This window comes from Mastomys coucha, unplaced genomic scaffold, assembly GCF_008632895.1.
Source record: "Mastomys coucha isolate ucsf_1 unplaced genomic scaffold, UCSF_Mcou_1 pScaffold15, whole genome shotgun sequence".
In the NCBI taxonomy this organism is placed as follows: domain Eukaryota; kingdom Metazoa; phylum Chordata; class Mammalia; order Rodentia; family Muridae; genus Mastomys; species Mastomys coucha.
This window is the reverse complement of record NW_022196897.1, coordinates 137,771,948-137,841,146: the sequence shown is the minus strand read 5'-3', so window position 1 is coordinate 137,841,146 and position 69,199 is coordinate 137,771,948. Positions and strand designations below refer to the sequence as shown.

General features: G+C 49.9%; 2 protein-coding genes and 1 long non-coding RNA gene across 3 annotated transcripts; 1 reads left to right on the top strand and 2 right to left on the bottom strand.

Annotated features, from left to right (window-relative positions):
- Positions 1–19,659: 19,659 nt before the first annotated feature.
- On the bottom strand, positions 19,660–28,165 carry Srxn1 (sulfiredoxin 1). The gene is made up of 4 exons (XM_031372250.1): positions 28,035–28,165; positions 25,810–25,938; positions 24,987–25,527; positions 19,660–21,996 (listed from the first exon to the last, which is right to left on the bottom strand). Exons 3-4 carry the CDS (start codon positions 25,191–25,193, stop codon positions 21,793–21,795), a joined length of 411 nt encoding a protein of 136 aa, XP_031228110.1. The 5' UTR covers positions 25,194–25,527; positions 25,810–25,938; positions 28,035–28,165; the 3' UTR covers positions 19,660–21,792.
- A 7,191-nt stretch (positions 28,166–35,356) lies between these two features.
- On the bottom strand, positions 35,357–49,586 carry Scrt2 (scratch family transcriptional repressor 2). Its single transcript, XM_031372249.1, has 2 exons — positions 48,946–49,586; positions 35,357–38,070 (listed from the first exon to the last, which is right to left on the bottom strand). The coding sequence occupies exons 1-2, from the start codon at positions 49,076–49,078 to the stop codon at positions 37,283–37,285; spliced, it is 921 nt and encodes a 306-aa protein (XP_031228109.1). The 5' UTR covers positions 49,079–49,586; the 3' UTR covers positions 35,357–37,282.
- A 760-nt stretch (positions 49,587–50,346) lies between these two features.
- LOC116092441 lies at positions 50,347–58,004 on the top strand. Its single transcript, XR_004119267.1, has 3 exons — positions 50,347–50,549; positions 51,007–51,188; positions 52,838–58,004. It is a non-coding gene; the product is annotated as an uncharacterized LOC116092441 (long non-coding RNA).
- Positions 58,005–69,199: the final 11,195 nt, after the last annotated feature.

The following is a 69,199-nucleotide window of genomic DNA, read 5'->3' as shown; positions in this document are numbered from 1 at the left end:
CCCCCCCTCCCCAGGATGTTTTCATTCAAGATGTGGCTTCTACTTACCTCCTCCAGGAAGCCTGTCTTGACTCACCAGGTGGGCTGCCTATCTGAAATGTGACTGGTTTGACCACTGGACTCTGAACCACAGTGAGCAGAACCAGTTTTAAGTCCATGCCATCCCGCTAGCGCCATCCCACACAGCTGCCTTCGATTTGCCTCAAAAACTTGAGGTGTTTGGGATCCTCTTAGAATGTGGTCTCCCTTGAGAAGAGAGGCAGGCCTGGGTCTGCGCCACTTGAATTCTCATGGGTTTGTTACCTTTCACCAATGCAAAGGGGCAGAGGTGACTCTTTGACGTCCAAGGTGGTTCCCTGGCTGTCCTGTCCTCAGGGTACAGAGTTATACAAAGGACAAGTGTTCTGAGGGTGCCCAAGCCTCTGGCATGGCTGCATGGAAACAAACCTGTTATTTGTCGTGCTTACGAAATTGTCTGGTGCTGAGGCCCCTGACTGTCAGCTGTAGATTCTACCCAGCCTTTGAGGTCTAAAATCCTATAAGGTTCTGACAGCTCTGTCCCCTGCTGTGCCCAGCCTGAACTCATGAGCTGAAGAAATTGATGTCATACTGAGATGTTGAGGTTTGGGGTAGCTTTTTATATAGTCACTGCTACCATGGGGATCTGCTCCCTTCATCTCCTGTGAGGAGCCCCAAGGATGGGAGAAGCTAGCAAGCTTTTAGCCCAGTTGGTTGATGCTCCTCCACTTCACCCCCTCACCCAGTTTGCTGCTGACATGGGGGCCACAGAAATGGTCTGGATGCAAAAATCAGGCCATGTCCTGACCCCTCACAAAACTCTCCTTTGGTTTCCAGATCCTGGCCATTTTCCCCTACCCTGTGTGGTGACCCCCTTTCCTGTCCTATGGCACCTCTGTCCTGGCTCTTACTCTTCCTGCTTGCTAGTTTGCCAACCACACTGGCCTCTTGTTTGTTCCTCAAACACCAAGCCCATGTACTTGAGGACAATGCTCCATGGCATAGAAATTCTTCTACTTATGTACTTCCCAGCCCAGTGCCTCATCTTCAAGTATCCATGTTGCTGCCTTCTGTTCTTTGTATTTAACACCATGGCCATTTACTGCCTAAGATACCACATGCTTTACTTACATAACCACTATTTATTCTCCCTGCTCTGTCCCATCCTTCTCCAGCCCAGAAAGCCAGTTGTACGTGGTGGGAATCTTTACCTATTCACATCTTACTCTCCCCCGAGTAAAAGATGAATTGCAGGAGCCCCAGGGATGCTTATGTCTTTTCTGCTATTGGTGTGGGAAGGTGGATAGGGCTTTGAAAAAGGCAGGACAGGGATGCTGGTTTTGGCTGATGTAGCCAAAGTTGAAGTACACTCCATGGAAGGGACAGCATTGAGAACCCCAAGGATGGGAGAGGCTGGTAAGCCTTTGAAGTTGTACGGCCAGCATCTCCCCAGCTGCCCTCCTTCCCTCTCTATGTCTCCAGCCTTGCCAATAAACAGGATCTCCTACAGGCAACTGCCCAAGAGCCCTATCCAGTGCCCCATGGGCCTAGACTGGCTTCTTCCTGTGCTAGAAATTGGATTTCTCCTAACTGCAACACCCCGAAGTTGCCAAGAGAGTGAGGCAGGCAGATCTGTGGGAAAGAGTCACGCCTGGCCCAGACCAGAGCTCACGTCTCTGTTGTTTTTTGGAAAAATGGAGCTGATAGAAGTGTAGGCTGCAAGGTAGGCTGCAAAGTTTGAGTGTCAAAATCTTTGTGAACATCCAGGCCCTGAGGATCTGTGAGTGAGCAGAGAGAGGCACAAGCCCAGCTGGGGAGCTTCACACAGGCCACCAACAATGAGGGCTGTTGAGGGATAGGAACCACAGAGGAAATTCTTGGTGCCCACAGAGCAAATTGTAGATGCAGGTTAATTAACAGCAAGCATCTCGGATTAGGGTAAATTCAATGCTTATGAGACACCACTGCAGATGGGGGACTAGAAGCCTCAGTTTGTATAGTCTGGAGGGAACAAGGACATTTGTGTATATTTCAGTGTTGCCATAGAAACATACTCCTATACCCCCAGCAAGCCCATACCTGGTACATAAGTGAAGTGCAGTGTTGAAGCAACCATATACATTCATTGATAACCTACACATACATGTGCACCCATGCCCACAAGAACATGAGCACACACACAAATTCTAAACATAGAAAGCAATAATACACACAGCAGGGCAGTGCATATATCACTAGAGCATACCTAAGAACTCATATAGCTTCCAGCAGAGTAGGTCTGTAAGGCCCAGAACATGGGAGGGAAGATATGTTACAAAGGAATGTTGTGGAACTGAAGAGATGGCTTAAAGAGCATTTGCTGCTCTTGCAGAGGACCTGGGTTCAGTTCCCAGCACCCACATGACAGCTAACAAGCATCCCTAACTCCTGTTCATTGGGATCTCACTCCCTCTTCTAAACTCTATGGGCACTAGGCATACACATGATGCACAATCATACATATATACAGTCAAAACACTCATACACATAAAATAAATAAATCTTTAAAAATTATAATAAAGACAAGCAATACAGTCGGCTTTGCTAATGTGTGGATCCATCCTACTGCAAATAGGAAATATTCTAAAATAAAAATATGTTGCTTCTTTCCTTCGAGTGTACAAACTTGTTTCTTTGTTGTTGTTTCCTAAGCAATGCAGTATGGTGAGTGTTTACATAGTTCTGTTACAGTAGATGCTAGGAGTCACAAAGGGGTGAAGCACATGTGGAGAGCTTGCGATGTAGCCAAATGGAGCACTGGTCCAGCAGGTGGCAGGTGGGAGGCATGGATACTGTTTCTAGCAGATGGGACCCTGTGCCCAGGTTCTATGCAAACACTAAGTCACATTACATAAGGGACTTTAACAGCCTTGGAATTTGTTTCTCTTGAAGATTGTATTAGTTACTTTTCTGTTGCTGTGATAAAACACCAGGACAAAGACAACTCACAGAAGAAAGAGCGCATTTGGGATTTATGACCCCAAAAGGTTAGACTCCATGATGGCAGAGCGGAAGTGGCTGGAGCAACAGTGGAGAGCTCACATTTCGAACCACAGGCAGGAAGCAGACAGCACATTGGCAATGGCTCTCTTTGAAACCTCAAAGCCCATATCAGTGACATATTTCTTTCAGCAAGGACACACATCCTAGTCCTTACCCAGACAGTCGCCAACTAGCAACCAAGAATTCAGATGCCAAAGACTTATAGGGGTATCTCATTTAAATCACCCCAGAGTCTCTGAAAATTATCTCTTAGAGAAACCCAGGAGCAACTGACAGTATAGAGACAAATAGACTAAATGGAGATATGCAGGATTCAAAAATGATTATCTGTAATGAACTGTTTCTTTTTAAAACTCAAGTGTCTACATTTAATTTTTCTTTCTTTAAAGATTTGTTTTTGCTGGGTGTAATGGCTTACACCATTTTTGTTTGTTTGTTTTGTTTTTTGAGACAGGGTTTCTCTGTGTAGCCCTGGCTGTCCTGGAACTCACTTTGTAGACCAGGCTGGCTTCGAACTCAGAAATCTGCCTGCTTCTGCCTCCCAAGTGCTGGGATTAAAGGTGTGCACCACCACTGCCCATCGGTTTACACCTTTAATCCCAGCACTCAGGAGGCAGAAGCAGAGGATCTCTGTGAGCCTGGTATACAGAGTGAGGTACAGGATAGCTATGACTACATGGTGAGATGTTGAGTCAAATAAAAAAAGATTTGTTGGGCTGGCGAGATGGCTTATCTGGTAAGAACACTGACTGCTCTTCCAAAGGTCCTGAGTTCAAATCCCAGCAACCACATGGTGGCTCATTACCACCCATAATGAGATCTGATGCCCTCTTCTGGCACGGCTGAAGACAGCTACAGTATACAATAATAATATACAGTGTATAATAATAAATAAACCTTTGGGCTGGAGCGAACAGGTTGACTGGAGCAAGCAGAGGTACTAAAACTTCAATTCCCAACCACATGAAGGCTCAAAAAAAAAAAAAAAAGATTTGTTTTATTTCTAATTATGTGCACATGTGGGGGAGGGGCAGGTGCATATGGGTACAAGTGTTAGCCCACTGCAGCTGGAGTTACAAGGCCCTTGTAAGTCACCCATCCTGGGTGCTGGCAACCAAAAACTTCAGTCCTTTGTAAAATCGATATGCATTCTCCACTTCTTTTTCTTGTTTGTTTGTTTGTTTTTCGAGACAGGCTTTCTTTATGTAGTCCTGGCTGTCCTGGAACTCACTCTATGGACTAGGCTGGCCTCAAACTCAGAAATCTGCCTGCCTCTGCCTCCCAAGTGCTGGGATTAAAGGCGTGTGCTACCACCGCCCGGCTGCATTCTCCACTTCTGAGCCATCTCTTCTGGCCTATATTTAAACTTAAAAATTTTTAAAGTTTATTTTTATTTTATGTGCATGAGTGTTGTGCCTAAATGTATGTGTGTGTGCCTCCTGCATGCAGCATTCCAGGAAGATAGAAAAAGATATTGGATAATCCTAGACCTACAGTTATAGACATTTGTGGGCTGCCACGTGGGTACTAGGAACCCAAACCCAGGTCATCTGGAAGATCAGAAAGTACTCTTAACCTCTGAGCCATCTCTCAGCCCTCCTCACCCCCATTTACATTTTTACAGAAATAATAAAAGGATACAAAATAAATTCCTACAGATAGCGAGTAGGCTAAATCAACATCAGCACAAATATACAATAGAGTGTTAGGAACCCCCATGGTGGGGGTGTTATGCAGCTGTAATCATGGAGGAGGGATTCAGGGGAGATGGCGTAGTACGTAGTTGCACTTGCTGAAAAAACATGAGTACCTGAGTTCGGGCCACCCTGCATCCATGTAGTAAGAAGCTGGCCGTGGACACACATGCCTGTAACCCCAGTGCTGGGGTGGGACAGAGACAGGAGAGTCACTGTCTGCTAGCCAAGCTGTAAAAGGGCAAGTCCCAGATTCATGAGAAAATCTGTCTCAAGGCAAAAAGGAAGCGAGTGAAGATCACAGAGGGAGACATCTCTGGTTCCTGGAAACTTCCGAGCTAGAATGGAGGGCTGGTGCTATGTAGGAGAGTAGCATCAAGGCAGCCCTAACTTCCTCCTAGAAACAGCCCCTCTACCTTCAAAGGACCCCTGCTTCCGTTCCTGTCCCTAGGCTTCTGCCCTGAGTTCTTGCCCTGGTTTCCCTCAACTTGCCTGGTCATGGTGTTCACCATAGCAATAGAAACCCTAGGACAGGTACCTCCAGTGGGGCAAAGGTCAGACAAATTCCAGAATCTCAGACTTCATCACCACTGCTACCACATTGCCACTGTTCCTACCCTGGGTGGATGGTGCACAGGCGGCTTCCCACAATGCCTCGGGGCAGAGAAAGAGAGTGGAGACTGACAGAGAGAAATGGATTGACAGACAGTGCAACCAGGTGTGTGGTAAGATGAGAGGTGACTTGGAAAATGAGCAGAAGGCAACTCTGTGCTGCTGAAGTGGGGTGGGGTTGGGGCGACACAGGAGAGAGGTGACCTTAGCTGGGTTCTCTAGAAACAGCATGATGGAGCTTGTCCTTAGTCCTTTCCCTCTGTACTTTGCCTGATTCTCAAGTTCCTTAAATTCCAAGACAGGGTTTTTACTCCATAGCTCAGTCTGACCTTGAACTTGTGGCCAACCTTGGGCCTCACTCTCCAGAGTTCTGGAGTTACAGGCATGAGATATCACACCTCGCCCAATCTCCTGTCCTAACACTACCCCAGAAACCCACTGGCTCTGCCACTGAGCCTTTGCCATCCATCAGAGAGCTCTTCCCTCTTCTCATCATTTAAGGGACACCTACACATTCCTCAAAACACAGCCTAGAGCCTCCTTACTTAGTAAAACTTCTTTCCAGGCAGCCATTGCTTTGGACTTCCTTTCTGGTTGGCTCACTCCTGAGTCCTGAGGTGAGGGACCTGGGTCAGGCTCAGCAGTTCTCAACCCTGTGGATTGCAACCCTTTTCATAGGAGTCACATATCAGATATCCTGCATATCGAATATTTATATTACAATGTATAACATTAACAAAATTACAGTTATGAAGCAGCAACTGAATAACTTTATGGTTGGGGTCGCCACAACATGAGGAACTGCATTAAAATGTTGTAGTATTAGGAAGGTTGAGAACTACTGGCCTAGCATATCTCTTTAATCCCCATGTGAGTGCAGACCTGATTTATGGTAGGCATTCCATTAGGGCAAGGATTCTGCTCTTTTTGCTCACCTTTTTAATGCAGGTAATGTCTTTTTGTTTGTTATTCTTTCAAGACAGGGTTTCTCTGTATAGCCCTGGGTGTCCTGGAACTCATTCTGTAGACCAGGCTGGCCTCAAACATACAGAGATCTACTTGACTCTGCCTCCCGAATGCCAGCATTGAAGGCATGTGCCACCATCGCCCAGCTTTGCAGATAACATTCTAAATTGAATTTTTAGTTAGCTCGCAAAAGAGAAGGCGGCCACAAACCAGAGAAATAATCCCATTCAAGACCCATTAACTAAAGCAATGAATTGGGGTTGGGGCACAGGGACGGTTACTTTCCACAAAGGTGACTCTGGAAGCTGGATCACAGAAAGACCCACATGGTGCTAAGTGCCAAAAGCTGCGGCCACCTCCACTGCCACCACCACCGCCATCGTTATCTGTGGGCATCACCTCTTCCGGCTGTGAGACTTTCAGCAAGGTAACTCAGCCTCTCTATGTCGTTCACACAAAGAGGAAGTAGCCCCACCTTCAGGGGTTGCAGTCCCAAGTCCCAAGGATGTGTAGGGTGTCACCCGTGCATCCATCAACCAGACACATCCACACTTGGCTTTTACTTTGCAGTGTCACATGTACAGAAAGACTAGAAAGCTGCTCTGAGGCTTGCCCATGCCCTGGCCTCAGACTCCTTAATGCTCCATTTTGCTGTGCTTGGGATATGGTTTTCTCTAAATGGCTGTCAGTTGCCCACACATTCCTCCTATCTCTAAGTTAATTTATGCATCTTTTTTTTTTCTAGAAAGCAAAAGTGTCCTCTTATAAAAACCTCAGAACAGACACAGAAGCCAGGGCACTGATGCACCGATGTGACCCTGACCAGCTTGTCTACCCATGTCCTCGCAGCAAATCAGCAAAATATTATCTGACCCAGTCTCCAGCGGCGAGGGTTCTTTTCATTCTCTTCATTTAGTTTTTGCCATCTCTCTGTCTCCTTTCCCTGGAACAATCTCTTAACTATTCTTTGACCTTTACAACCTTCACTTCTTCATTTGTTTCTGAGGCAACACCCTTGGTGTGTTGCCCAGGCTATCCCTCCAGTCTCTGCCCCCTCAGGGATAGGTTTCAGACACACCCCACTAGGTGATTTTCTTTTGTGTGTGTGTGCATGTGTGTGTGTGTATGTGTGTGTCTGTGGAGAGAGAGAGAGAGAAAGAAAAAAAGGAGGGAGAGAGAGAGAGAGAGAGAGAGAGAGAGAGAAAGAGAGAGAGAGAGAGCGTTACTGTGTAGATCTGGCTGGCCCAAAACTTACTATATGAACCAGGTTGACTTTGAACTGAGAGATTCCTCCTGCCTCTGCCTCCCAAGCGCTGGGATTAAAGGCGTGTACCACCACAGCCCAGCTGCTTGATGACTTTATTTTTCTTTTTTTTTAAATTACAGATCAGTTGATTCTTCTGTACTTTGTCCGTGATTGGGTTCAGATCAGGTACTGAGAGCAGGAAGCCCACAGGGAGGGGCCAATGGGTCGATCCGTCCCCTTCCTGATCTATTCAGTTTGGTTGATGATGAAGGGAGCATTGGCCTGGAAGTTCTCACAGTGACCTCAGATGTCACTGTGATCTGAGCAGGGAAAGTGTCAGCGGGGAGTAAGATTTCAGTAGCAGTGCAGCTGGGCAGGCCTCCCTCCGCTGCCCCAGGCCAGGCCCCTTCTGACACCCTCACCCAGCATCTCCCACCCTGTCGCTGCTTACTGTGCTTTAGACACATAGGTGACCATAGGTGACCTAAAATACCAATAGGTCTGCTTGTAGGGTTCAGCTGAATGCACAGCGTCCCGTACTTTGCTTTATTCTGCTCACATTTTGGAGACTTTTTTTGTACCTAAAAAGAGACCTCTTATTTGGCATATGTCTTCAGAATCCCCGATACTACCATACCAGGTAGTGCAACCTCTGCCCTGGCCCTTCTTACTGGGGATGAAGTCCTCACACATCAAACAAGTACTCTCACTCTATACGCTATAGCCACACGCTTCACCGCCAAATGTGAAGAAGCCGAAGTTCAGAGAGAGTAAGGGACAGGTCCTCAAGGTCAGAGGCAGCGCGAGCCTGGAAATCAGCCACTCTGCCCTTCCCATCTCCACACACAAGAAGCCCACGGGCCCTAGCCCTGAGAGCTGGGCCTTCCAGGGGCTCCCTTGCCATCAAAATGGTGGTTGCAGCCTAGAGCCCAGCCTTAGCCTGGCTGTTCTCTTGTGCCTAGCTATGCCTGCCAGGTCCCCATTTTTGGCTTTCATTAGGGACTCCCCTCCAGCGCCCTGCTGTGCTGGCCTTGGGAGTCCTATTGATCCTCTGACAGTCCAAGACAGATTGGCCCGCCTGTGTACTCAGGTGCAGCATGAGCACATGGAGGCCAGATGAGGAGGCACTGCGGGAGCCCGGGGCTCACTGGGGTCGGAAATGGAGCACCGAAGAAGGTACCAGAGCACCCTGGACACCTGCCTGCTCTCCCCACAATCCCCATCCTTCCTGAGGTCCCTGGTTCCCCCTCTCACCAGGCCCGGACAATGTAGGACCCTAAGTGGGCTTACTCTATATTGTCCTGGAAGGCCTGAGAATATGGCTGAGAGCAGCTGAGATGCGGGGTAAACCTAGGTTCAATACCAGTGTAGATTTTCTGTAAGACTCTGGTGGGTGAAAGTTTCTCTTAACCCTCAGTTTCTCTAGGGCAGTAAGGAGGAGAATAGCCTCCTCGGGGGCCCATCAGGCATAGGGGTGTGGCCAGCCAATGTCCCCTCCCCCCTTCTCTGGCCTCTTAGGACTCCTCTTGCAGTTTCCTGTGCATCTGTGGAAGCCCCCAGTCACCGTGAACCCATATGACATTCTCCCTCACTTTACAGACATTTGTTCCCACAGCTTCAATAAGGCAGCATGGACCCACAATGACGGTCTGCCCAGATGTCCCATGACTCTTCAAGAAGACTTTTGAGGGCACCATGGGATCCATGAATCCTGAGGGGGACACTGAGTGGGGGTTGCCTAAAGAGAGAGACCTCAGTGAGGGAGGAAGGCTCAAGCAACTGATGCAAGCAGGAGAGGGGACTCCTGTGGGCTTTTCAAGAAGGGCTGTGTAACAAGCCAGGTGGGCAGGAGTAACTGGTGGAGGCACTCACTCCCAGAAAGCACAGTGGGGACCGAGAGGACTGCAGTCACAGTAGGGGAAGACTCAAACCCGGAAAGGACCAAGGGAAAGGTCCCTCTAGGGATGGAAGAAAGCGCTCCGACCTTATAGTTCAGGCAGAGGAAGGCTGCATGTAGAAGGCTGGACCACCGAGAAGCCCTGAGGCAGCCTGAGCTTTCTTCCAGGCTAGACCTTCAGTGCACTGGTGTTAGTGAGCAGCAGAGCCCAGTCTCTTGAAGTTTGCATTTGATGCTGCTACAGCAAACAGCAGTACCAGCCTTCCAGGGTGGCCTCGGGGGAACAGAGATGAACCTACTGTTTCACGTGGCTGTGCCTTCCTTGCAGATGAGATGTGGATCAGAGGACAGTCTTGACCTCAGTCAGAGCACCAGCATCACTAACCCACACAGGGCCCGGGCCTGGGGTGAGGGTCCTGGGGAGGGCTCAGGGGCTCTGTCCTGGTGGACTGTCAATGGCATGCAGGCTTGCATCTGCAGAGATGAAGTGGAGCACAGAGCTACGGAACTGGGCAACGGTCTGGCTGATCGTGGTCATGCTGGGCTCTGTCCACCATGCTATGTTGGCTCTGCCCTTCTAAGCCCGCAGGCTGGCCTCCAGCATGAAATAAGGGACAGCAGATACATGGCAGGGACATCTGAGCTGGGACATGAGCCCGTCCTGCCTGATCCAGCAGGATTTGACAGTCCCTGTCCCCTTAGCCCCTCTCTGCGGGCTTACTGGTATGTTTGGTGCCCTCAGCAGGGTTGGAGGGTGAGACTTAAGTATAAATAAATAAACAGGGAACAGATGGTGCTGGGGAGTGGGCAGGCCAGGGCCTCCCACTTCTCCCTGGGAAAACACTGATGGCCTGGCAAATGGATTCCAGACTCTGGCTGGGAGCCTGTCCCCAGGCTTCCTCTTGCTTGCTGCTCTAGGATCCACCTGGCACTTGGAAGAAATGGTGGGTTTGGGTCCCAAGTCCTGGGTTCTGTTCAGCCCTTGTTTCTCTCTTCCTTCTGTGTGACCTTGAACAAGTTTCATTACTTCTCTGTGCTTCCATTTCTCTGTCCAGTAAGTAGAAGGAGAATGCACTCCCTCAAATCCCTGTTCACCGGCCCCCTCCTCTGGAAAGCCTTCCTTGATTAATACTAGCAAACTGCTGGAGCAACAACTCATGATCTTGAAGAGAACATACAGGTTTCTGCGTCCTGCGTGTGTGTCTGCATGCATGTTTGTGTGTCATTGGGTATCATGCACATGTGTGTGCATGTTCATGTGGGGGTCAGAGGTAAACCTGGGATGTTATTCCTTAGGAACCATCAACCCTGTTTTTTGGAAATAGTTTCTCATTGGCTTGGGGCTTGCCGGTTTGGCTAGATTGGGTGGCCAGCAAGCTCTAACAGTCTGTTTGTCCCTTCCTGCTCAGCACTGGGATGACAAGTGTGTGTCACCAGCCTTTTTAGGTGAACTGTAGGGGCTCTAACTCGGGTCCTCATGTGTATATGGTGTGCACTTCATAGGCTGTCCCTCCAGGCTTCTGTTTTTACAGCTCTCCACTCAGCACATCAGCGTTGGGGGGCTGCTGTGTGCCTGTCACCAGGACACTCAAGTCATCAGGCTTGTGCAGCAGGAGATGACCCAGTGGCCATCTCCTCCCACTGCCACCCCCACCCCCACTCCCACCTCCTGTGTTGTCTAAGGTCTGTGCTCCTGAAGTTCTTGTGCCTTCTCAGCCCGGCTCTCAGCTTCTGCAGGCACTGTCCTGTTAGAATCTGACCTGCCTGCATCTTGTTTCTACTTTGTTCCTGTGTTACATTTTGGATGAAAAAGTGATGAGGATTCTGGCTTCCCCTTCCACTGGCAAAGCTTTCCAGCCGACCTCTGACCTCCGACCTCCGACTCTGGTACTTTGTGTTGTAGTAGTGCTGGGTACATGCCTGATTCTCAAGCATGCTAGGCAAACATTCTACCACTGAGCTACATTCTTCCATACATTTTGGTGAAGGGATTTAGAGGTCTTCAGTTCAGACTTACTGAGTAACCTGTGTGCCATGCATTTGATGGTAGTTGTGCTTCTATGGCTGTGTAAATCTCTCAAAGTGTTTGGAGCCAGAGAGATGGCTCAGCAGTTAGGAGCACTGGCTTCTTTTCCAGAGGACACAGGTTCAACTCCCAGCATCTGCACGGTAAGTAGCAATCATCTGTAACTCCAGTTCCAGGGCATCTGTCACCTTCTTCTGACCTCCCATGGGCACCAGGCATGCACACATGTATGCCAGGCATGATGTTTTCTAATACTTAAGATGGGTACATTTTGTTACATGTAAATTATACTTCAAAAGTGACTTTAGCTGGGTGATGGTGGTACATGCCTTTAACTCCAGTACTGGTGAGGCAGAGGCAGATGGATATCTGTGAGTTCAAGGCCAGCCTGGTCTACAGAATGAGTTCTAGGATAGCCAGGGCTACACAGACAAATCTTGTCTCTAAACAAACAAACAAGCTGAAGTGACTTTAAAATCTATGCATTTAAATTTAGAAGTCTGGGTACTAGGGAGACAACTCAGGAGTTAAGAGCACTGGCTGCTCTTCCAGAGAACCAGGGTTTAGCTCTCAGCACCCACATAGCTGCTCACAACTGCCTCTAACTCTAGTTCCAAGGGATCTGATGCCTTTTCTGCTCCTCAGAGTCGGCATGTGTGTGGGCACATAATCAACCTCTCTCCCTCCCTCCCTCTCTCTCTCCCCCCCTCTCTCTCTGTCTCTCTCTGTCTCTCTCTGTCTCTGTCTCTGTCTCTGTCTCTGTCTCTCTCTCTCTCTCTCTCTCTCACACACACACACACACACACACACATTAAAAAATAAATAAATAGGCCAGGCAGTGGTGGTGCGCACCTTTAATCCCAGCACTTGGGAGGCAGAGGCAGGTGGATTTCTGAGTTCCAGACCAGCCTGGTCTACAGAGTGAATTCCAGGACAGCCAGGGCTACACAGAGAAACCCTGTCTCAAAAACAAACAAAAAAACAAAACAAAAAAACCCCAAAAAAATAAATAATAAAAAATAAATTTAGAAGTCAGATTCCTGTTGCAATGTTAAGCAGCAGATTAGATATTTAGATATTCTGAGAGTACAGCCAAAGTCCCAAAGAATGTCTACCATTTGGGAATTTGGAGTTGATGAGTAAGTGAATAGAGACTGAAAATAAAATATTTAAAACAAATGAAGACAAAGAAACCCTATGTTTGGAGATGGTGGCAGTAACGGAAACACAAGTTGATGCCATGCCTGCATAGAGAAGGAGTGTTACATGCAAACAGTGTGTGGCTGGGTTTTCTTTGTTTATTTGTTTCATTGTTGTTTTTTTTCCCCGAGACAAGGTTTCACTATGTAGCCCTAGCTGCCTTGGAACTTGCTCTTTAGACCACGCTAGCCTGGAACTCACAGAGATCCACCTGCCTCTGCCTCCTGAGGGCTGGGATTAAAGGCCTGCACCACCACTGCCCTGCCTGTGGGGGGTGGGGTGGGGAAGAGGATGTTTTAAAATGTTAGTTTTTGGGCTGGTGAGATGGCTCTGCCGGGAAGAGCACTGATTGCTCTTCCGAAGGTCCTGAGTTCAAATCCCAGCAACCACATGGTGGCTCACAACCACCAGTAATGAGATCTGACACCTTCTTCTGGTGCATCTGAAGATAGCTATTTGAAGATAGCTACTTACATATAATAAATAAATAAATCTTTAAAAAAATAAAATGTTAGTTTTTAAAATTGCATTTATCTACTTTGTGTGTGTGTGTGTGTGTGTGTGATAACCACACGTATCCTGCCTGTGACAACCCACTCTCACTGATATGCTTTGGCACACATGTGGAGGTCAGAAAACAGTCTGTGGGAGTTGGTTTGTCCTCCACTATGCCCGGGATCTAACTTAAGCAGTCTGGATTGGTAGCAAAGCACCTCAGGCCTTTGTTCAAGTTTGCCTTCTGCTTTTATGTTAAGCACCATGACCAAAAGCAACTTAGGGAAGAAGACGTTTATTTCACCTTCAGGTTACCATCCAGCAAGGAAGCCAAGGCAAGAGCTTGAAGCAGAAGCCTTAGCGAGCACTGCTTACTTGCTTGTTGCTGGCTCACATGCTGCTACCTATATAACCTTTGCTATATAGCCCAGGCCTACCTGCCTGGGGATGGAACCACCCACAGTGGGCAGGGCCACTGTAAATCTACCAACAGTCAGAGAATGCCTCACAGACATGCTCACAGGCTAGTCTCAAGGAGGCACTTCCTCCATTGAGTTTACCACTTCCTAGGTGTGTAATGTTGACAACCAAAATTAGCCATTGCAGCCTTCTACCTAGGAGCAGCCTGAATGCCCACACTCTCACCGGCTCTTGCTTCACTCCAGCTGCTTTACCCCAGGTGCTCACCTCAGGTGCTTTACCCCAAGTGTTCCATCCCAGGTGCTTTACCCAAGGTGTTCCACCCCAGGTGCTCACCTCAGGTGCCTCACCCCAGGTGCTTTACCCCAGGCGCTCACCTCAGGTGTTTTACCCCAGGTGTTCCATCCCAGGTGCTTCACCCCAGGTGCTTCGTGCCAGGTGTACCACCCCAGGTGCTTTACCTCAGGTGTTCCACCCCAGGTGCTTTACCCCAGGTGTTCACCTCAGGTGTTTTACCCCAGGTAGTTCACTCCAGGTGTTCCACCCTGGTGCTCATTTCAGGTGCTTCAACCCTGATGCTCATTTCAGGTACTTAACTACTCTGCCCTCCAGGCTCTGACTGAACAGAGCTTACATCCTGGAGGAACAGCAAGAAAGAGAACAAGGACAGAAGCTTAGGGATAAAATAGCTACATAAGAATAGGAAGGAAAAGAAATAGGTGGCTAGTGGGGGTGGGGATAAGAGAAACCTCTCCAGGGAGGAGACATTTCAGCTGAGAACTAAAAGATGCAGGTAAGTTGGGCTTCTCTAAGGAAGGGCATTCTGAGGAGAGGAGGGGAGAGGAAAGGAGAGGAGAAAGGAGAGAGGAGAGGGAACTTGCAAAGGCTCTGAGGTCTAGAAGCCTATGAGACAACCAGCTTGTCTGGATGGATGAACTGGAAGGGCTGTCATTTAGAGCATTGGCTGTGAGGAGCCTGGAATGGTTTTCTAAATATGATCTCCAAACACTTTCAGTCTAGAGGCCATATGAAATTACTAAAAATTTAGATACTCCATGTATACTGAATTAAACGGAAGGTCCCTCTACTTCCAAATTGTTGGGCAAGAGACCTTCAAGAGACACAAGCCTGTGGCTGAATCTCTTGGCTTTTCATCTGCAAGGTAGAGGTGGCCATTGCCCCTCCCTTATGGTGTCCTCGTGAGGAGCATAAGTTTGCATTTGGAGAGCAAACCCAGGAAACTGTGCTGAAGTACAGAAAAACATGAAAAGGCTCAGTAGCAAGGGGTGGACGGGAGACAGAGAATCCCTTTGCAACCCTGCAGTCCTGCAAAAAGATTTCTGCAGGAAAGGCCAGGGGTCGGGAGAGATACTTAGTAGCGAGAACAATCACTCACAGCTGGATCGAAGGGAGGGAGGGGCCGTACAGTGCCCGCCCACAACCCAAGATGGCGCCTAGTCGTACATTCCTCTTACTCTTTTATTTCTCAGTTCCCTTTATCTAAAACAAAGCAAACATTCAGAAATCCACAATGGCGCCAGCAAGCCCTCCATATAAACCCCTGGGACTTTATTGTGAAGGTAGTACTTGATGCTTTCTGCTGTTTGTGTGGTTGGGTGGCCCGTTGGTTGAGTTTTTAGATTGGGTGTTTTTACGTAGCCTTTGCTGGCCTCTTGATCTCCTGCCTCAGCCTCCGTAGTGCTGGATTACCATACTCAACTCCCCATGGGTTTTTAGAACGTTATTCTTTCCTTTCCTATTCTTTGGGCTCCTGGGAACTGGGCCCCACTGTGTGTCCCATGCTTGACTGTTTCAGGGCACTGAGTGAGGCTCACGCTGTATTCCCTAGATCTGGTCCCAGCCTTGGGGAAAATCCTGTTTCCACCTAGATCCTGATCATACTTCTTCATCTGCTGGTGTCACCTGGGTGGTCATGATGACCCCTCCTCTGGCTTCAGCCTTGGCCTCCCTTCCTGTTCCTCTCAATAGCCTCAGGCAGGCTGCACCCTTCCACTGCTTAGTACCACACAAAGGCTGTACACTTTCGACTTAAGAGAGGCCTTTGGGTCAGGGCAGAACCTCTGGATTTTCTATAAGCCCCAATGGCTGCTGCATCTTCCACCAAGAGTCCTAAAATATCAGGGTTCCTGGATAGACCAGGCACCTGCTTCCAGCTGTGTTTCTCCTGACAGTGGTAGGACAGCTGCTGTGGATCGCGAGCATCCTATATGACAGCCTTCCTTTACCGACTAAGAAACTGAGACCCCGGCAGCTGGAAATTGGGTTTTCTCCTCCTTTAAAAGGATAAAAACTATACCTGCCAACGTGACTCTGACATTTGAAGGTGCCTTAGCACCCTACACTGCCACTGACACATAGTAGGCACGTAGTCAGTGGTTCTTACTGTTCTGAATGGGATGGCGCACACAAGAGCTGGTGGCTAGTTAGTGGCACAGACACTGGAACCCAGGACTGTCGATCTAAAGTAACTAGCCACAAAGCACACAGCAGCCATAGCGACACCACCAACTGTTTTCGTGTTTCCCACCCAAAAGTGGTAACCCCAGGGTGGTGCACGGAGTTGTCAGGTGGCTACACCTGCCCGGTTCCCAGGGCCAGCGTCGAGGCGCAGCTCAGGGACTGGGAGGCAGCCCGGAGGCGGCCCTGCGGCTGTGTGCAGAGCCAGCGCCTGGAAGACATTACACGGCTGTCGGCCGGGGGGCGTCGCCGGGAGTTCCGGAGGGGGTCCCGGAGGCGGCCGCGCCGGGCTAGGGGACAGCCGGCCACAAAGCGTGCTTTGTTCTTCCCTCCCCCCGGAGCTGGAACCAATGGATTGGCGGCAGCTGAGGTCATCTGTCAGGCAAAGCCGGGGGTCAGGCTCAGGATGGGGCCCCAGGGCCAGAGCCTCCATGCCCCCCTCCCTTTATGGGGCGGAGGCAGCTGGAGCACCCAGGCAGGTGGCTGCTTATTTTAGGACTCAGTTGCTCAATCTGTGCGATAGGGAAGACCGTGTCTGTCCTGTTCATATCTAGGGCTATTGTTCTGGGGTTGTAGGAAGGGCCAACCAGGAAGCAGGTGTGGCTGGTATGCCCACCACGAAGTTAGGAGGTCTTTCAGGCCCATTCCAGGCCAGGGTAGTCATGGCCTCTCCTAGGGTCCCCTCTGAAGCAGACTCCAGGCCTAACCTGCTGTCTCCAGCACTGACACCTTAGTCGGAGACGCAGTTGAAGCCTGGTGCTCTGGGATTCCAGGGTAGCAGGACAGGGACCACCCAGAGAGGCTATTCTAATTGGAGGCTGGTCGGGCTCTGAGCATCCTCACCGACTGAGCAGTTAGCAACCAGAGTCCACCCAGTCCCTCACCCTACATCTGCACAGGCCTGTACCTCTCTCTGAGACATGCTATTAGTGCTGGGTACAGAGCCCCTGAAAGTTGTATGTCAAGCTTAGGGAGCCATAAAAAGTGGCCAGAATGAGTGTTTCTTTCTTTTTTAAAAAGTTGTATTTTACTTTTAATTATAAGTATGCTAGTATTTGTGTATGTGCATGGGAATGCATGGGTGACCATGGAGGGCAGAAGAGGACATTATAGGTTGTTATAAGCTGCCTAGCTAGGGGCTAGGGCTTATAGCTTTCTTTTGTTCTTAACCACAATCAGGGTCCAAAAGAAGGGCTGGGATTTGGAAAAAGAGACTCCAAGCTCTGTCAAGCAGCATTTGGAACAGCCCCTCTGGAGAGGTCACCAATAAGGACAAACTGGGCAGGACTGCTAGACTATTCCATTTCTAGGTGCCTAGCTGATAGAACACAACATGCGATATGGAGGTCACACACTGCACAAGCAGCCAATGGACTCCCAAGTGTCCACTAATGGGAACAGCTGATACATGGTTACAGTCATACCAGGGAATACCAGGCAGCAATAAAGAAGAATAGGCTCCCTCACATGGGATGTATCTGCCCAACAGCTCTCTGATGAGCACCTACTAAGTGCTAAGCACTTCTCCCAGTGCGGGGGGTGGGGTAGGGGGCGGGGTTACAGTGATAAGCAGGTAAGACCTGCTGACATTTACATTTTAGTGGGCAAGGCAGACGGCAGTGGAGACTGAAGAAAACCAGAGAGATCATAAAACAGAAAGGGAACGACAGATGGGGACCGGGGAAGTCTTTAGAAAAAGAGGCCATGGGGTAGACACCAGCCTGAGAGTGTTGGCAAAGAGTGTAGCTGCCACTACAAAAATAGTGTTTTTAAAAAAGGGGTGGGGGTGGGGGCTGGCGAGATGGCTCAGCAGTTAAGAGCATGCACTGCTCTTCCCAGAGGGCTGCAGTTCAATCCCCTGCATCCACACCACGATTACCATCACCAGCATGTCTCAAGCTCTCTATGCACCCACACTCATGTGCACATACAGATACACATAATTTTTAAATAATAATAAATAAACTTTAAAAAAAAGCTAGAGAGTGACTGAGGAAGATACTTGATGTTGATCCTGACACCCCCCCACCCCCCCACCCCCCACACACGTTCTAGACAGGCATAAATGCATACTTACATGATTTGTCAGGCAGACTTCTGGAAGAGCATGTGCCAAAATTCATGGACCTAAAAAGACCAAAGAGGCAGCCAGGTCTTGGACCCACCATGGACTTTAGCCTGCTCCTTGTGTTTTTGTTTGTTTGTTTGTTGAGACAGGGTTTATCTGTATAGCTCTAGCTATCCTGGAACTCACTCTGTAGACCAGGCTGGCCTCGAACTCAGAAATCTGCCTGTCTCTGCCTTCCGAACGCTGGGATTAAAGGCATTCGGCACCACTGCCTGGTACTCCTAGTGTTTTAACTGAAAATATTTAAGATTTTAATATCTTTCAGGGTTTTTGGGGGGGAGGGCAGCGGGACAGCCTTACAATGTAGCCTAGGCTTATCTTTAAATTTTTAATACTTGTACCTCAGCCTCTGAGGTGCTGGGATTATAGGCATTTACTCATTAACTACTGACTAACCTTAAGAAGATGAGAAATTAAAATCTAAATCTACTATGGACGGTTGGTTCCAGGGCCTCACAGAACCTCAGGGACCCCTACATACTGCCTCTCTTGGGGGAAGGAGAAGGGACACATATGAGAGCCCAGCAAACTTTTTGGAGGTGCTTCTTGTAGAGGAACCCAGCACTCGAGGTACTAGTTAGTATAGGGCAGGCAGGATGAGCAGCTAAGTCTCCCTCAACCATGCCCTACAGCTCAGGGACTTCTTCAAGCCGCAGCTCTGCTCTAGAAGCGGGGAAGCAGCGCCACTTGCTGGTGCAAGAAGGAAGTGCAGCTCAGTCCCATTTGACAACCACACCACTCCCCTTTCTCCGAGTCCCGCCCCTCTTTCTGAGGATTCAACCCAATACGCCAGCCAAATGCTCTATTGCCAAACTACATCCCCTGCCCCTTTCTATTTTTATGTGGATAGAGGATTATACTAAGTTTTCCAGGACGACCTGGAACTTGCTACGATACTCATGAAGATCTTCATCTTGAACGTGTCATCTGGTCTCAGCCTCTCCAGGGCTGGGATTACAGGTATGGGTCATGCTTTACTCCCAGCTGGCTTTCTTAAAAGACCTACACCACGTCCTCTTGAGGATTGCTGGTTGGGTTTCTCCTTCTAGGTGGGATACACGGCCTGCAGTTACCTTGGCCCAACACTTTGCAAGCACATCCTTTGCTCTCCTGACCCTGGTTAGGGCTGTAGAGGCCACCGTACTGCTTAGAGAACCATGCCCCATTCACTCTCCTGCCCCGGTGGTCCAGAGCTTAGGTACTCTGGACAAGACTAAGGGACTAGCCCAAAAAAGCAAGCTGTGTTATATGACTAGAGTCCTGGCTGTTTTCCCCTGAGCAGCAGCTGCTCCATCTAAAAATCTACGTTTCTGGGCCCCCAGCTATTTCTGAGAACTTTCTAGAAATGCATGTTTCTGGGCCTCAGACCTGAAGCTCCAAGGGCAAGGCCCATCAAACACAACCAAAAAATGTTGGGCTAAAGCTACTGCTGTGTGTGTGTGTTTTAATTAAATAAACTTTTATTTTAGAATGACTTCAGATTCACAGAAAATTTGCAGAGACTAAAGAGTTCCCATACATTCTTCATCCAGCCCATCCCACAGATATGTTTACCCAAACTGGAAGGTAACTAAAACCCAGACCGAATGAGTCCTGGTTGATTTCTCTCCTTAGTCTCTTTTTGGTCCTAAGAATCACTCCAGCACCGTGATGCATCTTAATCCCTTTCAATTTCATTTTCTGGGACACTCGGTGGGTGGGGAAGCTGGTGTTCTCACCATTGAGCTGGGAAAACAGAGGCTTGAAAATGACAAGTGACTAAGGTCTAGCAACTGCCACCTCACTGCTGCTGCCATTGCCTCCTGGACTCTTGGTTTACAGAAGGCCTTCTGAGTGCCCTATGACCCACCTCATTCTGCTTGTGAGTCATCCTTGGGTGTGGGGTACCCAGCTCTTGAAGACACTGTGCCATGACTTCTAGGTTTTGAGAAATGATACTTAAAGGCTGACTTGGCAAGGCCCTTTGTGTGCTTGTGATTAAACTTATGAAAGGGAGTGCTTATGTGTGGGAGTGAGGAACTCTGTCTCATGCCCACCAAGATTCATCTGTGATGAACGATAGCCCCGTGTTCCTTATAGTCCCTCTTGGTGAGAGCTGGGTCCGTTTGCACCCCTTGAATCTAAGGAATGAACTGACTAGCAGAGACATAGTCCTGGGCACTGGGGCCGAAGAAACCTTGTCACCTTAAAAAAACATGTACCTGGGTGATAGTAGTGCACTCGGGAGGCAGGAGAGAGAGATCTCTGTGAGTTCAAGGCTAGCCTGGTACTGCAGAGTGAGTTTCCAGGACAGCCAGAGTTACACAGAAAAATCCTGTATCTCAAAAAATAAAATAAAATAAACGTAATTGGGTGCTTTGCTAGAAGGTATATGTCTGTGCTTACAGAGGCTATCAGGTCATCTAGAACGGGATGACAGTATTGTGAATCACCACGTTGTTGCTCCTAACAGCTGAGCCACGCTCCAGGCCCTGTTTAGTCACTACTACTCTCTCTTGGAACCCTGAGGCCATTTTGAGAATAAGCCTGAGCTAACCCAAGAGAGAGGCCACAAGGATAACCAAGCCAGTGCAGCCAACATTTGCCACAATGGCTAAGGTGATCCTAGTCCCACCAGTCCCAGCTGAGGTGACAATTGACTATGGGCTCATAAGCAGGACCAGGCCACAGCAGAAGAGCTGCTCAAAGGAACTTTGTTAACCCATAGAATCATGGGTAAATGAATACTTGTTTAGCTGTCGAGTTTGGGGACGGCTTGTCTTATAGCAAAGGCTAACATCTCCCTCTCTCGCTAAAGGGATGCCAACTGTATTGCAGGAGACATAGTGCCAGTTCCAGGGGATGAACAAGGCAATCACACTCAGCTCTTGACAGCATTTCCTAATGTCTGCTTTCTTTGCAGCCGTGGGTGGCAATGGTAACTAGCTCAGACCAAGGTGACTACGTGCAAATAAGCAAAGAACAGGCTCCTGAAACTGGACAAGGCTTTCCTTTCTGACAGAAGTTGGTCCAGTGGGTTTCTTCCCTGAGCACAGACATGATTCCTAGAAACACTGCAACCATCTTGTAACTATGAAGTAAGGAGCAACGAGGACAAGGCCAAAGGACTCCCGAGAGGAAGCCCTGCCTTCACTGAGCTGTTGACACAATACTGTGTTAGATAGAATACTGTGTTAGCCACCTGGTCTAGGATTCAGGCTACGGGGATAACAAAGTGTCTGTCACTTAAGCCATGGTGACCTAGGTCTTCCTTTACTTCCTAGTACCTAGTTCATGTAGTGATATCCTAAAGGTTAAAATGAAAGTCCTTGTCTCCAAGTCCATTTCCTTTCTCACTTCTTCCTCCTGGTACTCCTTCAGAGTCAAGACCATGGTATCTTTTCATAGACGGAAGAACTGAGTCCCCTCATTCCTGGGAGCTACGGCAGAGGTACCAAGAGGCAGACCTCCCTCCTTAAGTATAAAAAGAACATATTCCTTCTACAGCTTCTGCCCGCTGGGGGCTGCATGTATCTTCCGAGCGCCGGGAAGTGGTGCTGATGTGGAGGGGGTAGGGGTTATCAGGAGGTTGCTACTGCAAGTCTGGTGTGGATGCTCCAAGGTACATCCTCAGGTCTGAAAGGGTGGACCTCACGAGCTTGGCGGGAATGGTCTCTCTCTGTAGCTGCTGGTAGGCTGCGAAGCGGTGGCAGCCCCCAAAGGAGTAGTAGTAGTCACCGCCCTGGGCCCCTTTGATCCAGAGGACGTCGATGGGGGGTACACTGTCAGGGTCCTCCTAGAGAGAAGGGTCACAGGGTGAGAGCATGGCACTGGCAAAATGTTAGAGGGCTCATGCTGGCAGGAACAGCAGGCTCTCAGCCACCTAGGGGTTGGTTCTGCAAGCTGGTGGATGGTACCTTGGCAGCTTGAAAATTAGCCGGGCGGTGGTGGTGCACACCTTTAATCCCAGCACTCGGGAGGCAGAGGCAGGTGGATTTTTGAGTTCGAGGCTAGCCTGGTCTACTGAGTGAGTTTCAGGACAGCCAGGGCTACACAGAGAAACCCTGTCTCGAAAAAACAACAACAAAACAAAATAAAGCAAAACAAAAAAAACCAAAAAACAAAAAAAAGGAAAATTAGCCCTGAGAATATTTCTGACAGAGAAATGGCAGATGCTGGAAATGGCAGTGAGGAGGGGCTCCCCCCAAGGAACACTTGTGGAACACTGATCTAGAACCATGGGAATGATACATCCTGTGCCCACCTGCCTATACTTGGGGGACCACAGCACAGCCAGGAGGTAAGTACAGTCTTACCCTGACAAAGTTTCGGTCCCAGGAGCAGACTGAAGGAAGAAATGGCAATGCCGTGAAGACAGTCTCACAGGGAACAAGCCAGGAAGGAGGCCCACGCGTCTCTCTAAAGTGACGAGGGGCGCAGAGACACTTGGGAAGCTACAGATACGGACTTGTTTAGATTAAAAGCTCAAATGCCTGAACCGTGGCTCCTTTATGAGGAAACAGTGAGGGAACTGTGCTGTGCAGACGGCCAGCCATGTTCATCCAGCAGGGTGGTGGTGGACGTCAGGGAGGTGATGTATGAGAGGAGTGGCCTTAGGCAGCTGCACCTTGCAGGCCTTGTGTTGAAGGTACAGTAGTGAGTGGGCTCAAGAATGGTTCCCCTGGCTGGGCAGTGGTGGCACACACCTTTAATCCCAGCACTTGGGAGGCAGAGGCAGGTGGATCTCTGAGTTCGAGGCCAGCCTGGTCTACAGAGTGAGTTCCAGGACAGCCTGGGCTATACAGAAAAACCCTGTCTCGAAAAACAAAACAAAACAAAACAAACAAACAAACAAACAAAAAAGAATGCCCCCCCCATGCCCTTACATAGTGGAAGTCTGCTGATAGAAGTGGGTTTTAAGGCTCCCCAAATTGAAATTGCCCTGCATTGCCAAGCAGATTGAATGTAATCACTAGGTTCCCTGAAAGCAGAAGGCTGGGACAAGAGAGGTCACAGTGACCTGAGGTGGGAAGGACTCCACCAGCTGCTGCTTTGAAGATGAGGAGGAAGAGGCCCTCAGCTAAGGGGTTCAGTTGTCAACTTTTGGTGAAATCTAGAATGGCTTTGGAGGTGGACCTCTCTGGGTATGCCTATGGGGGAATTATCTTGGTTAGGTGAATTGAGCTGGGAAGATCTGCCCACTGTGGGTGGCATCATTCCTTAGGCTAGATTCTCTAACTGTATAAAGAAAAGAAACTGAGCCATGTCCAAGTGGTTTTTCATCACTCTGACTGGGGATACATGACCAATGGCCTCAATCTCCTGCCACCAGGAATCCTCTGACTTGATGGACTGTTAGTCACAATAAGGCTTTTACCCTTAAGTTGCATTGGTCAGGGTGTTTTGTCACACAAAAGGAAAAGTAACTAAGACTTGGGAAAGTGCATTTTCCCTTTGGGCCTCAAGAGAACATTCCCGTTGGCTTCTTATTTTAGCACAATAAAATAGACTTTGAGCTGGGCCTGGTGGAGTCCACCTGGAATCCCAGCACTGGTAAGACTGAAACAGAAGGATGATGAGTTTCAAGGCAGCCTAGGCTATATAGAGACACATCCTGTCTTAAAAACCACAAGACAGCATAGCTTTGGACTTGTGCCGCGTTTCAAGCAGTCCTGTTTGTGGCAACATATTCAGGTGGCCTAGGAAGATGGGTCCTTGTTTCCAGAGCCTGCAGCACCACAGAAGAGCTGTCTAAACTGGTCATTAAAACCCATCGGGACCCCAGCTGTGCTAGGGGGCACCCAGGTGCCTGTGAGGTCACAGATGGCCAGACCCAATAGGGTGGGCAGGGGAGGCACTGGCATCAAGACAGAATGATTATGGAATTAGAAGCAACAAAGTTGCTAGGGATGCAGCACCATGGTGCCCACAGGGGAGCGCAATCCCGGCCAACACCTGCACACAAAAGCTAAAACGGTGATCAAAAAGGAGGGGATGGGAGCACTTCCTGGGGTGGAGAAAGCCTGCCCAAAGGCTCATTGATGATGAGAGAGCATTCTGCGCTAAATCCCTTTCCCACAGTCAGCTTGAAGTCAACCACCAAAGATGGCAAAGTCCCTGCTGTTGTGAAGTTCACGAAGGAAGATGGGTGCAAATTATGGGACGAAAACATCCTTGCAGACTAAGGTGTCATAGGGCCCATGAATCTCAAGCATCTTGAAGAAGGGATAGGAAGTCATGTTGGCCTAATTTGACACAAACTCTAACCCCTAGTTACTGAGGGGGCCCTCCTTCTACGATAGACTGACCTTGTCCTTTCCCACTTCCTGACTGGACTAGATCCTCCTAACAGACATGACACACCCAGACCATGGCCAAGAGGCCGAGGCCAGAACAGGATATGCAGACCGCCTGGGTGTAAAGTCTCACCGTACCATCTTGTGAGCACTTGACCTAGGGCAAGTTGCTTTTTTTAAAAAAAAAAAAATCCAAACTTCTTGTGCCTCAGTTTCTCCTCTGTATAGAAGGAACAGTAACTACTTCACAGAGTTGCTCCGAGAGGCAAAAACCAGCTCCGAGGTGACCGCAGTGCTTTAAGTACGTGCGTCACGGATCATTAGATCATTAGTTTATGGCCAAGTCCAAGTGAGGAACCCGGGCCCCCGGGGAGACTCAGCCAGTCCGTCAAGGTCACACAGGCGAAGCTGAGCTCTGGCAGATCTAGGACCCCGACCCGCGCGCCCTCTCTTTTTCCCTCGCGCGGGCTGGAAGGCTCCGCGGGCTCACCAGGATCGTGTCCACCAGGCTCTGCACTTTGGCTGGGTCCAGCACGGACTGCAGCGGCCGGATGAGCACGGCGATTGGCACGTTGTGCACCGTGGCGATGCAGCCCGAGTGGATGCTGCTGCCCTGGGCGCCACCGAGTCCCTGTCCCTCGGGCGCCCCGGGCCCCGCACCCGCCCTCCGGAGCGCTCCACCCGCGCGTAGCCCCATACCTCTTCCTTAGCTGCCAGCGCCGCCCGGCCTCTTTACCCGGCCGGGCTGTACCATCGCGCGGCTGCAGGGGGAGACGGCTCTGCGCTTGCCCGGACCGAGTGGCTCGGCCCACACTGTGATCCTACTGGCCCCCGCGTCATTCGACCGGAGCCCCGGTGTCCCACGCTGACCTAGCTCCCCACTGCCCGCTGCGGCGCTCTGCGCCCCCTCGCCATGCGCTCAGTAGACGCGTCCGGCCGCTGACTCAGGGTGAGCTTGCAGGTCGCCGAGCAGAGGTGACGCACAGCGTGGTGACTCAGGCCCTCCGAGGCGAGGACGCGGGCGGTCAGACCTGCCCAGCAAGAATGAGTCGGCTCTCAGTAGGAGCGGGGAACAGTGGCCTCCACGCAGTAAAGCAAATGTGGTGACCTACTCACATTTCAGAGCGACCCTGCTAGCTAATTTCCTTCATTTTACAGTGAAGGAAACTGAGGCACAGAAAAGTTATGACCCCCCCACCCCCTCTACCCCCACAACATGTGGAGCTAATAAGTAGGTGAGCCGAGGCTCAAATCCGGTCAACACTGCTCCATAGCCAGCGTGGGCATATCTAGGCTCAGCGACAGGAACTCACCACAGTGGCTTGAGTTGTACTGATTCTTTATGGTTTTGTCCTGAAGTTCCACCTGTCTCAAATCCAAAAAATATATCCAGGAAATAGAAGTAGGTGTGGTTACTGAAGGTCCTCCCCAAAGTAGGTCCGCTCCAGGGAAAGAAAACAAAGCAAAATAATAATAATGATGATAACAACAACAACAACAACAACAACAACAACAAAGCCTGCCGAAAGTCAGGTCGTCTGACTACACAGCAAGTATCCAGCTATACAAAATCATCTTCTGTGACTTGTGCTTCCTCTTAGCATAGCTCATGGTTTCCAACAGTGAGTGTCTCTAGAGAGGCTGGGCCACCTCCAAGTCAACCTGGATCCTGTACAGCATCCTCTCTAATATTCCATTGGAGAAGCTGATGTTGAAAGGACAGTATAAACCCCGTTTGGCTCCATTTAAGGACCCCATTTAAGGTCCCATTTGAGGCACCAGGCCTGATTTCAAAAAGGGCTGTAAGGAACCAGCTTCAATAAGTCTCAGAAACTAAGTCATGAGAGACCAGCTCTAGGAACAGACCATAAAATCCAGAACAAGATCATAAAACCCCTCCCCAAGAGCAGACTGGAATAACCACACAGATGGGGAAATACATTATCTCAGAGTGGGCCATCTGCGCTGGGCAGCCCTATTTCATCATGAACCTATTTCATGGTTGAACGTTCATGACATAGGAATGCAGACCTGTGACCCCCTTAGCACCTACTAATGAAATTTTACATTACTTAGTCCTTCTAGAGAGTTCTCCCGGTTCCCTATAAGAAGGCCTGCCTGCTATTGTCTGGGGTCCCCATTTAGAGAATGGTTGATCCCCACACGCTGATTGTTTCTGCAGAATAAATGCTCTTTGTCTTTGCATACTATCTGAAGTTTAGGGTCTTCCTTCAGTGATTTTTTTTTTGGACCCTTAAAATACAAGACTTCCCAGGCCTAAGGGAAGGAGACAGTAAGGTTCTAAAAGCCTGGGGCTTGGGACCTGTTATAAACTCTGTTAGGAGACAGAACAGAGGTGACCCCTGTAGGTGCTAGGAAAAGGAGACACTGATGAGGGGCATCAGGTAAAGTCCTGTAGCAGGGAAGGTTCCTGCTGAGGACTCAGAATAGCCATCCTGCATCCCTTTGGGCATGGAGATCCAGGCCCCTGCTCTTTCCTGGGCAAGGGTGGCTGTAGGTGCCGAGCCTAACTTTTCCTGGTTATTCTGCTCTTGAATGGAACAAGTATTTTAAGAGCCCAGAAGCATATAGATATCTGCCTTGGGTGACCTGAGAGGTGACCAAGGGATCACAAAGCAGGACACCAATAAGTTGCTCTCCTGTCCTAACTGGCTGGCTGGAGTAGGAGGTGTGACATAAAATTCCCAGAAATCAGCTGATCTACATCAAACACTTTAGGCTGGTGGACTGGTCAAAACTTATTCATTGTGGAGAGGTTGGAATATTGCAGGCCCAGAGCCAAGATCCTACACTACTCTTAAGGGCTAACATTACTGCCCCGACCCCTCCGTGTGACCAAACTTCCTGCCACTATGATGCGGAGACCTTTTATGAGACACTGTTAGACGACTAACTTCTACAAACCCACAAGCTCAGGATGTCACAGACAGCTTCAGAGATCCCTGGCTGTGCTGTTGTAACTCACTACTTGGCTCTTCCATGAACAGACATTTTTTTTTTTCTTTTTTTGGTTTATTGAGACAGAGTTTCTCTGTATAGCCCTGGCTGTCCTGGAACTCACTCTGTAGACCAGTCTAGCCTCAAACTCAGAAATCCACCTGCCTCTGCCTCCCAAGTGCTGGGATTAAAGGCGTGTGCCACCACCGCCCGGCTTGAACAGACATTTTTTAAGCCATTGGCTAGCTTTAAACTACTTGTATTTATTTGATGTGGGTGCCTGTGTGGTGCATGCATGACTGGTGTCTGTGGAGGCCAGAAGAGGGCATCAGATCTCTAGGGACTGTAACTCTAGTTACAGAGAGTTATGGGCCTCTTGTCAGGAATTGAACCCGGGTTCTCTGGAAGAGCAGCCAGTGCTCTTAACTGCTGAGCCATCTCTCTAGTCCCTTGATGAGTGTATTTTAAATGTGTTGATTTATGTACTCTTTGTTCTGTTACAGTTAATTCTTTATAAAACTGTTACCGTGTTGGAACATGGAATTCGGGGTGACCTAAGTGCTCCAGAATAAACTCTTACCCCCTTGGGGATGAGCTGGGTGTTTAAGTTGCCAGCTGCTCGCTCGTGCTAAAGGCTGTAGTTCCCTGATTCCCACTGCTCCCCCCTTAGCTGATGGATGGTGACGCAGACAGAGGATGTGATTTATGAAGCATTTGGATGTGCAGGTGGCTTCCCCTAAGTGCTTGGAATGTGAGAGGATTATGAGGTCAGCTTGAAGCCCCTCCCCAACCTGCTTGGCCATTTCTCTAGCTTGGACAGCAGGGCTCTCCATGTCCTTTGCCTCCTCTCAGTTCCACCAGCCTCTTGGTTCCTGTTTTATTTTACACAGAAGGGTACCTCATTCTTGGGTGCCTGCAGAGCATTTTGTGGGGCACAGAGGCAGTGCTGCACTCTGTCTCCTTCTCAATCTCAGGATAGCTGCCAGCACGAACTGGGACACTACCTTTTCCACCTTTGTTCACATCAGAGAGAGAGAGAGAGAGAGAGAGGGAGAGAGAGAGAGAGGGAGAGAGAGGGGGAGAGAGAGAGAGGGAGAGAGAGAGGGAGAGGGAGAAAGAGAGGGGGAGGGAGGGAGAGAGGGAGAGAGGGAAAGAGAGAGAGAGAGGGAAGGAGGGAGAGAGGGAGGGAGGGAAAGAGGGAGGGGGAGGGAAAGAGGGAGACAGAGGGAGGGAGAGACAGAGAGAGGGAGAGAGGGAAAGAGAGAGAGAGAGGGAAGGAGGGAGGGAGGGAGAGAGGGAGACAGAGGGAGAGAAAGGGAGAGAGAGGGACAGGCTCCACACCAGCAGTGGTGAGTGACATACAATGTTCTCTCTAGTCAGTCTGATCAGGCTAGCTTGAGTCACACAGGATGACTGGCATTCTCCAGGGACATGCCGTGTAATGAGCTGTTTGGGGATGGCTGTGGTGAATTTAGAGGGGACAATCAGCCACCCTCCTGGGGTACAGCCGCCTGAGTCACCTGTATGTGGGTTAAGCAGGTGGGCGGATGCTGGCTAAGTATGAGGCTTGTGGGTGAGAGAATGAGATTGACAAGAGAAAGATGTGGCAGAGGACTGGGTGTCGGTGCCCTGTCCCTCTGATTTTAGCTGCAACTGTGCCAGAATGTTCTGCAGCAGCTGACTCACTGCCAGCTCTGAACCCAGGTGCCCTGAGCTCCCACGTCGGTCTCCACCCACACATAGCATACACCAGCGGTGTCGTGTTTACTGTGGGAACAGAACATGCCAATCTTCCACCAGCACAGGTTGGCGATGCTGCAGATCACTCAGACCTTTCTGGACTCTTCTCAGAGATCAGTGGGAACTGGCCTGTTGCTCTAGCAGGGGCTTCGCAGATACACGCCGCCGGACACATTCTGCCTGCTGCTAGCTCTAGCACCTGGGCCCCCACAGAGACAGCCTGAAAGGAGCCTGGGGCCTCAGACTTTGCCAGTGTGAAAATGGAACTTAAGCTAAGAGGACCGTGACACTACCATAACCTATCATTTATACCTCACCTGGCTTAAAGTTACACAATATGAGATACGCGGTCTGGGGGCAGCCACCATTTGTGCCTCAGTTTCCTAATCTGCAAAGTGGACATAGTAGCGTCAAGCTGTGGGATTATTGGGAGTTAGGTAATATTGCTAGACATCCTCCAACATCTTGCAAGTGCTCAGTAAATATTGGCTGTTTGCATTTTAAATTGATAACTTGTCTTGAAGGTCTGTCCAGTTCTGCATTTCCATACTTGTCTCCTTGTAGCCACGAGTCAGCCCAGACTCTGTATTTGGTTCTCAAAACAGGTCTCACTATGAGGTCTCATTATTGAGAACCCCCTGCCTCAGCCTCCCGAGTGGAGGGATTACAGGTATGCATTGTCACCCAGGCTTAGTCTGAACTCTCACTAGCAACGGACCGAAAGTCATTGTGGATCAGTATAATGAACCTAGGGGTATGTGGTCATTCCCTTGACCATGGGAGAGGCTGAACCTCTCTCCCTCACTCAGTGGAGGGATTAACTCTCTGTGGCAAGAACATAGCTGCCAACACTGATGATGTTTGGCTTCTTAGAAAAGAGACCTATTGGAGGCCAGTGTCTTCTCTTATAGAAGGGGAAGAGAAGGAAAGAGAAGGGAGAAGAAAGGAGCAGCTGTCATCGTCTGGAAGTCAGAAGTCAAGGGCGGGCATGGCTGCTCCCTGGTCACTTAGTGAGTACAGGCCTATCTTTCTGCTTGTCATTTTGTTTTATTATTTATTTTTAAAACAGGGTCTAACTATATAGCTTTTGCTTATCTAGAATGTGCTGTATAGCCAGGCTGGCCTTGAACCTGTTTGACTTCCCATCTCTGCTGCATTATAGGTGTACCCAGCTCTACTTCACTTTTTTTTTTCTTCTTTTTTCTTTTCAAGACAAGGTTTCTCTGTGTAGCCCTGGCTGTCCTGGAACTCACTCTGTAGACCAGGCTGGCCTCGAACTCAGAAATCTGCCTGCCTCTGCCTCCCAACTACTGGGATTAAAGGCAGCATGTGCTACCACTGCCTGGCTCTGCTTCACTGTTTTAAAGCAAAGTTCTTAATTGTCTTTGCTGCTGAAGTGCCAGCCATCTCAAGTGAGTTTGAGCCTGGGAGGAAGTGGAAATTGTTAAAAGTAAAGGATGTGGCTATCTCTGATTTGGATGCTGTTTCAGAAGTTCCATGCAATACCATCCCTTGAGTGTCCACAACTTGTTCGGTCACCCTGACTGCCAGGGCAGCTGGGATATGTAGTCTTTTTTCATCATGGCCGACTGCTCAGCTTCAAGGAGAGTTCTCTGACTACTAAGCAAGGAGTGAATAGATGTCAGAAAGTAGCTGGCAGTCTGAGTTATAGCTTCTAAGTTGCAAATCTCATAGCATAGAGAGAGGGAGAGAGGGAACATTTGCAAGGCTCTACTCAGATGCTTACATCTGAACAACAACAAAATTAAGTCAGCTACTTTGAAAAGCAGGAGCCATTTCATTAATCATGAATGCTTTAAATGTGTGGAGTTCATCCAAGAAGAGCTACTGGTTGCTATTGTCTAGGCATTGTGCTAACCTAAAGGGCTTAATGATGTGCAAAAAAGACACTGTGGGTCCCTTTATGGAGCGTTGATCCAGTAGGGAATGACAGTAGATGACTGAGTAACCCACCAGTCCTTGGGAAAGAAAGGCGTTGATGGGTGTAGCTCAACCGTGGCCTTCAGCACCTGAGGTCTCCTGATCTGCTTGGCAGCTAGCCAAGCACACCATTCCATCCGTGGCACAACTGTAAACATCGGGGTTGTATTATTGTTTTCGAAGCTTTAGGCCAAGAGCAGGATACCTTTGCATCGCCCCACCTCCGGGTGGCTCTGTTAGCCCTCATTGGCTGTGATGCAATCTTGGAACTTGATGGGTGGAAGCAGGAAGATTGGGATTTCAAGGCCAGCCTTGACTGTATCTAGAGTTTGAGGCTAGCCTGGGCTACATGAGAAACTCTCTCTCAAAAAGAAAACAAAACAAAACCCAAACAAACAAACAAACAAAAACCACCAAAACAAAAGCAAAAAAACTCCAACCAAACAAAAGTCTTCATATTTCTGGCCCTCCATACAATGGTATCAGGAGATGAGCCTTGGGGAGGTGAGTGGGTCATGAGAATAGAGGGCTGAGAAACTAGACTATCGTGCCATAAGAGAGACTTTGGGGTGTTTCTTCACTCCTTCTACTGTGGGAGGAGACAGCAAAACACTGCTGTCTATAAACAGTAAGCTGGCCCCAAGATGGCTCCTCCATTTAGCACTTCCTATCTTCTGAAACTCTGAGAAAACAAAAACCAACAACTTCCAGCCATTTGTAAGCAGTCTGTTGCAGTCAGAGGAGAAGAGAGGCGACACTAAAATACCCAAAAATATGGAAGTGGCTTTGGACCTAGTAAAGGAGAGGCAAGGGCTTGGAGATAAAGGCTCAAGGGAGAGGAGGCTGTAGAGGAATTCTCAGAGGGTACCTCGGGAGCCCTGGACATAAATGCTGGTAAGTGTGTAGGCATCAAAAGGAATTCAGAATGGTTCAGATGGGAAGGGATGGAGGGCTTTAGCGTCCCAGGACAATACCCTGGGGTTGTACAGCTGGGACCACAAGCTCATTTTCAAGACAAGAGAAGAATGATCCAGATGGGGAGCAACTCCAAGTTCATCATGGATGCGTCTTTGCTCAGAAATAGAGTCCACTTCCTTGTCCGTAGTGGATGAGGATGCCTAACGCCCTGGTGGAAATAGGACTGTCTCCCTGTGTGAGCACATGGTGGGACTGAAAGGCCACCCCTGTAGGCCTGGAGGGCTCAGCATTGCCCTAAAAAGGAATATGTGTGAGTTTTCTGGCCTTCAAGTTTGCCTTGTATCAGGAGGGACTTAACCTTCCCTTACTTATCCCCTAGTCTCCCTTTTGGAATGGAGAGATCATGCCTGTGTCTTGCCTACCACAGTATTTTGGAAGCATATGACTTGCTGGATCACAGGCTCAGAGCTGGAGGAGCTGTCCTTGGATGAATTGCTTCTGGAGTTTTGCCAATGTCTGGGGTAGATGATGTGAAGGTGAGACTTGGATTGTGAAGGAGCTGAAACTTTGGCTACTGTTGGGATAGAAGTCACATGTGAGACTATGACAGCCTGGCACGGCAGCATATGCCTATAATCCCAGCACAGGGAAGGCTGAGGCAGGAGGACCAGGTGTTCCACAGCAGCCTGGGCTCTCCATAATGAGAAGGATGGCAATTGGGAGGCAGAATTCTGGCCCCAGAGGGATCATTCCTTGCCCCTCCCATATTCATTTGTTGGGAGCCTAACTGTAAACACACGGTTTTAGGAGGTGATACTTTTAGGAGAGAATTAGATCATGAGAACAGAGCCCTCACCAATGGAATTAGTGCCCTAATGAAAGATCCCTGGGAGCTGAGGGAGGAGTTGACTGGTAAGACAAGCATGTTTGAGGCCCTGGGCTCCATCCTTAACACTCTTGCACATGCACATATGCTTCTGTGCCCGCACACGATGCCCCTGGAAACCTCTGTGTGCCTGTACCATGTGGCTAAGGCAGAGGATGGCCATCTATGCAGCTGGAAGCAGAGCCACACTAGGCATGGAATTTTCTAGGACTTCAATCTAGGACTTCTAGACCTCCAAAATTGTATGTGCACAGTTGGGACTTGCCATGGATGCATGTGTGGAGGCCAGAGGCCAGCTTTGAGTAGCTCCTTTTATTCTTTTCCACCTTTGAGACTGAGTCTGTCACTGAATTTGCAGCCATTTTGGCTACATAGGGTGAGAAGTGAGCCCCTCAGATCCTCCTGTCTTACCCCTCCACACACAGCAGCGCTGGGCTTACAGGCACACACTGCCATCTCCCTACTCTACAGCTTAGGCTGGCCCAGTTCAGGCTGGCTTTGAACTTCAGACAGTCCTACCTTAGCCTCAAAGGCGTTGGTATTACTAGCATCAGCTACCTTGCTTGTCTTGAGAAATACATAGCTACCTAGTTTATCTGCCCAAACAAAGACAAACAGATAGGACACCTGCACTCTGGGGACAATTTCCGTGGTTGCTGAGTTGAGGTGGGGAGATTAAGGAGGTACAGTGGCTCTCAGGAGACTATGAGAGGCTGGTCACGTGACCCAGGTAGGAGATGATGCTAGTTATGAACTAAGGTGGAGACTGAGAAGATGGGGAGGAAAGAGTCCCAGGAGCTAGTGATGGACTGGGCAGTAGGGCAGGGGGAGCCACGGGTAAATCGACCTCTGAACTTTGTGTCTGCAGCTAGGTGGGTGGGCAGCCACTTGTGGAGGCAGCAAACCATGGAGGAGAACTGAGCTCTGGACTCAGGCTGGTGTCTGGTATTTGAGTATCAAGCCGAGGAGTCCTGCTCATTTGGACTTGCAGTTCAGGGAGGAGCTGAGTATTGAAACAATAAGCCGGGGGCCATCTGCATGTGGATGGAAATGAAGCCACGGGGTGAAGGACTACAGGAACAGGACCTGGACTCCTTCATTAGCTGTTAGGTGTGCCAGCAAAAGTATGGGTAGGCAGCCAGATGACAGAGGACTACTGACGTCAGTCCTGAAGGCCTCTGGGGGCATGGCGGCGAGCAGACTATGTCCGTATGCTAGTCGAGGGTCCTAGCCTGTGGGTAAAGAACCTTATTTAACCGCAGTGCTATACCAACCATGAAATTTCAGAGTGGCCTTTTTGTCAATTTCCAGTGTCCCCAAGGACAGAGGGCTGGGTATGAGCTTCATGCAAATGCTGGTTCCCTTCATGGTCATGCATGATTTTCTGCTCCTGTGGGCTATTTCTCTTAGGATGGGGGAGGCAGTGAAGTATCCCACAAGCTTTCAGTGTCTTCTCATTACATCTCATTGGCCAGAAATGGTTTGTATTTCCATCTTTTAACCTTTCAACCAAGATATCCTTTAAGTTGCTAATTAAGGAGGAGAGGGTGGACCAATTATGGATGGGGCACCAGCATCCATCTCTACCTCCCTTAGGGTGTTTGCTCTAGTGTGGGGCTGAGAAGTCAAAATCACTTCTGTCAGACTTCCTGGAAGCAAGAATGCTGACCATACATTAAATTCTGCCACTGGAACACACTTGCCAGGGATCTGGATGGCAGAAGTGGGCAAGGCCCTTCTAACCTTTGACTCTTGTTGCTGTCAAGATGACCTTGGAGGGACGGAGCTCTGCAGCAGCATTACAACACAGGCTACCAGCAAAGCAGAGATGGAACTATCCAGGTATCGGTGGTGGCCTCCTGGTTCCTAGACACACCTGTGTTGCTGCTTTTGTTTTGTTTTTGACAAAATCTCACTATGTGGCCCTAGGTTGCCTTGAACTTACTATGTAGAACAGGCTAGACTGGCTTGAACTCACAAGAGATTTGTCCCCTTCTGGCCTCAGTGTGCATTCCTGACCATCATCACCTCTTAACTGGAAGAAAAGCTGAGGACTCCCTCCATCCTTTCCCACAGATCTTTCCAGCAGCCAATTCCCTGCGTTAACCGCCTTCTGCTTCATAGAGATTTAACTAGAGTATAAGCCCCAGATCTAGCGAGCATGGAGGTTGTTTCTGAACTGGACACCACAGCAGACCAGGACAGTGTGTAGTCCCAGAGGCTGTAGGAGGGAAGCTAAGGAATGCCACGTCTGCCTGTGCTCCTCAGATCACATTGGGGAATGTGTGTTGCGGAAGGGTTGTCTCATAAATGCTGCCATTGTTGGAGCACTGGAATGCTGTTCAACTCTTAGCCACATGTCCCAAGGTGCACTAGGGGGTCTAAACACGGTCCTGTCAAAGGTCTGGAGGCACTGGTGAGTGGCCAAAGTCCCTTTAATATCCCTGAATTGCGTTACAAGTAATACTGCTGAAGGTGGGGAAGGAATAGGGCTGGGGGGTGAGTTGGGGGTACGGCAAGGGAGGGTCCAAAAGATTTAGCATGCATGGGAAATTATTGCTGTCAGAAGTTCCTATTTACAGGGTCAGCACCCTCCATAATTGCTTCTGGTGACCCCTTTCTCTCCCACCACCTCTGCAGACTCCCTCCGGGAGCCTGGGGCCTAATGAAGCTCCACCCCTCGGAAACCCTAGAGAGCAACCTGGAGAAGTCTGCAGTCTCCACCCTCTTTTGTGGCTAGGGGGAGGGGAAGGAGGTCTGAGTGTCCAGGACTCTTGCCCAGAAAGGGAACGCAGAGGGACGTGGGAAGAGGCGTGTGCTTAAAGCAGAGGGGGCCGGGCCGGTGCGCGCGGAGGTGTGTGCTTCGGTCCTCGCCCGGGCATGCAAAAGCGCGGTGGAGGAGGTAGTGGTGGCCAATAGGCGCCTGGCTGGCAGTCCCGGCCCCTCTGCCCGGGAGAGTTGCATAGTCGTGGCCGGGAGAGAGCACTCCTCCCGGGAGCAGGCCAGAGGCCCCAGCGGGGTCCGGGGCTCAGTCGGTCCCTGGAACCTGGGGTCCCTCTGAAAGAGGAATAAATACGAAACAAAGAGAGAGGCTCCGGAAGGGCTTCCTGGGCCAGGAGTGGAAAGCGCAGAAGGCCGGGGACCTGCCCCTAAATAGGACCTTCTGATGGCCCCTCCCCGCCCAGCTGAGAAACAGCAGGCTCTGCCTCCCCCCATTTCTCCAGGCCTAAGGAGTTCAGGCTTTGATAAGGGTGGGCTACTCCCCAGACACATAAGGGGAGGAGCAGCGAGCGACGGCCCCGCTGACTCTGCCCATTAACTTCCCAGTCCAGCTGGGGAAGCCAGACAGTCCCTGGGTGAAGCCGAGAGATTAAATAGAATAATAAATAGATAAATAAATAAATACACAAATAAATAGAGGAAGGGGCCCTGCTGGACGAGGGGATGTGTCCACGGGTGAAGTGCTCCAGGCTGTCCTCTAGCAAAGGCGGAGGCGAACCTGTATTCCTGGGGTGAGGGAAAGTGCTCAGATAATCTCGGAAATCGAAGCTCCAGGCCTGAGGCCTAGACAGGAACTGTCCTGGGGCAAGAGGGGAGGGACACCTGAGAGGGCAGAGCCCTAGGCTGCCTCCCAAGTCTGTTCCCAGCTAGGAAAACTGAGGACTGGGGAGCTACTAGAGGGAGGATGGAGTTGGAGAGAGCAGGATGTCTGATAAGATCTGGAAAGACTGAAAATGTCAGGTGGAATTGTGTGTGTAAGTGGCTGGACCTTAGGCCCAAGCATGGAGGGGCTCAGAGATGGACAAGCAGAGGACTCCAAGAGTGGTGAAGACTAGATTCCTGGATGGACACACACACACACACACACACACACACATGGAAATTCAGCAGAGACCCAAGGGATTGGACTGTGTGGACAGGGAAACTGAGGCAGATAGGAAATCAAGGGTACATTTGGGTTTAGATTGAGGGCTCCAATAGAGGAATGGCCAATGACTCAGCTGAGAAATGAAAAGAAAGATCTAGTTAAGGAGCACAGCCTAGAGTCGGGGCCGGAGAAACTTCCAGCGCTGAGACCTGGAAGAGGTACGGACCTGGTGCCTGAGTTGGGAGCCTTGAAGGCCAGACATGGGGTCAAGGTCCGAGTGGTGGCCAGAATGGACAAAGTGGGTGGGTGCGAAGGGAGATCCGATGCAGGAAATGAGTGGTGGGTTTAGTCGGGGTTGAAAAGAAAGTTCTAGGCCAAGATGGGGTTCACCCCCACCCCCACCGAGGGTGCAGGCAGGGGAGACGCAGACTGAGGGGTGGGAGAAGCCTCTGCGGGCATCCCGCCTGGCGGAGGCTCAGCTGGCCGGGCCGGCGGGAGGCGGCGGCTCGGCGGCTTTCACGCACGCGGCCTCGCAGTGCTTGTGGAGGTAGGACTTGAGCGCGAAGCTCTTGTCGCACTGGCGGCAGCGGTAGTGCTTGAAGGCCGAGTGCGTCTGCATGTGCGCGCGCAGGTTGGAGCGGTCGGCGAAGGCCTTGCCGCAGTGCGCGCAACCGAAGGGCTTCTCGCCGGTGTGCGAGCGCATGTGGCCCTGGAGCAGCCAGGGCCGGGAGAAGGCCTTGCCGCACACGCCGCACTTGTGGCGCAGGTTGTGCGTGAGCACGTGCATGGCGAGCGCGGGCATGGACACGTAGGCCTTGCCGCACGTCGGGCACTTGCGCGCCAGCTGGCTGTCCAGGCTGCGGTGCGTCTGCTTGTGGCGGCTCAGGTTCGACGACGTGGCGTACGTCTTGCCGCACTCCGCGCATGCGTGCCGGTGCCCTCCGCCCGCCGTCGCCCCCGAGCGCCCCGCGCGCTCCCCGCCGCCGCCGCCCGCGTCCCCTGCGCCCGCCGCGTCCCCGCCAGCCCCGGCCCGGCGCCGCCGCGAACGCCCGTCAGAGATGAAGAAGGCGTCCATGGAGTAGCTGTCGGTCACGGCCGCCTCCCCGCGGAAGTAGCGCGCCGACAGGCTGGACTGTGGGCTCTCGGGGTCGCTGTACTCTTCGGACGCCGCGGCCGGGTAGGCGGGCTCGGCGGGCGCCAGCTCCAGCCCAGGCTTCTGCTCGCCATCGTAACCGCTGGGGGGCAGACAGTGCGCCACATAACCTGCGGGTGACAGAGAGGGGTTTGAGGCCGAGGTGGGGCGGGGGTTGTTCCCCGCAGGCCGCCCTACACTTGTGCAAGCCCAGCCAACGTGGCAGGAAACCAGTGTCCCCCTGACAGCCTGTCCGCTCGGGTCTAGAATCTCCCTCTGTTGGTGCAGAGGTTGGCTCATTTCTGTCCATTTGCCCTTCACTGTCGCAACTACGCACAGCAGTGGAGGTAGCTTTTCACTGTGTGGAAGGAGACTGAGGCACAGAGGGACAGGCAAGCCATCTAAGCTTGGAGCAGCCTCTGCACTCCAAAGACGTCCTCCCACACCCCAAGAATGGTCTGCTTTTTCACCTCTGTAACACGCGCAAATCTCTGCCTCTTATTTTATTTTTTATTGTAAGGAGACAAAGCAGCCCTGGCTGCCCTGGGACTTGCTGTGTAGTTAATTAAGCTGGCCTGGAATTCACAGAGATCCTCCTGTCTCTGCCTCTCAGAGTGCTGGAATTAAAGGCATTCGATACTCCAATGGCCTTTGCCTTCATTGCATTTCGTGTCTGCAAAATGGAGCTAATATGTGGTGCATGTGTTGCCCCAGGTACTCGGGATCGAAAGGGAGGCTGAAGCAGGAGGATCATTTGAGGTCAGGAATTTGAGAGTAATCTGAGTGGACTGTGAAAGACTGAAAGACAGTGAAACCTTGTCTTTAAAAATGGTTGCTTTGAATGCAGCTTGTAATTAATTGGATACCCAGCCCCAGAGTCTTTGGCAGACCTAATATAAAGAGATGGGTGATAAACGGGTAAGTATTAAGTACTCACTGTATGCCAGCCTAGACGTCATGCTTTACAAAGTTTAACTCAATGGTCATAGGAAATAGTATAATTATAATTCCCATTTCACATATAAAGAAATTGAGAAAGTGCACAAGAAGTGTTATGTAAATGTTAGCATAATAATTAGACTTCTTTCTTTTGGCTTGAAAAGGAGGCTTCGATGAAGATTATTTGTCTGCCTCTCCCCCTGCACGTTGAATTCTCTAGGACTGAGTCTGTATACTCGGCCCCAAGCCTTGTGTATATGTGTGTGTGTGTGTATGTATGTGTGTGTATGTATGTATGTGTATGTGTGTGTATATGTGTATGTATGTGTGTATATGTGTATATGTACGTGTATGTATGTGTATATGTATGTGTGTATGTGTATGTATGTGTATATGTGTATGTGTATGTATGTTTGTATATGTGTATGTATGTATGTGTGTGTGTATATGTGTGTGTGTATGTGTGTGTGTGTGAGATACAGACAGACACACAGACACAGATGCTCTCTCCACCTGTTCTACTGGAGTTTAGACCAGAAATCCTGTCTGTCATGTGTTTGAGTGATTGCTGTATGGGCAGGTTCTCTCAGGGGACTCTGTAGGGGCTTCTGGAGAGCAGGGGCCACCCCATTTGTCTCTGACTCGCATGGCCTCTTCTGATCTTAGTCCCTTCCCTGGGGACTGGGCTCCTCTGAGAGCTCCTGGCAGACATTGAGCAAACTTGTCATCCAGCACTTAATTACCAAGTGTTCCCATTGTCCTCTGATTCCAGAGAACAATAGAGGTTCTGCCCTTTCCTCAGCTTTCACAGCTGAGGAGGGGCAGTCCCCTTTGGCCCTCTCCATCTGACATCAGGGACCTGGACCGCCCCTCTGCCCCTGGCTTCCCCCATGAAGGAGCAGCTGGCCCTGTAAGCACAAGCATGGTTCCAGTCACGTCTGGCAGGCTGGGCACTTTGGCCAGCCTCTTTCCCTTAAAGAACCTGGCTCACCACCCTCCAGGCCTCTGCCTTTATTGGCATTTGGGATGGACACAGGTTGAAATCTGGACACACTGCACTTCAACACCGCCCGTCTGTGTCCATTTTTCTAGGTCCTATCTATGGCCTGCATAGGACCCTCTGCACACAGAACTGACTGGGAATCATGGTGGATGACTCAGCAGGAAGGTCAGAGGCAAGGGGACAATGGTGGTGAGTGTTTTTTAATTCAAGAGGTAGGGTGACTGGCCCAGAAGCACTCATCCCCTCTCCCATATGGTTTCGATCTGGAAGGCCGGGACTGCTCATGCCAGGAGCCTGTCTGACACTTTTGTCAAAGGCTGCGTTATTTATTTTGTTGGTATTCTCAGACCCTCTCCTCCTTCACCTTCTCCACACGGTGTAGTGAGCTGTTTACTGACCACTTGCTGGGTGCCAGGCCCTGCACTAAGAGCTCCACTGCCCCGACAGGGTTTCTCTGTGTAGCCCTGGCTGTCCTAGAACTCACTCTGTAGATCAGGCAGGCCTTGAACCCAGACATCCGCCTGCTTCTGCCTCCCAAGTGCTGGGATTAAAGGTGTGTGCCACCACTGCCCGGCCACTGCCACTTTTGAGTCCTTACAGAAATCTCTGATAGAAAAGGAAGCTGAGGTATGGAGTGATGGGACTTTGCTCATGGGATAGAACACAGAGTGGAACCCACTGCATCACTCTGTTCCTTGTATCTTAGGTGACACTCAAGGACAGGGTAGTGGCTGGGCCCCCCCTGTCTCCAAGACCCCAGCCAGTGGCACCTAGTGAGTACATGCGGAGTATCAGAAATGTGCCAGGCAGCCTGGCTCACCAGCCCAGCAGCCAGGCTGTCAGCCATCCTGTCCTCCTCTCAGGACAGGTCCACACCACACAGGCCTTGGAAAGGGGAGCGCAGTTTGACTCCAGGACACAAGTGCTACAGCGGAATGACCTAGGGCAAGCCATGTGTCTTTCTGTGTCTTGGGTCCCTGTAAATGAGGTCTGAGATGAGATCTGTTGGGAGTGGTCATGTGATTTGCTCTGATCATGTGACCAGCACTTTAATTAGTTAGTTAGTATTTTCAAGGCAGGGTCTTATTATGGAGCTCTGGTCATTCCGGAACTCACTATGTGGACCAGGCTGGCCTTGGATTCACAGAGATAGCCTCCTAAGGGATGTCATTAAAGATGTGCATCACTCTGCCCAGCAGTGACCACCACTCTGTATGCTCGCTTTGTAATGGATGGTGACAGATTGGTTAAAAGCATAGCTTTGGAAGCAGTCTGTCTGCATTGGGCTCTCACAATATCATTTCCAGCCGTGTGATTGTGGTGGTTTGAAATGAGTATTTGGTCCCAGTTGGTGGCACTGTTTGGGCAGGTTTAGGAGGTGTGGCCTGAAGAAGGAAGTATGCCACCGGGGCAGGCTTTGACGTTTCAAAGCCTCACACCATTCCCAGTCTGCTCGCTTTGCTTTGTGCTTGCCATCAAAAAATGTAAGTTCCAGCCTCCTGTTCCAGCCACCACATCGCCACTCTGCCATCATGGACTTGCACCCCTCTGGAGCCATAAGCCTAAATAAAGTCTTTTATAAAACGTTTCCTCATTCAAGGCGTTTTATCATAGTGACAGAAAAGTAACCAATGCAGGGCCTCCGCTGTCAGCCCATCCCTTGCTCTCTCTCCTTTCCTTCCTTCCTTCCTCTGGACTTGAGCCCAGGGCCTTGTGCATGCTAGCCAAGCACTCTGATTCTGAGTTACATTCCCGCCCCATAGCTGTGTGACCTTGGACAAAATACTTGACTCTGCCTTTACAATATCAGTAGAAAACCCTTGCTGTGATGCCAGGCTCTCTTCAAAGTGTTTTGCATGTGTGAGTGCATTCTATCCTCACAACAGTGTGGTTTACCAAACACCAAGCCCCAAGGAAGGTAAGTGATGGACCTGGAGCCCACCACTGTTCTAGGGACTCGCCTGGCCACTTGTTCTCTAACACTGGATCACTGTTCCATTTTTCCCTAGCTGGATTTTTGTGTTATGGTCTCCTTAGCTTCTTGCCGCTTCTCTCTGGGCCTCTGATTCCTCCTCTGCGTTGTGTAATTTCCCTATTATCATGTTCTGATGAAAAAGACTAGTGCGTAGTAGGAGCTCAATGATTTTTCCTACAGCTCTGGTTCAGATTCGTGCTGTCTGTGGTGCCCTCTGCTGGTCACTTGCAGCACTGCGGCATCTTATCCTGATAACAGGCTCTCTATGGAAATAGGGATTCCTCAAACAACAGCTACTCATTTGCCTAGAGCTACTTATGGGATTGCCTTCAGGACCAGCACCAAGGCCCCAGGCTTGATGTCCCGTGGCTGTGAGACTTTATCATCAGTTATGAACGTCATATGACGACACTTTGCTCGGCCAAGTTAGGATTGGGTGGCTCTTTGTGATAGCAGGTTGCTTAATCTCTCTGGGTTCAGCCTGCATGGGAAGAAGGTTGACTAGGATGCACTAAAAACTTCCGTATCATGGTAAAGTCAATCTCTATGTGCTGTCCTTTATCCCCTTTACAACCTACTCCTCACTCCCTTTCTCTTCTGATCCGCAGATGTCTCCCTATATGACCCTGGGCAAAGGAGTCAGAATCGGCCCACCACATCTGCACAAGGGAGTTCATAATGGAAGTGCAGGAGGTAATGCATGTAAGGAGCTCAGTCCAACCCCAGGCCCATGGCATCCAGACACTCAAGTCATTGTCATTATCAGTCTTTTGTTTCCTGATGATGTCCAGAGACGTAGTGTCTCAGGCTGCTGTGTGACCTTGGATGAGTCATCTTTTGTGTGAACCTTGGAAGATCTTTAACAACACTATACCTCAGGCCTTCAACCCTAGCACAGAACCCACTCAGAGTTGGGATATAGAAGGTTGTCCTCTAGCTGACGAGCAGAGAAAGGTCTCTTTTGATTGGGTCCTGCTGAAGTGGGCCACTTGGCTCAACCACTGACTCCTATCCACAGTTGTGTGACCTCAGGTAAGTGCTGGGGCCTCTATAGTCTGAAATCCTCGCCCCCCCCAAGGACAAAGACCAGAAGAACCTCTCCTATGCTTATGGGGAGGACTCGGAAGATGTGTATGCCACCTGAGAATGCCCAAGAGTCTGCATGCTTTGGACTACAGCATCCATTAAAAAAAATCTGGTGCTACAGGAGTGATAGAGAAATGATAAAACTTAACATGCTGGGGCCCCTTTCCACTGCCTCATGTACCTGCCTGATCCTAGGGTGGGAGAGGACGTCTTACAAATCCTACTGTGTCTGCTGGCCTAGCAGGCAATACCAGCCAGCCCTGGGAACAGGTGCTACAGCATGCCAGAAGCCTGGTAAGGGCAGAGGACTCTCCCAAGGTCACTAGACAGGGAGTCAGGCTTCAGGATCCGTAGCCAGTAATTTCTCCAGAACACCAGAGAGAGACTGGAGGCCTGCAGAGAAGGGAAGAGAAGCAGCTGGGTGTGTGTGGGAGTGTCTTCCAGTAGTGCCACACAGTTGGCCTGTGTCTCATGGGGCAGTGATGTGATGGAGTGGGAAGAAACTGTCACTCTGGAAAATGGTCCAGCTTTCTGGTTTTTCTGTACATGATACTTGACCATAGCGACTCACATTAACCGAGTATTTACTGTATGTGAGGCCCTTGCTGAGACTTACAGCATCAGCGCAAGTCTAAGGTCGTATCTTCCCATACCTTTCTGCAGAAGCTGGAGCCTGGAGGGGGCCTTGATCCCTGGGGTCATACAACAAGCTCTCATCAGAGCCTGCCTGTGGCCTCCTTTTCTTAAGTATGGGTCCAACCCAAAGCTCTTGTCCCCCAAGACTCCCAGGGTGCCAAGTTTCCCCCAGGGAACTTCTAGCCCCGGGTTCCTCCTCCCTGTACTGAGATGGGCAGAAAAGGGGGCTGCTATGTTCCTGGAGAGGACTCATCCTGCTGCAGTGGGGGCCATGGGGATGCTGCGTGGGTATATTTAGAGCTATTTCTTGCTGTGCCAGGGCCTCAGGCCTCAAGAATCAGCGCCAGCCAGCTGAGCAGAAAGCCAGGTCTGTCAGCAGCAAAGCAGGATAAAAATAGTTTCTCCTGTCTGCTCACAGAGCTGGGCAAAGGGGCTGGGCACCTCCCCCTCCCCCTATTACAGCATCTTTGTTAGCTGTTCCCTGGGCACTGGACCAGAATGACACCCACCTTCTCCAAAGGCCTGGCAGCTGGTACCTCGGAACATCTGCCCACAGGGGTGCTGGGGGCAGAGTGAGGGGTCTGGCTGAATCCAACCAGGGCTGTAGCACCCGGGACTGATGCCTACTGACCCAGACCCAAGGGGCTTCTAGAGAATTCCAGCTCTCCTCCCCCACCCTGGCTCCTGAAATTCCCTGTTTTCTGGGCTTTCCTGACAATGACCCAGTTCCTGTGGCTCATAAGGAGGCCCACAGCTCTGTGGGAATCAATAGGAGAGACTTTACAAGGGGCTGTAGTGATAGAAGTATGTGTCTCCAGGTCTGAAGGTGTGCTGTACATGGCCCATCTCCTCAGTGTTTCTGATTTCTGCCCTAGAAGGGTACAGTCAAGAGTCTCTTCCAAAGTCCTTTACCTGGAGTCTGGCAGCAGATGCCCACTCCAGGAGAAAACTGTGGGAAGGCCTCCAGTTCTTTCAGCAGCATCCCAGCTAATTCCCAATAAGGCCCCCAGGCTCTGGGCCCTAGAGCTCCCAATATGGATGTATGACAGACAGGCCCTACTGCCTATGCTCTTTAGAGTCCTCCATGCCTGTTATGCTCTGTAAATGGCAGCAATTCTTCCAGGCTGCCCTCCCTTAGCACAGTGGGTATGTGTGCACATGTGTGTGGCCCCAGAGATGCTGGGCTGTGTACTGCGACTGACCTAAGGGCCTTAATTCCCCTCCTGCTCTCTCAGGAATTGCTGCCAGCCTCCAACTCTGCATTGGTCCCAGATTCCATGTGGATATTCTCCCATACTCCCACTGAATCCTGACAATTCATAGGGAAACTAGACTCTTCTGTCATCAGTCAGAGCTCCACTAGGTCATGCTTAGCTGTTCCTTTCTTGAGAGAGAAACTGAGGCTAATGAAGATGAGCTAAAGCTGTACCCCAAAATTCTATTCCAGCCAGACTTGAGATGGTTCTGGAATGACCTTAGACTGGGAATTGGACCTAGATCTTAGCCCTGGTCCCAGAATCTTGAGCTGGACCAGTTTCTAGGCACTGAATATGTTCTGAACACCACATTTGGCCCTGAAACCTTAGACACTGACCTTGGATGCAGTCTGTGCCTAGTCCTCAATCTGAAGTTGGATATCAACAATAGACCTGGACATGTAAATGTCTTTAATGTAGACCTCAACTCTAGACCAAGATCAACATGCCAAAGGCCACATGGTTTCAAACACATGGTCCTGTTGTGTGTCCTTGGGCACCTACCCCACTTTCTCTGGGTTCCCTCTGCTGAGGGATTGGGATAGCCCTGTGCATCCCCAGATGGACTTTTTAAGGTTTGGGAAGAATGTGCTAGAACTGAGTCCATTTAGCTGGGCTCCCGGGCCCAGCTCTGGAGCGACTACTCGGCGCCATCAGAGGCAGCAAAAGGAAGTGGAAGCCAGTGTAATGTGGTCAGCTAGATAAGCCCATGGGTAGGATAGGAGCGCTCCTCAGCCTGCTGGGGGAGGCTTAATGTAGCTGCAGAGGGCAGACAACTGTGTTATTGGATCGGCATTGATCCCTGTCTGCCAGGGAGGGTGCACTCTGCGAGGGTGTGGGTAGGACAGGGTTTGGGTAGAGAGGGGGGCCTTGGCTCCCAGCTGGAGGCTAGAGGCAAGTGTGAGGGGAGGTGAACACTCCAGGAGATGTCCTTGGCAGTGGTCCACAGAGACCACTGATAGGCAGGCAGTAAGCAGCTGCTCTCTCTAAACTGCAGAATCCCAGCACAGAGCAGTGGGCTCTGGGGCTGAGAGAGAAGGCTTGCTAGAGTTGGGGGGTCTAGGTTTCAGGAGGGGGGAGATGAAGGAGAGTGTGAGTTGGCATTTCTGTGCCCAGGGGCACCCTGGAAGCAAGAGAAAAAAAGGTTCCCAGGAAGGAACCAACTGTAGAGGGGTCACAGGAGCCAAGGGGAAGAAGTTTGAAAGGCTGGGGAAATTAGGTCTTGTCTCTTTTTCTTGTAGGGGTTCTAGAAGACTCTATCCTGAGTTCTTCTTAGTTGGAAGGAGTGTCCTTCCCTATTTGAGGTTCTGTGGGCTTGGAGTCAGTCTGGAACCAAGTACATTTGACATTTATTTTCAGAGGCTAAGAAGGGAGCAGAAAAGAGTGGGGAAGGGAGTGTGTGTGTGTGTGTGTGTGTGTGTGTGTGTGTATGTATGTGTGTGTGTGTATACACACAGCACGCGCACACACACACGCATGCATGAGAGAGTATTTGTAGGGGTGTTCTCTAGGAACTCTCTAGAAATTTTAGGCACTCCCAGAGCTGGAAGGGTACACTTCACTTGGGGGCCTGTGCATTTATAAGGAACCTTATTTGACTTCTACATCTACAGTTCCCCCTTCCACACCCATCACCCCCAGTCTCATCCTAACCCTGCATCCCAAGCTGCAGAAATGGCTTGTAAGAAGATCTTTCTAATAACTAGAACTACTTCCAGCCTCAGGCCATCCCTCTGCCTTTCTCTTCTCCCTCTATACATTCCTCTTTCTCCTCATCTCCCCCTCCCCTCTTTCTCCTTGTTTACCCAGCACACTTACACATGCTGGGAGAGAGAGAAAAACTGTCAGCTCAGCAATTTTTCACACTTCCCTCAAATGCTCAGCAAGGTTATTTCCGGCAGAGCGGAGAGACAACGGGCCACCAGGAGCCAGCAGGCTCTCTGAGGACCCTCAGAACACTTATTCATGCAGGGAGCCCTCATTGCACAGTCTGGACCACACCCCATCCAGGGAAGAGGCCCTTGGAAAACAAGGCAGAACAGACCCTGTTTTCTAGTTGAAAGGCTAGAAGGGCCATCCTTCCTGATTTCCACATTGACCATTCACAGCCAGCAAGACAAGGTGGCCCAGGCTAGATGACCTATTCTGCCATCAGACAGCTGACAGAGACTGAAATCTGGGAAAACTTCCCCTCTCAGACATAGTGGGGGTGAAGAGATCCCCCAAGGAAACCATGACAGTGGATCTCAGCATTTCCTTGGGCCCAGTGTCTTCCACATTAGTTAACCCTCCACAGAAACAGAGCCTATCAAACTTGGAGGGATGCTTGCTTAGTTCATGACATCTAAACTTTTGCACTCTGGGCAGACTGAGGATCAGAGAATGGAAGTCACTTGCCCAAGGTCACAGACAAGTCACAGACCCAGAACTCTGTTGAGTTCCAAGCCAGGCAGGTGGATAGAGCAGCTCTCTTGGGCTTCCCTGGAGGCAAGGGAGTTGATCCCTTTAGGAAAGGGACAAAGACAGAGGTGGTTTTAGGCTAAACCTGGCGAGACCTATATAAAGACAACTCCATCTCCATCTGTACTTCCCATCATTCACCAAGGGGCTTTTTCTGAAGCCTGTTTGGACTGAATTCAAGGCAAGGCATTCTCCTGCCTCCCTTCTGAGGAACAGCCTGCAGTTTTGGCTGTGCATGAGAAATTCTCTGGGTTTCTCTGGGTTTCCTCAGCTGGCCCGCAGACAGGATCAAGCGGGCCTCAGGAGTTTTGTGTTAGTCTCCTAAGGGATCCTATGGATTCCAGACCTGTGGAGACCTCACTTCCTACCGGCACCCAGCACAAGTTCCCCAACCTTGGCACAACCCAGGTCCACTCTCTGTCCTATCAGCCATCTGGGCTCTGCCTTCTACCCCAAGGTCCCGGGGGTCAAGAAAACAGGATAGCAGAGTGGGAGATGTGGGCAGAGCAATGGGGGGGTGGGTGGGAGGGCTCTGTAGCTAAGTGGTGCCAGGAGCTAACGGCTCTATGAAGCATCCTTGATCACTGTCTAACTTCTTTGACCTTGATGAGGTCACAGAGACATTTGCTCAGCATCTTCTCTTTACCTGGCTTGGCAGAATGCTGGCATGTGGCTGAGTGCTTGGAAGTCCCCTAGAGTGCGGCAGGGTGCCCAGTTCAGACTCTTAGTGCCTTGCTCCTCGATTTTCTTCCCCACCCCTGTGATGTCAGATGTCTCACTACCAAAGTAACCCCTCCTTCTCAGACACCTGTCCTGGAGGGGCTGCTGAGTGCTATTATGATCGCCCCTTGGTGTGGAATAGGTTCACAGAAGCACCCCACTCTTGCCCTCTGAAGGTCACCCCCCTTTGGGGCTTGCATGACCTCTTGTCCCCCAAATCCTTCTCCTGACAAGAACTTGCTCTAAGAAGAGATGGGGTGTGGGGGTGGGGCAGGATGTGGAGGGTTTCAGAGGAGCTGTAGTTTTGGTTGTTGGGGTAGGGTGAGAAACTGTAGAGGGGGGAGTTCAGTCCAGAGGACCAGGAGGTATGCTGGGGAAACCCTTTCCAGTAATCTCATCCTTTGAGTCCCTAAGACAGGCCCAGCCTTTGGCAGGCATGTGGTGGAGGGTAACAAAAGAGTTGGAGAGAGGAGGGCTGGAGAGCACTTGTCTGCCATTGCCAGGGGGGAGTATGGTTGAAAGGGGGGCGGGTGCTCCCACTTTCCTCAGAGAGCCAATCTTCTCTCCCAGGGGATTGGCAGTCCTGGTCCCTTACCTTCCCACCAGGGAGCACGCAGGCAGCCAGTCTCTCTTCCTCAACAGTGAGAGGGTACTACAAGCCACCCCCACTAGCCTTTTAGGGGCGTCCTCTCTCTGTCACCCCTCACTCCAGCCGTATTCTAGGGCCACAACTTTGAAAGTCCGGGCTGGAGCGTGGCTGCGGGATGAGCCGACCCTGCCACTTTCCTTTGTACGACCTAGCCCCAGCCCCGCCCGGCCGGTCCTCTGGAAGTCCCGGGGGTGCACTGGGCCAGAGACGTCTCCTCCGCGGTTCCCTGCTGCAGCCCAAGTTGGGGGATCCTCCGCTTCCCTCCCCCAAGGTTCCACTCACCGTTGTCCCCCGGAGGCCCGCGGGTGCCGGGCAGCACGTAGGCAGTCTCCAGGGGGTGGTAGGTGGGGGCTGGCACCCCGCTGCACTGGAAGCCATCCGCTTTGATCTTCTTCACGAGGAAGGAACGCGGCATGGTGCAGCCGGGCGGGGGGCTCGCAGGGCACGGGAGGCCCGGTGGGGGAGGCGGCCGGCCGGCGCGATTGGCTGTCGGCGCAGGCTTCAGCACTGGACAGCTCCCAGCGGGCGGGCGGCCGCGGAGCCGGCGGGGTGGCGACGGTCGCGGCTCGGGCTCGGGTGCCTCTCGGGCGCGGCGGCGGCGGCGGCGACGGCGGCGGCGGCGCGCACACAGGCAGTCGCTGGAGCTGTGCTCAGCACTCGGCTGCCGGCTTTATATGGGACGCAGGCTGGAGGAGATCAGGTGGTCCCCCAGCAATGGAACTGTTCAGCGCTCTAATCCATCAAATGTCCCCCAGGACAATCACTCCGCACACGTTCCCCTGAACCGGCGGTGGGGGCAGGCCAGGCACAGAGAGGAACGAGCAGCGAGCAGGCAGGAGGGGAGAGAGTGAGAGGAACACAGGCGCAGAGAGAGAGAGAGAGAGAGAGAGAGAGAGAGAGAGAGAGAGAGAGAGAGAGAGAGAATGAGAATGAATCAGAATATGTGCGTGTGTGTGTGTGAGCGTGCGCGCGCGCGCGTGTGTGTGTGTGTGTGTGTGTGTGTGTGTGAGAGAGAGAGAGAGAGAGAGAGAGAGCAAGAGAAGGACAAAAAGACAGGAGAAACAGACAAGAAAGGCACAGGGAGAAAGTGGCAAAACACACTCAGGCACCCGCAAGAGATAAAGAGAGATCAGGACACACACAAAAAAGGATGCTCTCCACACACACCCTGAGGGGGATGCGAAGAAAGGGAAAGAAAGGTACTAAATAGAGGGAGAAGACAAGATTGAAGGGTGAGCGGCCCGAGCAGGTGGAATTCAGGCACATGAGGACTGGGGAGGAGGATTTAAGAGTGAGCCGGCCAGCCACCACCCTCTGCCTGTAGCCGGCTTCCTCTGCCCCAGTTCTGAAGTGGCAATGTGGATGCCCAGATCTAACTAGTCTCCCTGCCCCCAACTTGGGCTCCTACTAGAGCCCCCTGTTGGGTTTGGGATTCAACTTTCTTCAGAACTGGTGGAAGGAGAGGGTCCCCCATGCGGATGACGGCCTCGCTCAGCCGGTCCTGTTCCGGTACCCAGCTCAGGCGAGAGCTGCGAGAGGAAGTGAAAATCGCCCAGTAATTAATTTCCCTGCTGCCGGGGGGTGGTGGTTTTGACACATCCGAGGCTGTGTCTTTCCCTGAAGCGGGGGAGCAGACAATAGAGACACGTGGACTGCGAAGGGAGAAGGGGGAAGGGAGGGGGAGAGGGGCTCCTGCTGGAACTCTTTGCAGGTCAGCTCCTTTGTCTCTGGATGGATCTAAGTAGAACCCCCCGCCCCAATCCAGTCCAAATCTGGGAGAGGAACCATGCCTTGGAACTAAGAAACTGGAAAGCTGAGTCTTCTGCTTAGAGGCAGCCAGGCAAACCTCCGGGGTGGTGGATCAGCCAGAGCAAATGTGGGGTAAGGTCAGTGTGCCGGAGTCCCAGTATTGGACTCTGGGGATGCAGGGCTCTTCCTGGACCATATCATCTATTATGGATGTAAAGCTGATGGAGTGGGGATGTCCTTGGGGACTGGGTCCTCTAGTGCCAATTGGGAGTGGAAGACCAAGTCACACAGCGAGTCAGCAGCAGTTTCCAAACCTTTAAGTGTCCTCTGGCACCTTGAATTCAAGGGCTATGATAGTCCTGGAAGTGTGGCTAAGAAATCTCCCAGTAACAATTGGGTACCTGATCTTGCCAAGATTCTGTACAATCTGGAATTCTCTGTTTATCTTTCTAGCTACATTGCATACTGTCCTGTCCCTTAGGACATTTATTATTATTATTATTATTATTATTATTATTATTATTATTATTATTATCATCCCTCAGATGACCTTGACCCTTAACTGATGGTCCTCCTCATCACCTTGTACTCCAGCCTCCAGGCTTCTTCCAGCTTCTTAACCTGGCTACTCTCTAGGACTCTGTGAAGGATGACAGTGTGTCCTTTACCCCAGCTAACCTTATTGGCTTCAAGATTGAGCCCTCCTATAGAGGGTGGCCTTGACTTCTACCACTGTAGACAAAGCCAACTTGCCTACCAGTCTCTGAGCCTATAAGGTAAGGAATGCCTATACATAACACAGCATACTCCCAGCAATGTTCACTGGGGTCTCCCAGCACTCTTACCATAGAGTTGTAGAACCTTGGGCAAGTTGCCCAGCTAATGTGTGCCTCAGTTTCTGCATTTCTAAATGGAAACAATGCTTGCTCTGCTGGCTCAAGTGTTGCTGAGAGCATTATAGGAGTTGTCACCTATAAAGGGATTAGGATGCTGATTGGCATAGAAAGTTCCCCTAGCCCCCACAGTCTTGGAGTTGATATCCAAGGACAGTGACTAAACACTGAACAGGGAATGTGTAAGTCGATCCTATCCTTCCAAAGGGATGTTTAGTGCTGAGGGGGTGGAGGGGACCTAAGCACAATTGATGGAGGGTGCTGGGGCCTTTAGAGAAGGACCTAGGGCAGGTGACACTTAGCCAAGATGCAAGCCAGCCACAGAAAAAAAGACAAGCAAAGACAGTGTTAGAAGACATCCCTGGTTCAAAGGTTCTAGGACAGCAATGAGCTTGAATTTGCTGAAGAATGAGAAGTGGCTGGTGATTCAGCTAGGAAGTTGGCTGGGCCGGATTGCAGGAGTGCTCACAAAGCCTGGAGTAAGTGACGAATAGGTGGACAGCAGTGACATTGAGCCCAAGACATTGGCCCTTTTGGATGCTGGAAAACATTGGCTCAGTCTAGAAGGAGCTGTCTGTGTGCTGTGGCTCTTATTTGTGGTAGTGTTATATGTACTCCTTGTTCTGTGCTGGCTTTGTTTCCTCTACGAGTGCCCAGGACACTGAAGACAAATAAAACAAGTGGGTACCCAAAGCCTCACAGATGCCTGTTCAAAGGTCCCACCACTCCAACATCCCATCTCAGAGAGGGCAGAATAGAGCCCGGACTGCTTACCAAGGCCCCAAGGGTGAACCCCAGTGTCTAGGAAGAAGCTGGATCTGGACTCCTCCTTCATTGGGATTTCCCACTAGAAAGGCCATAGATTGACTTGTCTATTCACTGATCAGTAATGTCCTCACAGAGGTGATGTCTTTCTGTTCACCAGTATCCAGCCAGGGGTGAAGCCCCAGGCCTTTGACCGCATTCAGGAGGTGACTTGGACATCTTTAGCTGCTGTGATGGTCTTAATTGTCAACTTGACACATTCGAGAACCACCTGGAGAGTCTCAATAAAGAATTGTTTAGATCAGCTTGGCCTCTGATAGTGCCTACAAAGGCTTTTCTTAATTGCATTAATTGAGGTGGGAAAATACAGCTCACTGAAGGTTTAGGTCCTGGACCATATATGAGAGAAAAAAGCCAGCTGAAGACAAGCACTTAAGAATCCATTTCTCTCTATGCTCTTGACTCTCGGTGTAACTAGCTGTTTCAGATCCCTGCCTTGACCTCCTTGCAATTGTAAACTGTAACCTGGAATTCTGAGTGGAAATAAGCCTGTCTCCCCTGACTTTCTTTTGCTGTTGCTTTAGATTCCATGTGTATATGTGTTTTGCCTGCATTGTGTGTATGTGCACTATGTGTGGTGGTGCCTGAAGAGGTCAGAAGAGGGCATTAGATCTCCTGGAACTGAACCCAGGTCTCCTGCAAGAGCACTAAGTGCTCTTAACTGCTGAGCTGTCTCTCTAAATCCTGTAACTTGATTTTTTTGTCAGCAACAGAAATGAAGCGAAGATAGCAGTTAAGAAGAAACAAGAGGACCCGAGGTTCAAAGTAACTCTGTAGGATAATGGTGAACTATACGGTGGCTTATAGCTTTGGCACTAGGACACCAAACAGCTAGGAAGTTGGCTGGGCCAGATTGCAGGAGTGCTCACAAAGCCTGGAGTAAGTGACGAATAGGTAGACAGCAGTGACATTGAGCCCAAGACATTGGCCCTTTTGGATGCTGGAAAACATTGGCTCAGTCTAGAAGGCTCTGTCCCATCTTTCCCCACATGAGCTTACTACTTGTCCCCAAGTCACATAAAATGAAGAAGCACTCTATTCCCAAGGGCATCGATACAGTATTGAAGTCAGAGTGAGAATCCCAATTGGCCTGAGTGGAGACGAGTTTCCGAGAAGACCTCTACGGATGTGGATGCCCACATGGAGAGAGCACATGGCTTTATGTTAAGGATGCTGAATCTAGAAATCTGTTACAGCTGCTTTACAAATGTAAGCCCACATCTGAACAAATAGGCACAGAAAGGAAGGCAGTGGCTGGAACTTCCACCGTGTCCTCATGCTCCCTTCTCTATTTTCCCCAAAGAACACAAAAACAGTTCAATCCAACAAACACTCCTCTGGAATGTTTCTAACTACCTCCAAATTAAAGAAATTAAGTTCAGCAAAGCATGTCAGGATGTCCATATTGTCCTTCTGACTTGGAGGCAATGGCATTGCTGCAAGGTTGCAGTGACAACCAAATGCCAGCACACTGGTGCAGTGCTCAGAGCAAAGCCTGGCCCACAGTAACAGGATCTCCACTTGCCTGAGCCTTGGCACAGCCTCCTGGGGGAAGGCCCTACTACTGGCCTGTTAGGCAGATTAGGGTGAATGACTGGCTCAAGACTTCCTGGTCCGAATGCAGAGAAGCCAAGGCGCACCGCATATCTATATGACCCCCGACCAACTTCCTTCCTTGAAGGTTTAAGTCTACCTTCAAGCTGTGTGCCTAGCTTACTCTGTCCTCACAGCATCTCCCTCTGTCCTGCCTTGCATCTGGTCTGGACGGGAATCTCAGCTGTGTGACCTTAGGCGGCTGGCAGTATGATCTGAGGTCACCCAGCATAGCTGTGACAACGGGGTGGGCATCAGGAATTTGCACCCGTCACTCTAGGGGCTAGAAGGAACACAATTATGGAGCTGAGAGCTTAGCCCCTACCATATTCTTCTTTATCCCCTCTCCTTTCTGGGCCCCAGCTTTCTTGTCTGTTGAATGGGAAAGGGACAAGATGGTCCCTGAGCTGCTGTCCGGAGCTGATAATGGGATTCTGTATGAATTCCAAGGAGCAGAGTGGCCACAAAAGCATCCGCCCTGCACTGATGGGCTCTTTTCTCCAGGAAGCCGTTTGCACTCTGCCCTGGGTCTCAAGTGCATTTTATCCAGACTCTCCTCCTTAGAGAAGGGGAGGGATAAACCAGAAGCATCTCAAAGCCAGACCCTGGTCTTCAGAGACATGATAGACACCAATCCTGCTTGTGTCTCTCTGGTCTTTCCGGAAGCAGATGTGAGGGTGGAGGTGAAACCAAGGAGGGGTCTCCGCCTGTGACCACAAGAGGACAGTCTCCACAGGGTTGTGGTCTGGCGCTGGGAATCCAGAAGAGGAGGAAAGAAAAACCAAAGCAGAGCAACTCTGGCTGTGGCGGCTCAGAAGTCCTGGTAAGCCCGACTTCCGGTAGAGGACTCCCACCTGGCAAGCTGACTTCCGGTGGAGGAATCCCACCTGGGCCTGAGAGATTAGTCCCGAGGCCTCTGCTGGACACTATGGTGGATGGCGAAGGGGCTGTGAATGGAGGATGCCAGAGAACTCAGACCAGAGAAAAGTCCAAGGACATCATCTTGTGGCTACCCCACGCTTTCCTTTATTCATATTGTAAACAGAGTTCCAGGCTGCATGCCAGGGACAGATCGATGTACTTAACTCTTACACTTACCCTGGAAGGCAGACAATATCATCAGGCCCATTTTACAGCAAGGAAAATTGAGTTCAGAGAGAGTAGGTAACGTGCCCTAGGTTTCACAGCCTGTTACATGGTGAATTATAATTCTCCTCAAGCAACCTACTCTAGACATTGGGCCCTCACCACTCCACCACACTGCCTCCCTCCACTCCAGCTGCAAAGACCTAGGCAGAGATTTCTGGGAACAAAACCACAAAGGGTAATAATGCAAACAGACGTTTCCTGAGTGTCTACTGTGTTCCAGGAGCCCAAGCCAGCTAGCCATGCTGATTACCTTACATTATCATTGTATCACCCTCTCCATTTTTGCAGATGAAGGAACTAAGGCTCAGAGAGTTGCTTCAACTCACCCAAGGAGACCCAGCTGAGAACCTGACTTAGTCTGATCAGAGAGCCTGACTACAAAGCCTTCATCATAAACCACCAGAGCCTCTCTCTAAGAGACCCAATATGCCAGCGCTGGGTGAGTGAGTGGACTCCTGCAGAGAATGCCCCTCCCCCTCCCACGTCTGCTGCTTTCATCATATCCCCATCAACCTCTTGCTGGGCAAGAGGCAGGAGCTCAGCAATCAATCAAATGAAAGACTACGTTGCCGTGACCACGCCCCTCTGCTCACCTTTGGCCAAGGCCAGGTGGTTCTTGGAGTGCTTACGCTTTCCTAAGCATTGGGATATCACTGGATCCCTGCCCTGTCTCCGACACTCTGCCAAGTGTCTTTCCTTCAAAGTTGGAGATATTTCTGTCCCTGAAATGCTCACATCTCAGCATCTTGCTGAGAGGTCTTTTGGAAGAGACTGGCTGGTGGGAGGTTGATCGCCATGCTCTGCAGGGCTAGGGGACTTGGGACAGGGCTCTGCACCCGGGCTGGGCTGAGTGTGTGTGTGGCTCCGACTCCTGTAGGAGAGCTTCACTTGCAAGCGAGCCAGATCAGAGGTTCAAAACAAGGGCCCGGGGCATCACAAGCCATTTATGTGAATGTTTTGTTTTTCAAGACAGGGTTTTTCCATGTAAACCTGGCTGTCCTGGAATTCTCTCTGTATAATGAGGCTGGTCTCCAACTCACAGACATCTGCCTGCCTCCCAAGTGCAGGGATTACAAGCTTGCACCATTACTGCCCAGCTTGAGTGCTGTGGACTTTGAATTCAGCAAGCCAGATTTTTAACCCCAGTACTGCCTTTTCCAGTGGGAGACTGAGCTAGTCGCTTTTGCACTTTGGTAGACTGAGGCTCATGGTAGCAGTTGCCTTGTCAGACTTAGAGAAGTGTCAGCCTTCAGTAAAAATGGATCATTACCTGAGCATCCTCAGAGGTCTGGACACCATCACTTCTCATCCCCATTTGACAGCTGGAGAAACTGAGGCAGGAGGCAGCAGAGTGCCTTCCCTGGATTATCTGGGCTCTCTGCCAGGCCAGGGTTGGCTCTCCACCACCAGTGATGGCCTCTCCTGCCCCTTTCTCTCTCTTCCGCACTAGCTGAGCTCAGAACCATCCGTGGCAGATGTGAAGGCGGCTGTCAGAGCTGCAGAGTTGGCATTTCTGGGGCTCCCAGGGTTTCTGGCACAGAGGAATCAGCCTCACTCAGCGCCTCTGGCTCTGCCTCCTGCTTTCTGCTTTGCTCACAACCCAGCTGGACTCCATCAGCTTCTGGAGAAATCTGGAGACTATCAATAGTCACCTGTACTTGACCCCAAACTTGCTAGGGTAGATGACCCTTAAGGGTCAAACCCCTCAAATGTCCCCACTGTCTAGCCTTCCCTTTATCTCATACCAGATGCAGAGGGATGGGCACACAGGAGCTAAAGACATGGGTGATCTTGGTTCAAATCTGTTCTGATGCTACTTAGAAACCAAATACCCTAGCCAGAGACCTTCCTCTTTGTACTTCTGCCCCAGACAGGAACAGTTACATCACCCAAACTCACGTAAGAGATGCGAGATGTCCCAGCCACTCTTTTATAGTTCCACTCATGTGCTTTTGGGCCCAAGGAGCTTTTTCCTCCATGCTTCTGGCCCTGTGGTAACCAGTTTCTCATGTTTAGACTCTATGCTTCCAGCTGAGACAGCACCTCTGGGGTATGCAGATCTCCAGTTTCTCTGTCCTCACATCCAGGAAGAGCCTGGGCATGCTCATATTGGTGTCCAGTTCTTCACATGATATCTCAGGGGACAGTCTCAGTGTGTGCCCACGGTGTGATCCTATCAGAAGCACAAGACAGGAGTCTGTGCATCCTGGTTACTTCCTTAAGTCCCGTCCAGTTGGTTGATGTTCTCAGAAGAAAGGACTCAGAACTGAGTGCAGAATTCCAGAGACAGATGAGAAGTCACAAAGAGAAAAAAATGGCCCTGTCTTTATTCCCAGCTATATTTTTCTTTTTTTCTGTTTTTTCAAAATTTATTTTTATTGTATGTGTATGGGTGTTTTGCCTGCATGTGTATCATGTATGTGGCTATGGCCCACAGAGTACAGAAAAAGACATCTGGTCTCCTAGAACTGGAGTTACTGACAATTATGAGCCACTATATATATAGCTCCTAGTAATCACATTGGGACAGAAGCCTTCTAGGAAAGGCTGTGGCAAGCGAGTGAGATCCCTGGAGATGGCCCACTATTTTGCATGGTTGTGATGGGTGCTTTGGAAAGCCACGTGCCCATAAACTTTGTCCAAGAATTGCTTCTCGATGCTGATAGGCCTTTCCTGCCACTATTACATAGTCTAATGATGCCTGGGCATCGGCCCACCCAATTGGGCAAATTTCCTGCAGATCAACATGAAGATGAACTTTCATGAATCAACGCTGTTTAGATAAATTAATGACTTTATAGCATTCCTGATTTGATTCAACTAATCTTAGGGAGAAAGTTGAAGGAGATGGTTTTAGTTGTTTTGCCAGAAAGATGTAATAAAGTTAGAATCAAGAATAGAATGTGCTCCCTCCTCATAGAATAGTAAGTAAAGGCTGCATGATAAGCTTTCATAAATTACACTAAGAATAGAAATAGGCTTTGGACAGATTTGTGATCAAGGAAAAACATTCATTCTAGGTCAAGTCCAAGGATGAAGCCACAGGTGTGCGCTATGATAAAGCAAGGCCATGTGAAACTGTTGCTTTGAACTTATACTGAGCTTATAGAATAAAGTACTGCTTTGAACTTACTATTGACATCCTCCTGTAACTCCCCTTTTGTGTAATATTTTGTCTATGAGGTAATTTTAGAAAGAATGTTTGTCTAAGAAGGCATAAAAATACTGAAAGGAAACAGAGTATAGCTGTTAGGGCTCTGCTCCATCCATCAAGTGTATATCTGTCTGTCTATACATATGTACACCTAAGAGTTAAAAGAGGCCGGGCAGTGCTGTCGCACACCTTTAATCCCAGCACTTGGGAGGCAGAGGCAGGTGGATTTCTGAGTTCGGGGCCAGCCTGGTCTACAGAGTGAGTTCCAGGACAGCCAGGGCTACACAGAGAAACCCTGTCTCAAAAAAAAAAATGTTAAAAGAGTTCAGAGTTTCTCTCTGGGCTTTCTTGCCAGCCCCAGATAAATTAAGTTTTGTTAAGTCTGTAATGCTGAGCCCATAAATCTCTGCTGACCCTGTAAATCTATGGCCACTATCAACAGGTGAGGGGGGTCTGTCGGCTGCGATCAGCACCACCCCAGTCGCCAATGCCCTCCCCCTTTTGCTGCCTTCATCGAGAAACTGGATGTCAAAGCTGGTCGCCAGCACAACTGGGGTCCTTTGCAAGAGCAGCCACTGCTTTTAAGTTGTCCTCTAAGACATTTCTCTAGTGCCCGAAACCACACTTCTTAAGCTTGTCTTTCCCCCCCTGTTCTCAAGTGTTATTTTTATTCTCTGTATTGTTACTAATTTGACACCTGCCTTCCAGAAATGGAAAATGAATTCCAGCTTAAGAGAAGAACTTTGGAGGCAAGGTAGCAGTTGCTTGATATTGAGATCCTCCTGGACTGAGTCTGAGTTGAGAAGAAAGCGTGTGGTAACTGACTGGTGATGTCTGTAAAGAAATAGGAAGGAGAGTGCTGGCATGTTTCTGTTTCCCTAAATCTGCAATTCACACAAAGAACTGAAAGTCTACCATTAATTCAGATAGGAAGGCATTATCAACTTGAGAGTTGTTTCTTTTTAAGATTTAATAATCTTTTAAAAGATTTATTTATTTATTTTATGTATACGAGTACACACTGTAGCTGTACAGATAGTTGTGAGCTTTCATCTGGTTCTTGGGAATTAACTTTAGGACCTCTGCTGGCTCCGGTCAGCCCCACTCGCTCAGACCCTGTTCGCTCCGGCCTAAAGATTTTTTTTTGGGGGGGGGGGTTCGAGACAGGGTTTCTCTATGTAGCCCTGGCTGTCCTGGACTCACTCTGTAGACCAGGCTGGACTTGAACTCAGAAATCCACCTGCCTCTGCCTCCCAAGTGCTAGGATTAAAGGCGTGCGCCACCACACCTGGCTTCCAAAGATTTATTTATTATTATATGTAAGTACACTATAGCTGTCTTCAGACTCACCAGAAGAGGGTATCAGATCTCATTATGGGTGGTTGTGAGCCACCATGTGGTTGCTGGGATAAGAATTCAGGACCTTCAGAAGAGTAGTTGGTGCTCTTACCTGCTGAGCCATCTCACCAGCCCCAAGATTTAATGATTTTCTATGTTATGTGTGTGTTTACATGTAAGTAAGTGCACTGCTTGCATGTTTGGTGCCTGAGGAGATCAGAACAGGAGACTCGATTCCCCCTGAAACTGTAAGCTTCCAATCTGAGAATCAAACCATACCTTTGTTTTTGTTTTTAATGAGATAGTGTCTGGATTGTTAGTCTGGACCTTCCAGCAATTCTCCTGCTTCTTGAGTGTTACAATTTCAGGTGTGCACCACCATGCCTGGCAAGTATTCCCTCTTTAACTAAACAGATCTCCACCCGAAGCTCACTATTTGTACTCTGGTGATTCCAGGCTTAGACACGGTGACAGTAGCAGGATCTGTGACTTTGTCAGGGATAGAATTCAGGAATGTGTTCCTATCCTATGATAGAAGTTTGTGTGTGTGTGTGTGTGTGTGTGTGTGTGTGTGTGTGTGTGTCTTTATGCGTGTGCATGTGTGTGTTTGTGTTCTGGTTGTGTGTGTGTTTGTGTGTGTGCAGCGTAGGGAGTTATGTCTCAGTCACAGACCACCTTTTTTTTTTTGAGAAAGTTTCTCACCGGACTGGGGCCTATTAAGTGGGTTAGGCTGGGTAACTAGCAAGCCCCAGAGATTAGCCTGTTTCTGCCTTGTCAGCACTAGAATTACAAACACATTGAATCACACTCAGATTTTTTTTTAAACTGTGGGTCTGGGGATTGAACTTAGATCCTTGTGCTTGCAAGGCACTTGCTTTACTGATGGAGCGATCTCCCCAGTTTGATTTTTTATGTTTATCACAACTTCAAGACAATAATGATTATTTGCAAAATCACATGTTACAAAATGGCATAAAGAGGCACATATACTCCTCCAGTGCAATTGTGTTTTTAATATTTTGATAACTGTTCCTACATAATTGGTTTCCTTTGTAACATGATGTACTTTATTAATTTAAAGCCATTATTCTGAGAGAGGACCCACAGGGTTTGCTGACTATCAAATGCATCCCTCCTAACCACCTGACGCCACCTTCTAAATTCCTTACTGTGGTTCTGGGAAGGAGATGGGGGCTGAGCTGTGCAGCCTGAGAGGTGGCAGAGCTCACATCTGATGGCAGATAAACAGCTGCTTCTCAGCCCCAGCTGCATCATCTTACGAGGATGGGGGGGTGGTGACAGTGGTGACCCATGGTGACATGGGAGTGACATTAGTGACTCATAGTGATGGAGGGCTCCTTAACCTGGGCCACTGGGGGCAAAGAAGCAGTTTTGACTTGAGATGCTCCGAGCCTACAGCATGGGATAGGATGGCTTAGGGGAGGCTGATCCAAGGATCCACTTTGCCAGAGCAGACCTTCCCAGCAGGTCTATTACTTCACCCTGGGCTCTTCGCTCCCATTTATTAGAGTCCAGCAATGGCTTTTGAGTAGGACCTGGTCCCAACACTAGCAAAAGAAGATGCATTCAGACTCCCTTCCTCTCTCCCTCTTTCCTTGTCTTCCTCTTTTTTTTTTTTTTTTTTTTTTTGACAGACAGGTTCTATGTCCAGCAGCTGGAGAATAAGAAAGGGCTCCCTGGGCCCAGTGACCCTTCCAGCACACTAAAGATCAGAGCCCAGAGGAAAGAAGACAAAGGATCACAAGGTATTTAGTGCAGGATGAGAGGGCTTCATCCCTGGAAGCCATGTTTGCACAGTGAGATGCAGGCTGCTTTGCAGATGTAGTCCAGCCTGCCTATTTGAAAGCAAGGCAGTAAGACGTGTGTGTGTGTGTGTGTGTGTGTGTGTGTGTGTGTCTTCTGCAGCCTAGGAAGTTCCAGCTCACAATCTGGGGCCAGGGAGGTGGAGTGCCTGACACCAGGACTGGCAAAGGCCATCAGGGAGTCTGGGGTCAGCGGCTGCCCCTCGTGGCAGCAGCCCCAGAATGCTTGGGCTGGGAGGCCTACATAGTCTGTTCCTTTCTTTCCAGGCCACAGGGCGATTCCCTTCTTGCAGACAGGCTGGGTGTGGGGGGCGGGATTACTCACGCCCCAGTTGTGGTCCCTCTGAAGGCTGCTGGTGACGAGTGAGGTAATTAAGTGTAAAAGGCTGCGGCAGGGGAGGGAGGAGCAGTCAAGGCTCTTTTCAGGGGCAGGGGAGTGAGATAATGTAGGATAATAGCCTACCCAGGCCCCGCCCAGGCAGCCCCCAAAATGCCAAGACAATTCAGCCTTTTCAATGAAAATGGGGGGGCTCCCCAGGCTCAGATCCCAGGGACAGCTGTATGGAAATGATGGCTTCCATCCTTGGTCCTGGCCTGTGCTGGCTGAGGGTTGGGGCAGATGCCTTTGGCTAGGGAAGAAGCTACAAGGAGACTGATGGGACCAGGAGAGTAAGGAGGTCTAGCCAAGACGGATCCATGTGGGGTTGGAGGCTGAGTAACACCTCAGTGGGGTTCACCACAGAGACTGATGCCATACAGGCAGAAGTGGTGGCTTGGTCTAGGCTAACTGTGTGACCTCATCATAGTCATGGACTTGGTAGCCCCAAGCAGTCCTGACCTCCCAGGAGTGTCAGGGACATCAGCAAAGGGTACATAGCACTGAGTATACAGCTGGTGCTCATAAATGCTTGATCATCCAGTTAGGACTCAGAGAACATAGTCCATTCATTCATTCATTCATTCATTCAACAAATCCATGTATATTGAATGTTTTCTGTGTCCTGATGGTTTTGATGCTGAAAACACAGTAGTGAACAGGAGAGTCCTTCTCCACACTTACTTTCTAAGAGGAAAGACAAACTTTTAAGCTACTAATAACTGGATATATAACAGAAAAGACCAACAATCCCATTTCTGAATGTGTTCATATATTCATGAACTGAATATACTAAAATCTTTTTATTACAGGCAGTAGAATACAGCCACTGGAAAGATAAAGTAATGTTAATGTATTACTATAAAAAGTTCCCCATGCTGGGCAGTGGTGGTGCACGCCTTTAATCCCAGCACTTGGGAGGCAGAGACAGGCGCATTTCTTTTCTTTTTCTTTTCTTCTTCTTTTTGTTTTGTTTTGTTTTTTTTTTTCGAGACAGGGTTTCTCTGTGTATCTCTGGCTGTCCTGGAACTCACTCTGTAGACCAGTCTGGCCTCAAACTCAGAAATCCACCTGCCTCTGCCTCCCAAGTGCTGGGATTAAAGATGTGTGCCACCACCACCCCACTAACAGGCAGATTTCTGAGTTCTAGGACAGCCTGGTCTACAGAGTGAGTTCCAGGACAGCCGGGACTATACAGAGAAACCCTGTCTCAAAAAACAAAACAAAACAAAACAACAACAAAAAAAAAAAAGAAAGAAAGAAAGAAAAAAGAAAAAAAGTTCTCCATGATGTATTGACAATCAAGGAAAAGAATGTAAGGGCAGGTTTGTATAAAAAAGAACAAAATGAAAACCTACTCATGCCAAGCGTGGGGCACAAGCAGAAACAGGTGGGTGTCTGTGAGTTCAAGGCCAGCCTGGTCTACATAGTGAGTTCTAGGCCAGCCAGAGCTGAGACCATAGTTAGACCCTGTGTTCATGGTGGGACCCTGTCTCAAACAAAACAAAACATACAATTGAACAAAAAATTCATAATAACTGGTAGATAATAAATTAATGATGGTTGGAACAAAGCTTCATGGTGGGAATGGAAACTTTATGTACTTTTCTATGTTTTTTTTTTATAGAAAATAAAAATATTACTTTAAAAAATGTGTTTGGGGATATGGGGGTGGGATGGGGCATGCATGTTAGTGCAGATGTCCACAGAGACCAGAGGCTTAGGAAATCCTGGAGCTAGAGTCATAGGTAGCTGTAAGCTGCCCAGCCATGGATGCTGAGAAATATTTTTCCAGCCCTGTGACTATGTTGCTACTTCAAAAATAAATTGTTTAGCTTTCTTCTTCCTGCTTGCCTTCATCACTGTTTGTTGGAGGTGGTAGCAGCATTTGGGAGCAAAGAGAAAGGGCAGTTGTTAGGGCAGGGTACCAGTTGTTGGTTGAACAGGCAGATCCATGGATCAAGAATAAAGAAAGCCAGTTACTTATCAACAAACTGAGGAAGCAGAAGGGCAGGTGAGGCCTATGCTGCAGATCAGAGCGGGAGTCATTGAGCTTGACACACGAGGATTTGTGATGCTTTCATCGCTGGTATAAAACACGAACAGGGTGTGGTGGACAGACATGGAATCTTGGCACTCAGGAGATTGATGCAGAAGGATTGCTTTGAGTTTAGGGTCAAGCTGGGCTACATAAATGAGACCTTGTATGATAAATTAAAGCAGGTCCTGGGAGATAGCTAAGTCAGGAAAGTGATGCCTTGATAGCATGAGGACCCAAGTTAGATTCCCTAGGAACCATGTGTGATGGTATATGATAGATCTGTGAGGCTCGCTGGCCAGCCAGCCTAGCCTACTTAGCAAACTCCAGGTCAATGAGAGATTCTGCCTCAAAGAACAAGGTGGAGGCTGGAGAAATGACTCAGACATTAAGAGCATGTCTGGCTGCTCCTCCAGAGGACCTGAGTTCAGTTCCCCGCATCCACGTGACAGCTCACAACTGTCTGTAACTATATAGTTCCAGGGAATCTGATGCTCTCTTCTAGCCTTCTCACGCACTGCATATATGTAGGTATACAGACACATACTCAGGGATGCACACACACATATATAATAAAAATGAATAAATACTAAAAAATAGCAACAACAAAGTACAAGGTAGACAGTTCCTGAGGAATGACACCCACGATGGACCTTTGGCTACCACATGCATATGTACATACATATGCATGTGCATTGGCACACACACATGTGTACACATGAACACACATTCTCCCACCAAAATAAAAACAAAACAGAGCTAAAACTTCAGATACAAGCTACTTATGAAGAACAGGTTAGTGTACTGTTTTGGAGGTTCAGAATGCTATGCCCTGCTGGTATGGGCTCCGGTGTCAGTCAGTCAGTCAGACAGTGTAATGAGTCAGGAGCAAGTACAGAATGAGGCAGTCACATCTTATACCAGAAGCCAGGGGAGCGTGTAGAGGCTGGGCCTGCTCCCTCGAAGAGAGAGTGACTCAGGCATGGCATATGAACTGCTTGGCAAGATCACACCCCCAGTGACCCTGAGACCTGGTTCTAGGTCTGTCTCACAAAAGTTTCCTAGCACTGTCCAATACCATGGCCCTGAACACCAAGCCTCCATCAGAATGGACCCTTTGGGGACGTTTCTCAAACTATTTTCCTAAGCATTCTTGCAAATATGTCACATCCTGGCCATGGGAAGTCCTGAGAGCAGTGGTGAGCCAACTTGTAGCAGAGAGAGCCCATGCGTGGCCACATCCACGGAAATGAACCAGAGCTTGGGAAAATTGCTGAGTCCCAGCAACAAACAGATGGGACATCATACTCGGAGTATCAGTGAGTGAAATATCCAGGCATCTCATGCATGATGGAAGCATCTATTACCATCTCAGCGACAAAACAAAAGATTGGGTGCCAAAACTAAGCCCACTGGATGAAGATTTGTTGTGGGGACTTCCATATTCTGTGTGTGTGTGTGTGTGTGTGTGTGTGTGTGTGTGTGCCCGCTGAGGCCAGTCAGATTCCCTGAAACTGGAGTTACATGTGGTCATGGACCACTTTCCATGAGTGCTGGGAACTGAACTCAGATTCCCCGCAAGAGCAGTACTCACTCTTACCTGCTGAGTCAGGCCTCCAGTCCCAAATCATTCATTTTAAAGCCCACTCTGTGCCTTTTCCTTGCAGCTATTGTGTGCTGGAAGGAGACTGACTTCCCAGGGGAGAGCAGGGCTGTGACCAATTTGATCAAGATTCTATCACTAGGGGCTGGAGAGACAGCTCTGCAGTCAAGAGTTTTTGCTTTTGCTTAGGACCTGGATGCAGTTCCCAGCACCCACATAGTGCCTCATAACTATATGTAACTCTAGTTCCAGGGGACAATGCCTTGTCCACAGGATACATGGCCTTGAATATCACAACCATGAAAGACAAAGCAAAGCTGAGAGATGCATCCAGAGTCAGGGCCACCCAAGAGAAGTCAGCATCAAATGCCCAGCACATTCTGGAGGCATCTTTTACATGTTACTGGAATAATTGGCTGCATTTGTCTGGGCTCTCGAAGGTCTCGCTGAGGTGTATCAGTGTCAATTTCGTGGTTTTGGCAGCTTTAGTGGTTACACAAGAGAATGTCCTTGTTTGAAGAAAACACACAGTGTAGAGTACTGGGTCATAGGGAACCAGATTGACAGCTGGTCCAAGTGCCAGGAAGGATCCTTGTGCCTGGATGATGAAGCAAATGTGTTGAAGTGCCCACGCTGGGAGGTTCTGGGTGATGGATACCATATGTGAGGATTCTTTGTCCAATGCTGGCAACCCTTGTCCATGCTTAACAACTGTCTCAGAATCAAAGTTACCCCAGCAAAGCCGAAACAGCATAACTGATGAGAAACAATGAAAGAGAACCGGCCCGTGGATGGGGACAGGAAACAAAGGGATGATGATATTTTAGAGGACACGGTCAGGATGGGACTCTGAGAACCAGTATTCCAGCAGAGACTTGGGTGGGAGGAGAGGTAGCCATGGGGGGTCAAGCCTTCCAGGCCTAGGGACCCACCTGAGCAAAGGACCCAAATGAGGCCAAATGGAGTAGCTAGGCTTTGGCTACTTCCAGCTTTGTCATTGGCTCTGAAGACCACAGGGCCCTGTGTCAGCAGCTCTTCCACTCGCAAGGCAGCAAGGACATAGGGGGTCCTTCGCTGAACCCTGTCTGCTTTGAAAGCACCCAGGAGACGGAGTCAGCATACTCACGTGACCTCCACTGCTTAAGGTCACTCACGTCAGAGAACTTAGCCGTGGGGGCAAACCACATCACCTTTACAGTGCAGAGGGCTTAGCAGGACTCACAGATGGATCGGGGTGGGGGTGGGAGCTGGAGATCTTGGGTGCAGCCTCAGAGTTTGCCTTCCATGGTGCTGACATGTAGGGGAACCAGCCTGGTGAAAAGATGCACATGCAGGTGAGAGCAAAGGACCATTGCTGGAGAGAATCCATATGGCCTAGTGGGTGACAGGCTTGGAAAGTGACCGAGTGCTGTTTTGTTTTGGCTCCCAAGGAAAGGAGAAACATGGCCATTCTTCCATGGATTCTCTGTCCATGATGTGGTGTGTGTGTGTGTGTGTGTGTGTGTGTGTGTGTGCTTCATGCTCTCCACCTTGCTTTGTCAGACATGGTTCCTGAACTTGGAGCTCGCCATGTTGGCGAGAATGACCAACCATGGAGACCCCAGGATCTGCTTGTATTCCCCCCCCCCCCCAACACTGAAGATGCCTGGATTTTATGCGGGTATGGGGAACCTGAGCTCAGGTCTTCATGCTCATACTTTATCCACTGAGCCATCTTCCCAGTTCTCATTGTGAGCTCTAGAGTAGCTCAGACAGAGCAGGGGCTACTGAGCATGAGAGATGGATGGGCTTGTCCCATGCATTTGGTTTGGTAACACAATGCTAAGAAACCAGAGGATCCTCATGAGTAACGAAACTGTATTACCCTTGTTCCAAAGCAAAAGGTGGCCAGAAAACATGTGAGAGCCAGGCAGTGGTGGCATACACTTTTAATCCCAGAACTTGGGAGGCAGAGGCAGGCGGATTTCTGAGTTCTAGGCCAGCCTGGTCTACAGAGTGAGTTCTAGGACAGCCAGGACTATACAGAGAAACCCTGTCTCAAAAAAGCAAAACAAAACAAAACAAAACAAACAAAAAAGCAAAAACAAAACCAAAAAACCTTGTGAGAGCCCTTCAAAGCTGGTCTTATAGTTGCATGTGCCTTATCATGGGAAAGGGTAATCTTACGTGCTTTATGCTTATTACAGTGCATATCTTCCATAGATTTGTGGGTTGTGAGATTTTTTTGTTTGTTTGGCTGTTGGCTTTTGTTGGTTTTGTTGAGACATGGTCTTACTATGTAGACCTGACTGGCCTGAAATTTACTATTGTCAAATAGGTTGGCCTCAAACTCATAGAGATCTGCCTGCCTCTGCCTCCCAAGTGCTGGGATTAAAAGGGTGAATCACCATTCCTGGCCTCTTCCATGGTTTGATTGCTGTGTTTCTATATTTTCCATAGTACAGTGCACAGTATGGGAAGGTTCCAGTCCTCTATTCCCTGCTAGGCCCCCATCCCCAAGATCAGTGGTTTAGAAGATTCAGATGCGGGGGTTGGAGAGATGGCTCAGCGGTTAAGAGCACTGACTGCTCTTCCTAAAGTCCTGAGTTCAAATCTCAGCAACCACATGGTGGCTCACAACCATCTGTAATGAGATCTGATGCCCTCTTCTGGGGTGTCTGAAGACAGCTACAGTGTACTCACAAATAATAATAAATAATTCTTTAAAAAAAAAAAAGATTCAGATGCACATGTAGTGAGCACTGGCAGAGGCACACATAGTACATGCACACACACAGACACACACACAGTGAGCACAGGCACACACAGTGAGCACATGCACACACACACATTGAGCACATGCACACACACACATTGAGCACATGCACACACACACAGTGAGCACATGCACACACACACAGTGAGCACATGCACACACAGTGAGCACGGGCACACACACACAGTGAGCACAGGCACACACACACAGTGAGCACAGGCACACACAGTGAGCACAGGCACACACACAGGGAGTGCAGGCACATGCACACACACACACAGTGAGCACACACACACACACAGTGAGCACATGCACATGCACACACACAGTGAGCACACACACACACACAGTGAGCACATGCACACACACACAGTGAGCACATGCACACACACACAGTGAGCACATGCACACACACACACAGTGAGCACATGCACACACACACAGTGAGCACATGCACACACAGTGAGCACGGGCACACACACACAGTGAGCACAGGCACACACACACAGTGAGCACTGGCACACACAGTGAGCACAGGCACACACACAGGGAGCGCAGGCACATGCACACACACACACAGTGAGCACACACACACACACAGTGAGCGCAGGCACATGCACACACACAGTGAGCACACACACACACACAGTGAGCACATGCACACACACACAGTGAGCACAGGCACATGCACACACACAGTGAGCACACACACACACACAGTGAGCACACACAAACAGTGAGCGCAGGCACACACACACACACACAGTGAGCACATGCACACACACACAGTGAGCGCAGGCACACACACACACAGTGAGCGCAGGCACACACACAGTGAGCACATGCACACACACACAATGAGCACACACACAGTGAGCACATGCACACACACACAGTGAGCACACACACACACAGTGAGCGCAGGCACATGCACACACACAGTGAGCGCAGGCACATGCACACACAGTGAGCACATGCACACACACAGTGAGCACACACACACACAGTGAGCACAGGCACACACACAGTGAGCACAGGCACACACAGTGAGCACAGGCACACACACAGTGAGCACAGGCACATGCACACACACACACAGTGAGCACACACACACACAGTGAGCACATGCACACACACACAGTGAGCGCAGGCACATGCACACACACAGTGAGCACACACACACACAGTGAGCACATGCACACACACACAGTGAGCACAGGCACATGCACACACACAGTGA

Excerpts from the sequence above, each read along its gene's own strand:
- Scrt2 (XM_031372249.1), bottom strand. The coding sequence starts at position 49,078 with ATGCCGCGTTCCTTCCTCGTGAAGAAGATCAAAGCGGATGGCTTCCAG. Across the intron at positions 38,071-48,945 it reads CGGGCCTCCGGGGGACAACG|GTTATGTGGCGCACTGTCTG; the intron begins GTGAGTGGAACC and ends TGTCACCCGCAG.
- Srxn1 (XM_031372250.1), bottom strand. The coding sequence starts at position 25,193 with ATGGGGCTACGCGCGGGTGGAGCGCTCCGGAGGGCGGGTGCGGGGCCC. Across the intron at positions 21,997-24,986 it reads GCCTGGTGGACACGATCCTG|GAGGACCCTGACAGTGTACC; the intron begins GTGAGCCCGCGG and ends CCTTCTCTCTAG.